The following is a 72089-nucleotide window of genomic DNA, read 5'->3' as shown; positions in this document are numbered from 1 at the left end:
AACCTCAAGGACAAGTATACACATACATAGACACATGCACACGAAGGTGTTTATACTGCCACCTATTGGTCAGGCCTTTAATGAAGCCCGTGAACAAACAGAAATACATCCATAATCAGAATAATTATGTTACTGTTCATTTGCACTCATCATGGACCACTGAACATTCTACACCTTTCTCCAAAATTGTCAATATGCTGCATTACGGTTCAGTTGCATGTTTATAGCTCTAAAAACCTGATTTGATGATTACATATATTGTATTTTCTGTTCATTCAAATGCATGACATGCAAACGAGCTTCCAATGCTCAGTAGTATACAGAACTATCAAGTGAAGAGAACCTACATTAGTTATTAAATATATGTGTATATTTTCTTTTTAAGCACCTTTGCTTTCTTTTATTTGCTTTGTAAGAAAAGTGAAAAAAACCCAAGTGATTAGTCATAGAAAATGAAGCAAATACTTAAATCTACATTAAACCCAAAGCCTCTCAGTCTAAGAAAAGCAATTCACTTCCAACCAAATTATACAATATGCACAAATAATCTCACCATCTCATAATCAGCTCACCTAAGATTAATAGATGCTTAATGAGCATCCCTTTTCACTTTTACTCCCAAATTGCTGTAAAATACCCTTTACTCTTTTAGGAAGTTATAGAGTGTGGAAGGTTGAGTTATAGCAGGCCACTCCATAGCAGGCCACTCAAGATCTCCCACTCTATCCCATGTACACAATATATATACAGAGCTTGCTTTATGCAAATGTGCATTGTCATGTTAGAACAGGATTGTGTCTCTTAGTGTAAGTGAAGGGAAACTTTAATTCTACTGCTTCAAAATTCTACACATTTGTGTGCCTTTAACTTTGTGTTAACAATCTAAAAAAGAACCACATATGGCTGGAACAGTCAGGTGTCCCAATATTGTTTCCATATCATGTAACATTCAGAATGTATATCGCAATCAAAGTAGCAGATTTAACACGTCCATAAGCAGCTACAGTATCTCATAAAGTGAGTACATCCCTCGCATTTCAGTATATCTTTAGTATATCTATATCAGCTTATTTAACAGTATAGAAAAATAACAACATACAGTCACAACAAACATTATTGGCAAAAAAGCTGGCAAAATAAGTGAGTACACCTGAAGTGAACATGTCAAAACTATGTCCAAAATATGTCCAAAGTGTCAATATTTTGTGTGTGTACCACTGTTATCTAGCTCTGCTTTTATCCTCCTGGGCATGAAATTCACCAAAGCTGCACAGGTTGTTGCTGGGATCCTCGTCCACTCTCCATAATGACATCACGGAGCTGCTGGATGTTAAACACATGGCGTTTCTCATAAATGTATGTTGAGTTATTTTCAGAGGACAGTAAATCTGTACCACTATAGAAGCTGCACATTGACTACTCTAAAATATATCCAAGTTTAATTTCTATAATATTGTCCCTTCTGAAGATATACTAAAATAGCTGCTGAAATGTGACTCACTTTTGTGAGATACTGTATATATTCATAATCCACGTAATCACACTATAAAGATTCATTAGTCCTTGTCAACACGTATACACATATGGTATCCACATACACAGCTACACCTACACATTCATCCAATCAGTTAATCATGTAGCAGCAGCACAATGCATATAATGAAGCAGATCAGGTCAAGAACTTCAGTTAATCTTCAATAATCAAACATCAGAATAAACAAGTAATCTCAGTGAACCATCACATAGTTGGGCAGGAATGAGTATTTCAGAAACTACTAATCACTTGGTTTTTTTGTTGTTTTTAAAGTCCAACAGATTCGACTAAAGATTACACGGAATGATGTGTCAAACAAAAGCATCCAGTACGTAGTAGTTCTTTGTTGGGCCGTGGTGATCACAAAAAATTCACAAAGAACGCAAAATAATTGTAAAATTTAAATCGGATGAGTTACAATAGCAGAAACCCACATCAAGTTAAACTCCTGGTAGTCAAGAACAGAAATCTAAGTCTGAAAACTAGAGACTGGAAAAAAAATTGTCTGATGCAAGTTCAAGTCAATATTTCTCAATTCAGCATCTGAAAGTGAACATGAACCTGAAATCCAACATGTAAAAACTTTTTAAAAGTGTCATGTAAATCTGAGGTCCTTAGGGTCCCTTTGGATATTATACACATTTTAGAGGAACACTTTATTCACTTTCCCAAAGACCAAAGATGTCCCCCTTGAGCTATACCACATCGCTGACAAGCAAAGGTACTTTTTAGTGACAGTGTATAAATTGTTTCAGGATCAACAGTTTGATCTTACTACAGGAGAACACACAGGCATTGTCTGTTTTTCTTTTCATAATATTTGGTAATGAATACTTTTCTACCATCACACCATTTCATTCCCAAGACACTACAAACAGTATCTCTGGAGAAAGAAGGCATTCATCTAAATTAATACTGTCAAACCCCACCACACGCCCAGGCCCGTGACATCCAATACAATTATCACAAAGTCTCTTGTGTCCCCAATTTCAGCGCCACTTAAGACCTGTCGCCTGGATTTAGCGTCGCTGTGACATTTTACAACACTTTTTGCCGCTGTCAGCGTCGGCGTCTGTTAAAGTGCTACAATTTGCTCATGAAACAACAGGGGGAAATAAACAAGACTTAGGCTTGTGTGTGGTCTCACACAACGTGTGACGGCTATTTATTTTTGCAGCCCTAATATTAAAGAACTGCCATGTAATGGCCTTTAGAACAGACCTATGGATAAATAATAGTCTGAGAGCTTAACATGTTTTAATTTTATTATTTAAAATAGACTGGTGCCACCTATGTTAAAACATCATCTTCAATAGAGATCTATGTAAAAGACATAGGATGAATGCTTACAGGCAGCCAATTACACAGTCATTCTAAACTGAAGTGTTGAAAAACAACTGTGTAAAAAAGGCCCCAAGGGACCAACTGATGGATGGTATTATTTTACCACCTCCACCCTGCCTCCCAAAACGTGTATGGTGTAAATGTAGTAGAAATTTGGAAGTCCATCTTTCATTTTTTCATTCATATGTTTTCATCATACCTAGGGGGTAGTTTAGTCTAGCTAATCCACCTATTTTATTTTAACAGTGAAAGGAAAACAGAGAACCTAAAGGAAACAGGGAGAATTGAACAGGCAGTTTCTATTCATTAGGATATGATTATCAAAAAAAAACCTAAATTGGCAGTGGGAGGAATGATTCTCGGCTCTCAGCCGGCCAATATATGTCTGAGAGCTCATGCAAATAATAATGATAAACTCATGTAAGTTTGTTTAAACAGTTTGGGGATGACTCACATATGGTTGTGAGGTTGTGATGCTGTGATATATGTCCATATACTTTTGGTATGTTATGTGTATGTTGTGGAGAGAAGACATGTGCTTACCTCTGAGTAAGTTAGTTTTCACCCTCTTCGGTTGTAGCAGTCAAATGGTACATGAAGCTGGTTAGTGGATTGGAAATGGATTGGACTAAATTGTCACTTTAACCTTGTAGTTCCAGCCCAAAACTGAAGAAGTAGATTTCCGACCCTTAACATGCCCTTGCTCATATCTTCCTTCCCTGTTATAGTTGAGTGTTTTCCTGCTCCTAACACAATGGATGCAACCAATCTGTTAATTAACTGCCCTTCCTGGTTGAATGTGGATATGGTAAAGCAAGATAAATACTGTATTCCATGGAAGAATGGTCTTCAAGACCGAGGTATGGAAAACTCTGTCCTAGGTGATCAGTGATATTCGGATAAAATAGAAAATGTAATTTTTATTTTGACAGACACTTTTTTCCTATAGATTGAAGTCTTGTTTTAGAGTCTTATTCACTGCACTGACTGCAGCAACTCTTCATTCCCTTCTCTTTAGATGCTTTAGCTGAACTCTATTCCCTGACCTCCACATCGACCGCGCTCCGCTCCATTGTAATGCAAAGAGAACATTTGTTATAATGTACATTTAGCGCCTGTGAATATCCTCGATCAATGAGACTATACGGGATAGACAGGAAGAGAGACAGTGTGAGAGAGAAACGTGCTATCTGATTCTTAAGTGCTTGATAAATGGGCAATACAAGCAACAGAGTGACTAATAGAGAGATGTGTGTGTGTGTGTGTGTGTGTGTATACATAAACTTACCTTGCACTGCCACAAGTACAAATCTTTACAGACTTGATCACGGCACAATTCCAATCAATACACCTCTACTAAAATGAAACCTATAGCTCTTATCACTACAGTGTTTGAGGTATAAAAATGCAAATAAGGAATTTTAGAGATTTGGCTGTATTGTCCTTCCATTTATTATCCCTCAAAAAGGGTTAAAATAAAATGCAGCATCCATCCAAAGCCACCACACCATAACCTATTAGAAATGCATTGAACGGGTCAGATAGAGGACCCTTTTCAATCAAAAACCTGATCTAGGATCAGCTTTTACCTTTCATATCACTAGAGATACAATCACATATAGAGCAGGGATCTGATCCTGAACCAGCGATCTCGCTTGATAAATATGATAATCTTGATAAATATGAGTCGGTGGTAATTTAATTCTCCTTGCCATGTGCACACCTCTTCTGATGGATTAATCGTGCCATTTCCACAAAGGTCCTTCAGGGGAGGATGGAATTTGTCGCGGTCACTGATGCTCAGTGCCATAACTCACCTCTGCGAAAACGTCAGCGCTGTATCATCTCGGCAGGATGGATGTGATTTTTGGCGTGGTCTGATTTAAATGTGTCCTTCGCTGGATTGAAAAGCGTGTATTTTTATTTTTACCGCAAACAATGTGGATTTGTGAAACTCTATGGGATAGATAGAGTTTAATAAATTTGTGATCAACTGGTCCTGTGTATTCGATCTCTGATCTATCTATTTAACAATATTTTTTATATTTTTATACAGTTTCATATTGTTTAATATAATATAATATAATATATATATATATATATATATATATATATATATATATATATATATATATATATATATATATATATATATATACAGTATATTTCTTTACTTAATATATTTTACTTAACAATTGAGATGGTCAATCTGAAGTTAAATGTACTGCAAGTTTTATATTTTTTACTCATTTAAGATTTTATATATACTTATTTAGTACACATCCATAAAATATAGTTAAAATCTATATCATAGCATAGATCTCACATTTTATTTACTGTATATATATAAAATCAACAATCTTTTTTTCTGATATCCCATACATGTCACTATTTGGGGTACTTTTTGTTCATATAATTATATATAAATACAAAATATTTAATATGTACTGTACATATACAAATTCTGACGGCACTATAAAAAGTGGATGTGCATTATTTTTGTGCTGATGAAGAAGCTGATAAAGAATCCTGGTTTCCCATTCGAGATCCAGGCTCTAGCCCTGGTCTGAACCATGGAAGTCAGTTCATTTGTTAGCTTTAACTCTTTTGACAACTTCAAACATTGACTTTCCACTAGCCTTAAACTCATTTATGAAATTAAATTTGAATCATGGCTGTCTAAAACACGAATTATACAGTGTATGACAAAATACAACAAGGCTAAAGCCTGCCTTAATGAAAATGTGTAACTGAGGTTATGAAAGCTAATAAAAATAGTTTATGACACAAGCCTAATACACACACCTACACTCTGGACAGCGAGCAGAGCTCTATCTGTGAAGATTTAAGGTTAGTCCAGAATATACAGAGTTAAAATATACTGTATATGGCGTCCTTTTGGTCATACTGTGAAAGAGAAGTGCTATGTATCATGCTATGTTACATACAGGAAATATAATAAAGGACAAAAAAGTAATGGAATCATCAGAGTCATCTCCCCACTCCTCTGATCTAAGTCAAGGAGAAATGATTATCTCTCCAGTGCTTTAAAGATGAGCTCAATGTAAAGGACATTCCTCTAATAGCAATATGTTAACTCCTGGTTTTCAACCTAATCGCCTGGACAATCATCTTAGTGACAGAAGGTGGCTGATTTGCATTTGATGACCGTCAACAAAGTATTTTTCCAATCAAATTTGGTTAATTACGCATGGAAAAATGGAATTCCTGAGAGAGACTGCCTAAATGATTGCTTACTCACACTCTCCCTGCTGAATGAAAGTCTCATAATACATCATAACGTCTGTTTATTTACTACTGTGCACTTATGTATTAACTTACTAATGTGTATGTGAAGAATGATTCATGATTTATTAGCAGCTCTTCACCCAGTCAGTGTGTCTTCTTCTTTCAATCCACAGCTATATCCTACTACATTCCACCCCACCCTAAAACCTGCCCCAATCTTTCTCTTGAAGGACAATGAAAAGGGAGAAAGGAGGAAAAAAAGGAGGGAGTATAAAATGACAAGAAAATTAATTTTGAAAATCGTGTTAAAAATGTGTAAAAATTGTGGCAGCAAAACAGGATCATGAAATAGAAAAGGGGGGTAATTCTCAATTAACAGCATGAGTGCAAGCTTGCTATATATAATGTGACCATAGCTGGTTGATTTTAAGTATTGGAACGAGTACAAATGTGAACAATGAAACAAACGGTTCACTTTGTGAATGTCCAAATGTTCCAGCAAAAGGAAGTCCCCCAGTTACATGGTTCGACTATTTTTTTTTTAATCTTATGATGATGGCGATACGATAAAATTGTAAACTAAAGTAGCAGTTTATATGCGGAACAATATGTTGGGATGCTGCCAGGATGTATGCATCTCCTGCCTAGTGAGATGCCCTTTGGTGTTTCAAAGCCCAACTCTTCTCTTTCTCCTTTTAATCGCTGTTGCTGAACACTAAAACAGACTGCACTGATTAGTCTCATCAGCTAGTACCCTCACCACCACTCATCAACTCACCTGCAGCCACATACATACACTGATCAGGCTTAACATTATGACTACCTGCCTAAATTTGTGTTGGTCCCCCTTTTGCTGCCAAAACAGTTCTGACCCGTCAAAAAATAAGAGCATTAACTTATTCAGCAATTTGAGCTACAGAAGCTCGCCTGTTGGATCGGACCAAAGGAGCCGGCCTTCTCTCACCATGTGCATCAATGAGCTTCGGTCCCATGAACCTGTCACTGGTTCACCACTTTTCCTTCATTGGACCAATTTTGAAAGATACTGAGCACTGCAGACCAGGGACATCCCACAAGATCTGCAGTTTTGAAGATGCTCTGACCCAGTCATCTAGCCAATACAATTTGGCCCAAGTCAAACTCACTCAAATCCTTATGCTTGAACATCTTTCCTTTGCTTTTAACACACCAACTATTAGGGCAAAACGGTTATTTGCTGCCTAAAATATCCCACCCAATAACAGGTGCCATGATGAAGATATAATCAGTGTTATTCACTTAATCGTTACTGTTATAATGTCATAATGTTAAATTAGTAACAAATTACGTATACTACCCCATACTGATCACAATTCTTTAAGATTCCTGGGCAGGCTAGTCCATGTCGTGACTTACGATATTTTCAAGTTACGATAGGGTCATCTGTACTTCTGGGACTACCTGTGTTAGCAAAGTGCTAACAAAGAAATATTACGCTGACAATGCTGGCTTTACATTTGTATACATTCGCCCATTTCTCGTGAGTGCAAAAAAGCAGTCTAATTAGTGAACTTATTACATTAGTGTATTTTAGTTAATAAAGCTGCTCAAACAAGCATTAAAACCAGTTCAGGGTTATACTGCAAGCCCTAACTTACTATTCTACCACCATTTATTAGCACTTTTTAAAGAGGAAAAAACTTACTATGGCTAACTCCTGTGACCTCAGCGGTGGTGTGTTTTTTTCTATACTTTCATTCAGGGGCGGAGAGAGGTCGGGGGCTATTTGCTAATGCTTAACAGCATGCTGATTTTGATGGATCTGCTCCATAAGTACCGGACTTGCTCTCAGGTGCTCTCTCTCTCGCACGTGGGTTCTTCACAGATCATAGAGCATCTTCCCTCTATTGCTCTTTCTCATTCCTGTGAACACACACACACACACACACACACACACACACACATGCACAACCACACACTCACACACCTGAGCCCCCTAGTGCGTTCACTCCACGGAACATCCATCACAAGCAAACTAGAAGGCTCCTTCAGCTGGCAAATAACCTTCATTCAAGGAGTGAAGTAGATGTGAATAAAGACTTCCACACACTCGCTTGGGGAGTAGATATAGCAAGACCCAGAGGAAAAGATGACACTGATCCATATTCAAATCTTAACCTTTAGATTAATACCAAATTAGCGTGAAGGAGCAGCCTGTCATCTTTACCACAATATGAAGGTGTATAAGGACTGCTCAGCTCACGACACAGTTATTTTAGTTCAGATTTTTGATTTGCTAAGAATAGAAAATTAACAAAGCCACTTTGAGCTGATCATCTTATAAGACATGACAATTAAAATAAAAATTGCAATCCCACATAACTAATAAATTTGGGATTTTCTTTTCTTTTTAATGGTTCCCTCTGTCACAGCTTTAGGCTTTCTTAACCTTACCTGAGAAAAGACATTCTTGATACCTAGCTGCAGCTATTTCATTGGTGCTGAACACACCATTACCTTTAATCACTGAATAGCATAAGTGCCTAGTAATCTATCTTGCAAGTTGGGCATGTACACTATCATTCTACTATCAGACATTACAAAAGATAAATTGTTGTAAAATGTTAGCTAGCTATCATCATAACAATTATTTGTTTCCAAAAGACTATTTAAAATAGCTGGCTAGTAACGTAACTAGCAAAAGCCATATATGCTATTTCTCTTTACTTACAGACCTTACAATTGAGACACTAATAGCAAGATAGTGTCATAAAGCCTGTTTAAAGTGGATAGGATTTTATGTTAGTGTTGCGCATTTTTCCACAGCGTTCGGGTTTCTGAATTGAACTAGCATGAACTGGAGGCAGTGTATCTATTGTCGAATATAACCATATTATTGTTCATTGAATATCATAGCTATCTAACAATCTAGCCATCATTTTCAGCACATTGACAAATATTTAGAAGCTTGCAGGAGAGCTTTATAATTCTATTTTCAAGGACTGTTACCAAATTACATGAATCACATTTACTTCCCTCCACCACCAACATAAAGGTATCTTGCTAAACCATGTAGTAGACATTTCGTCAACATGGGGTTTCATGGGTTTTTTGCTTGGGCAGTAACTTCACCTTTTGACTGCTACAATTTGACCAGCACTTAAAGCATTTTTTAAAGCAGGATGTGAAAATAAGCTTAATGGTTTAAAAAAATCATCCAGGCATGGGAATTTTGTTGCCTCTTCATTTGTCTTGCAACAAATCCAGATTATGAATGCTGTAACTCATTTGATCCAGGATGTTTGAATGCTCGAACGAGAACTACAAACCTCTTGAATTTCATCATGGCCATATGAATCAAAGCAGTATGCTTGAGGCCTGTCAACATAAACGCCCACCACTGACACACAGCCTTGGGGAGAGTCATTTTATAAGGCGGACCTGCCATCAAAGGAAATTGAGCTTTGGGAAAAGTGCCTAGTTAGGGGAAAGATATGAAGCTAGTTCTTTCTGAAAATGGAGGCCAGAGAAGTAGTATAATGTATGAGATCCTGGATTAATGTTTTGTCATGTCTAACCAAGATATTCATCTTGGATCACCGTACAAAATACGTGATCACCAAACCAAAAACATCTAATTAATGAAAAGAGTAAAGGGAAACATATGCTTGTGCTAAATAGTCAGAGGCTTGGAAAAAATTCACTGCTGCTGAGAATGACCCCACATGGAGAAAATACAGATATACACAATTACATGAACATGTCTTTGGATTGCAAGTGATATAAAGAGTTTAACTATGATGTCTTAACTTAACAACTTCCATTGTTGTAATAACTTTAGGACTATCAAACAGTTAATAACAAAATAGACTTCAATTATTATAAAACTATTATAAATCTGTTGGTTACCCAGTTAAAGCAGACAACTAATAATAATAATAATAATAATAATAATAATAATAATAATAATAATAACAATAATAATATTATAATATTACCCGTTGTTACCAGATGAGGATGGGTTTCCTTTTGAGTCTGTTTTCTCTCAAGGTTTCTTCATCATATTGTCTCAGGATGCCATGAAAAAGTGCTATAAAATGTCTCTAGCTTACGTATGTAACCCTGGTTCCCTGAGGGAATGAGACGATGCATCAACAATGATTTGGGAATGCTTCCACTTGTCTACGCTCTGAATCACATGTGTAATCTGTCCAACGGAAAGGCGCGACTTTACAACCAGGAAGCTATATAAGCACATGCATTGGAGATGATGCTAACTTTTAAAATGGAAGGAAGTGCTGCAGGGATAAAAGACGGAGGAGCCAGGAGTGGCACTAAGGTCAATGCTATAGAACCTGATGGAGGTCAGCGGGGTGGACCAACCCATAACATTGCAAATGTCTTGGAGAGATTTTTCAGAGGACTATGCCTTAAAGACCGCCACACTCCGAATGGAGTGAGCTCATCCTCTTATGAGACCAGAAACTCCAGAAACTTCAGTACTGAACCAACCAGGCATTTAACTGGGTCCAGCTGGTGGTGCTCGCACCACACAGTGAACAGGCGCCATTTTGTGGCATATGACTTCCTCGCAGAGGGAGCTCTGGATTGGAGATTGGTCTCTACTACCTCGGAAGAGAGACCAGAGGCTAAAAGCTGTGCCCCTCAGCCACAGCCTCCATAACTCTGGCCGGGAGTGAACAACCGTGCCCCCTGCCTGAGAGAAAAGATCCCTTCTGGGACCTTTCCCAAGGTGGTTGCTCAAGAAGGGCTACCAGGTCCGCAAACCATGGTCTGCTCGGCCACCGCGGGGCCACCAGGAGGAGAAAAACTCCGTCCCAGCGAACTCTCTCCAGAACTCAGCTCGACAGAGGAAAAGGCATACAGGTGCTACCTCGCCTGTACTCTGGTATCCAGCCCAAGAAAGGCTTGCTGACTGAGGGAAAACTAGAGGGGACAGTGCAATGTCTCCTGAGTTGCAAACAGGTCCACTTGTGCTCTGCAAAACTTCCTCCATATCTGCTCCACCACGTCTGGGTGGAGCCTCCATTCCCCAGGCCTTGCCCTTTGGCTTAAGAGGCAAGGCAAGGCAAGGCTGGCCAACAGCTCCAATTGAGCTAACTTCAACCAATCGTCGATGCAGTTCAGAATGCGGATGCCCCGGAGTCTCAGTGGGGCCAGAGTCGCATTTATACACTTTGTAAAGGTGCAGGGTGAGAGTGTAAGGCCGAACGGAAGAAGCCGATATTGGTAAGCTTCGGCCCTGAAAGCAAACTTTAGGAACTTACTGTGGATACGTGGAAGTAAGTGTCCCTTAGATCTATCGTGACAAACCTGTCCTTGGATCTGATTTGAGACATGACCTGCTTGAGGGTGAGAATTTTGAACCTGAGTCTCAATAGTGAGGGGTTTTGCTGACGCAGATCCAAAATGGGACGCAACCCACCATCCTTCTTGGGAACTATGAAGTACCGACTGTACAACCCAGACTCTCTGTTTAGCAGAGGTACCACCTCGATAGCCTCGTTCCTTAAGAGTGTACTTCTTGTTCCATGACCAGAGCCTGCATGGGTCTCACAAAAGTGGGACACATCCTGTTGAACCGGGGAGGGCAAAACTCAAACTGAATCAAGTAGCCCCTGTCTACAGTGCGCAGAATCCACTGAGACACGTCTGGCAGGCGTTTCCAGGCTGCAAGACGGTCTCTTAAGGGAATCAGTCTCTGGGGACTGATCTCTGGTATCCCTAGAGTGGCTAGAGTGGTGCCCTGCAGCCGTTCTAGGGACTTCCTAGGAGGGCCACCCCCATCCGTTATGGTTTCGGGTGTAGGTTGTGGGAGGCACTTGCTGGAGATCGCTGTGCCCTGAAACACCATATGTGCCAGTGGGTATGATGTGGGCATCCAGGAGGAAAGCTCTATCCCTGTCAGGAATATCTGACAGGGTGAGCCACAGATGCCTCTCTGTGGCCACAAGGGCTGACATGGACTGGCCAATGGTCCTAGCGGTGTCCATAGTGGCCCTGAGAACCAGGTCCGTTGCATGGCGTAGCTCTCGGGCCTCACCAGCCCCCGAAACAACCCCCTTGTGGGGGACGATGCAGCACCCAGGGAGAGATAGCCAGCTATCATAACCAATAACTGCACTCTTTCAGCCCTACTACATTTGTGTAAAGAGAGACATTAGAACTGAAGAAGTGGGGCGAGTATGGGCTGTTCCAGGACCTGGACACCTCTGTGTGCAGGTCCAGGAAAAAAAGGCAGACCCCGGCATGGCGGCAGTAACGTAGGTCACAGAAAGCGTTTGTCCAGCTTACTACTGCTTTTCATCGGGCCAAGTGATTTTAAGCTTGGTGACAGCACAAGTCACCACCTCCAAAAGCTCCTCAAACAGGACTGGCTGAGAGGGAGTGTCAGGGGGTTTGCTGGTATCCATACCCTCCCCCTCCTCAGAGGAAGAGGAGTGGAGCCACTTGGCCTCGAGGAAAGCGGGGCCACTTACCACTGACACAGACACACAGAGCACTTCCTGAACAAACAGAAGCTAGCGTCGTCTCCAAGCATGTGTTTTTATAGCTTCCTGGTTGTGACGTCACCCTGTCGGTGATGTCGCACCTTTCTATTGGACAAATTACACATGTGATTCAGAGCGTGAACATGCAGAAGCATTCCCAAAGCGTTGTTGACACAGTTTGAGTTCCTGAAAGGGAACTAAAACCACACCAAATTTAATTAAATTCTAGCTATGTTAAGAATGGTACTATGTAGCTAACATTAAACATTACAAGATAATACTTCTTCTCTGACTCTGAAATGCATGCATTAGCAAAAACAAAAACCAGTAGTGTGTCTAAGGATGTCCTGTAAAGCAAGTCTCTTTTTCCATAAATAATGCTTACATTTACCTTTTGGCAGATGCTTTTATACAAAATGAGCTCAACAGATGAGGCTTAAGTGCTTTTCTCAAGGGCCCAACATTTGCAGCTTGGCAGTACCAGGATTTCAACTGACAATCTTCCATTCAGTAAAAAGCTTAACAGTTTTGCTGCCTTGAAACTAGGGAAAAGCATATCAACTCCACTCTCCCTGTAGACTACATTTTTGTGCAAACATGGCCTGATTGAGAATGACAGGGTACTTCCGGGGCTGTCAACAACAATGTCTGACCAATCTAAACATGCAGTGGGAGGTGTTTGCCTGACCAGCTTGATGGAGCATAAACATTAGTCCATCCACACTCATCCACCCATAGACAAATAACAACACATTCAGCGCCAGATCTCTGCATAGTCCCCTGGGAGAAACAAGAGGTCAGTCAGTCATCGCATCTAAATGAATGCGATAGAGACCTCATCATGGCTAGCCTCCTTGAAGTTGGTAAAACCATATCTCTTCACTGTATCATCGGTAATGGGAATGGATTATGCGCGTGCGGGGGTGCGAGACGTGGTTTAGCGACCTTCAGAACGCTTAATTGAAACAAGTATTGAGGCCTGGCAGCACCATAATCAACAAAAAACATGGGCTCATTAATCATTATAAATAGTGCTGTCGTAAAAGGCGAGCACCAGCATCATCAGCTTCTTTTGTTTGTCTTCTAGTGAAGAGCGCGACTGGGCCAGGCACAGGTTAATGGGAGCCGAAGCACCATTTCAGTGGCGACACTGATGAAAATGGGTGTGCAGGTGACAGTGCTCTATAAGGCTGATCATTAGGAAGTAATGGGGATTGATGCACTACGGATTGAGTTGGAAACCAAGCTGACATAGAGAAGAGTTCAAGTTGGAGCCGGACAGCTGTGATGTAAAGCTTAATCTCAGACGCCAACGAATGAAAAACCTGTGCCTTGCTTCCGCTTGTTTTTCTGGTACTTAATCACCAGAGTGTCACGTTCAGTGTTATGGCCCATTACTGGGGATTAATTTCCAAGAACAGACTTTGTGGTAGTAGCGACAATAAAGGTTATGGGCCAAGCTGGTCCATTCCCTTCCTGTCTGTTTAGAATTAGAGACACTGTGGTTAGTTATAGTGTCAATACAACACTGTATGTGTTAAACATTGACATGCACCATGGTATAATAGTCATACTCATGCCCTTAAGAGAACAGCCGAAATCTGAAAAGAAAATTGAGGAAATCTAAAATGGAGGTATTTAGAACTGCTTATAAAGAAAGTATGCTCAGTTACAGACAGGCGCTAAATGCTGCTAGAGCTGAGCACCTGAGAAAACTCAGAGAAAACAACAAAAACAACCCCAGGTTCCTTTTCAGTACAGCAGCTAAATTAACAACAAATCAGGCATCTGAAAAATTTATTCCAACACAGTTTAGTAGTGAGGACTTTATGAATTAAATCAAAAGTATTCGAAAAACAATTGTGGAGGTCCAACCTCTGAAAGCATCTCCTAAACCAATCACACCTAAAATTCCACAACTACAATAGTTTACATGTATAGGACAGGAAGAGCTGTATGATGTTATTACAAAAGCCAAATCAACAACATGTCTGTTAAATCCCATTCCAACTATACTACTAAAAGAAGTGTTACATACAGCTGGTGAGCCTCTTTTGAATATTATTAACTCATCACTATCTTTAGGTCACGCCCCTAAAGTTAGCAGTTATTAAGCCCCTCATTAAGAAACCAAATTTGGATCCAAACACACTATCAAATTACAGACCCATTTCAAATCTCCCATTTATGTCTAAGATTTTAGAAAAGATTGTATATATATATATATATATATATATATATATATATATATATATATATATATACACCTCCAACTTATAGGTAAGCGTGGAGGGAATTATGTTGTCAAATGCTGAACTGTAGTCCACAAACAGCATTTTTACATAAATCCCCTTCCTGCAGTCCAGGTGGCACATCGTTGTGTGCAGAAGATGTGTAATGGCATCCTCAGTAGAACGGTTCTGATGGTACGCGAACTGTAGTGGATCCAATGTGTCCAGTACGTCGCAGCAATGAAGTCTCTGACTAGTTTTTCAAAGCACTTCATCACTATTGAGGTCAGGGCTACAGGGCGGTATTCGCTGAGGCAGGTGGGCTTAGGTTTCTTTGGGACAGAAACAACATTATCGCTATTTTCAGCAAAGCTTGACCTGTGTGTAGAAAATTTTCATGTTTTAATACAGTGGGGTGTAACTGAACATTTGCTAAGGGGTATGTATATATATATATATATATATATATATATATATATATATATATATATATATATATATATACATACATATTAGACTTAATAATATCCCACGGAGCAGACGTCACTGATATAGATATTTTACCTCAGAGTGATGACATCACAGACCATTACCTCATACTGTACACACTACCGGTAGAGCAGATTAGCCGTGTTTCACCACGTTATCGACTTGGTAGGACTATTGTTCCAACCACTAAGGACAGATTCATAAATAACCTGCCTGATTTATCTCAATTTCTCACTAAACCCATAACTACTAATAATCTTGATGAGATAACTAAGAACATAGACCTTATCCTCACTAGCACATTAGACACCGTTGCCCCTATCCGGTTAAAAAAGGTTAGAGAACAAGCACCTGCACCTTGGTATAATAGTCATACACATGCCCTCAAGAGAACAGCCCATAATCTGGAGAGAAAATGGAGGAAAACTAAATTGGAGGTATTTAGAATCGCGTATAAAGACAGTATGCTCAGCTACAGACGGGCGCTAAAAGCTGCTAGAGCTGAACACCTGAGCAAACTCATAGAAAACAACAAAAACAATCCCAGGTTCCTTTTCAGTACAGTAGCTAAACTAACTACAAATCAGGGCTCTGAAAATTGTGTTCCATCACAGTTTAGTAGTGAGGACTTTATGATTTTCTTCACTGAAAAATAGATAACATTAGAAAAACAATTGTGGCAGTTCAACCTCTGACAGCATCTCCTGAGACAGTGTTACCTTCAACTCCACAACTCTAAATTACTGAAGGAAGTGTTATATACAACTGGTGAACCTCTTCTGAATATTATTAACTTCTCACTATCTTTAGGTCACGTCCCTAAATCCCTCAAGTTAGCAGTTATTAAGCCCTCATTAAAAACCTAATCTGGATCCAAACACGTTATCAAATTACAGACCAATTTCAAATCTCCCATTTATGTCTAAGATTTTAGAAAAGATTGTCGCTGCACAGTTATGTTCCCACCTGCAAGAGAACAATATCTTTGAAGAATTTCAGTCAGGTTTTAGGCCCCATCATAGCACAGAAACTGCTCTAGTTAAAATAACTAATGACCTGTTTTTAGCTTCAGACCAAGGCTTCATTTCGCTGTTGGTTTTACTAGATCTTAGTGCTGCATTCGACACTATAGACCATGATCTCCTCCTAGATCGCTTACAAAATTACATCGGCATTCAGGGACAGGCATTAAGCTGGTTTAAATCCTACCTGTCCGATCGTTACCATTTCGTAGATTTAAATGGAGAGCTATCCAGGCTAATGCAAGTAAATTATGGCGTGCCGCAAGGTTCAGTTCTAGGACCCCTGCTCTTCACAATATACATGCTTCCGTTAGGAAATATTATTAGAAGGCATGGAATTAGCTTCCATTGTTATGCTGATGATACTCAGCTATATATCTCATCTAAACCAGGCGATACAGCTCAATTAACCCGGATAACTGAGTGTGTTAAGGAACTAAGAGATTGGATGACCCATAACTTTCTACTTTTAAATTCTGATAAGACTGAGATTTTGCTCATCGCCCAAAACTAGTATACAGACGCTCCAGCATCTCAACCTGCATTTAGACGGATGTTCTGTAACCACTAGTTCAACGGTAAAAGACCTGGGTGTTATTTTAGACAGCGACTTGTCTTTCAAAAATCACATCAATCAGGTTACAAAAACAGCCTTCTTTCACCTTAGAAATATTTCTAAGCTAAGAAATATGTTGTCTATATCCGATGCAGAGAAGCTCGTCCATGCGTTCATGACCTCCAGAATAGACTACTGTAATGCGTTACTAGGTGGATGTCCTGCTTCATTAATAAACAAGCTTCAGTTAGTCCAGAATGCAGCAGCCAGAGTTCTTACAAGGTCAAAAAAATATGATCACATAACCCCGATCTTATCGTCCCTACATTGGCTTCCTGTTAAGTTTCGAATAGACTACAAACTATTACTTCTCACTTATAAAGCACTAAATGGTTTGGCTCCCATATATCTATCCAGTCTTTTAACACGCTACAATCCGCCACGCCCCTGAGATCTCAAAACTCTGGGCTTCTAGTAGTTCCTAGAATAGCAAAGTCCACTAAAGGTGGTAGAGCATTTTCACATTTAGCTCCTAAACTCTGGAATAGTCTTCCTGACGGTGTTCGGGGCTCAGACACACTCTCCCAGTTTAAGTGTAGATTAAAAACATATCTTTTTAGCAAAGCCTACACATAACACACATCACATCATAACCTTGTGCTCCAGAACATCTGATCACATGCACATTATCAACTTGTGCTGTTAATATCATGAACAGCAGCTACGCTAATTCCTCTCCACTGCTTCTCTTTCTCTCCCCATCCCGAGACACCCTGAGGTTTGGCCAGCTCCAGTCACCTCCCACCTCGTGATGATTACGGACCTTTGAAGAAGTAGATGCCGAACTCACAAACATCCCGAACCATCTAGAGACGTACCAGTGCCATTTGGATCCCGCTACATGTGTGGAGTTTTGACATTGGACCTCCTGGAGTGTTTAAAGGCTCTGGCATGGAGAAGCTGATGCTGGATCTGTGGTGATCACAAATGCTGAGCTCATAAAACTCGGAGCTACTAACCATATAGACTGTATAAGACTGCAGAAAGAACATCACTTATAATCTTATACTCCAGTAGTCATGTTAGTTCTCACTGTCCAGTGTTCTTTATTGTTGAAAGATTTATGATCAAACTCTTGATGTCACCCAGATGAGGATGGGTTCCCTTTTTGAGTATGGTTCCTCTCAAGGTTTCTTCCTCATAACATCTAAGGGAGTTTTTCCTTGCCACAGTCGCCACGGCTTGCTCATCAGGGACAAATTCACACCATTCACCTTCACTGTTGATTTGTGTAAAGCTGCTTTGAGACAATGTCTGTTGTGAAAAGCGCTATACAAATAAACTTGACTTGACTTGACTTGATATATATATATATATAAAATTATTATTATAAAAATTTTTTTTGCATATATATATATATATATATATATATTTTTCAAATTATTTAATTAAAACCATGTATGTACAAAGAAAGAACAGATATTGTCTTGCAATTTTTTGGACTCAGACATTATTAGCTTCATCATCAAACATAAATAATAAATACTGTGTGAGGAAGGCTAGCAATCTTTTGAACTGTCTGTTTTCTTGAAAATGGTATCCAACCCTGTGGTCCAGGCTCAAAAGCACTGCACTGAGCTTTATGCCCCTCATTACATAAATGTATTTGAACTTCAAGTTCAAGAAACCACACTAATGGAATGACATTCATTTTATATATTTTCAATGAATTCCAGTAGTCACTTGTAGTGAATCAATACCTGTAAATTGAAAATCTGTGTTTCATCAAATTTTAATGAATTGATTTCTTTTAAGTGCGTGTGATGATTAGGTAGATGACCTTCTCACATGCTGTACACTGTCTCTTTATAAGGTTAGGAATAAAAATCGCCCCCTCCCCCTCTCCCCTCTTCTCCTCTTCCAGATCCTGAAAGGTCAATAATGCCTGTGAAATCCATGGAACAAAATGAAACCATTCAAAATGGGTCTATTCATTTGTAGCGACCTTTATTTTGCATCCACATTGTAACATCATCTTTAAATGCAGACCTTAAGGTCAAACAGATATCTAACTGGGTTTTAGGGCTGGGGAGGGAAAAAAAATCAATAGAAAACTCCAAAATTAATCTGCATTATTACAATAATGAGTATTTTACATTTTAAACATCTAATTAACCTTGTGCAAGGTTTTTTATTCAAAATCAAATTCATCAACTTTAGATTAATACCAGATGTTTTCCACCTACCTGGAAAACGAACCACCCTGTTGCTCGACTCAGAAGGGTGAAAGATGAAATTATTAACTTTTATGGAGAAACTATTAATCACTGCATAGTCTAACACTCAGCCTTGCAATTTAATTACAAACATTGTATTAAGTGAAACAGAACACAGGGGAATTTACATAAACATTTGCTAAAGGTTTATGCATTATTAAAAGGCCCTGACATTGTTTTTTCATTTAACTTGCTTCACTAATTAAAGCAATTAATACATGCATTAGCGTTTAGATATATGATAATTAGCCATTAGCATGAGTGTTTTGGCTGTGTCACAATTATACAATAGTCGGTGTATTTCTCATCCAGTTTGACCCTGATGTTCTCATTGAAACGTCTGACTTCTAAAGTTAATATTTCTGCATGATGAAAGCTTTATTTTTTATCCTCATTAATTGTAGTAATAGGGTAACACGTGAAATAACATTAGTGACAGGTCACAGAGTTCATTACTTCTAGAACTCTCCAGTAGCTGGTTGCTAAATTACCACCCACAATCTTATAAGATGAAGACATGTCCAGCATGACAATCGACACGGTAAGAGTTAATGGAACACTAGGGATTTCCCTCCATGGCGTTGTTATCTATTAGCATATTCAATAATCTCTTGGAAGAAAATTTACGAGTTTTAAAACAAGGTTAAAATAAGTCATGAATATGCCATGATACAAAAGTCTGCAAAATAAAAAATAAAAAATGTACTGCCTTTCTTCATCAGTGTGACATGTAACAATTCTATATTTAATCTCTATATAGCGTTTTTGAGAGTCACATCCATTTTGTTCATATGCAGCAAACTAGGTTTAGGTGAACATTATGAAGATTTACTTTGACCCAATCGTTATTTAAATATACAGCTGTTGGTACAAAAACATAAAACAGTTGAACTTTATTTTCATTGATAACTTTACATAAGCTTTACACACTCTTGCTGTCCTGACAGTTTGTTTCTCTAAATGTTCAGCTTAAATTCTTTGCCATTCCTCTTCTAAACTTCACCAAAGGTGTTCTTTGCTAGTTATATATCTGACCTTCATCCAGTTCATCCCAGAGCAGTTCAACAGGATTTAGGTTCTGTGACTGGGCAGGCCATTCCATGATAGATAACACTCCAGCTGAAGGTTTTCTTTTTAAATGACACAGAGCTTGAACGTATGCTTCGGCCCATTATCTTGTTGTATTGTGAAGTCCAGACAGAATTGCATGGCAAGTCAAGAGTCAAGTCAAGAAGCTTTTATTGGCATTTTAACCATATATGTGCACAGGATATCATATATATCACATGCTGTAAATATGCCACATATTTATCTGCACTATTTGCACGTTTACTACTTTTTGCACTTCTGGTAGATGCCAAACTGCATTTCGTTGCTGTGTACCTGTACAATGCAATCGCAAAAAGTTATTTCTTTCTTTCTATCTATCTATCTATCTATCTATCTATCTATCTATCTATCTATCTATCTATCTATCTATCTATCTATCTATCTATCATATTAAATGTTTTGCTATAAAATTCATTTGGACAAAATATGTAAAAAAAAAAAATTAAAAAAAGTAAAATAAAGTCCATATTTTATTTACAATATAAAAAACCCCAAACACATCAAATGCTCCATTTTAATATATGAAAGGTGTTCTTGTATTTGATTGGGGGAAAGCTGGGACAGGAGGAAATGAAAGGCTTTAAAGTAAGTGCTAATAAAAAAGAAGGAACACTGGAGGAACATTTGTGACAATTAGGTTAATTGGCAACAGGTCAGTAAAAGGAATATTTTTTCAGTATAAAAACAGGACCTTACAGAAGCAAAGTCACTTAGAAGTAAAGATGGGCAGAGGTTCACCAATCTGTGGAGAACTGTTTACAAACTGTGGCATCAGAACGCAGACCTTTGACATTGTGAACGTATCTCATCAGAGGAAAGAAGATAATGACAACAAATACCTGAGGGTTTCTCTTTCAGATAACATTCCGTTTTGTAATCCAGATTTGAAGAACCATTTAGTTGTAAATATATATACTGTACACTTTGCTTGTCTAATGTCATTCATACACTTTTCTGGCTACAAAATTCAGGAGTAATCAGGTTGCTGATTCATTCTGATTGTCTCTTTGCAGTTTTTAGTTAGAAATCACATTTTCTTATCAAAGGGTTTTGCTCAAAAGAAATGATCAGCAGTCAGTCATCTGCCATACCAGTCAAATTGGTTCTTACTTTGAAATGACGTTTATTGATGAAACATATCAGATTCTCTAGCGAATTCTACCGATCTGGCTTAAGAACCTAGTCTACTATCAAACCATTTGTGAAGGTGTGTAATGATACTTCATTAAATAAAAGCCTGGAATGAAACACTTCATTTGGCTTCGGAAACAGACTCAACTTCAATGCCTGTAAAGCACAACAAAGTGCCTCATGCCAGGAAGCTACTTCGTACTAACAAGCCAGTCATGCTGCCGGTTCATAAAGCCGTCCCATACATTAACTCCGTAAACAAAGAGCTACAGTGACGAATGCTTGGCTTTCGCTCGCCATAATTAAATCATCGCATTTAATCAGAGGACGTACTCCATGAGAGCTCTCTCTCCGAATAGAGAGGCCACGTCTCCATACGGCCAAGGCGATTAAAGACACATCAGCTAAATGAGTTCTCCATCGCCATGGGGGACCTTCTGTCTGCAGGAGTCAAGGACACAAGCACCTCTCACAACTCCAGCCCTGCTGGACACTAATGAAGCCAGCGCTGGTGAGAAGTTTTCTCTCATGCTGATCTATTAGCAGCTTCTGCTAAACCAAGCCCAGGGCCAGACTGTTTTAGCAGAAATGTATGAGCAGAGATAACACAAGTTTATAACATGGAAAATAAAATGAGCACCTGTTGCACCAGTCGTATGAAAGGAAAATTGTACAGTTCACAGTATTCGAGTTTAGTGGATCAGTGGAAGAAAAAAAACAAACAAATGACTGAATACTGCATGTTTTTTCTGGCATGGCTGAATTCATATGAATGTATGTTAGTGTTAGCACTGGAGTTAATGTTCATGTGTATGGAATAAAATTCATACAACCCTCTAGCCATTTCCTAAAACCAATTTTAGAGCATTATGATTCCATACTTCTGGTCATGTTTAATATTACTGTGTTCATTCAAATACAGCAGCTATTTTTATTATAGATCCTGAACATCTATATGTTCTATAGTAACACGGGCATTTGCACAATGGGTTGAAAAATGTGGTGGTGTTGATCCGGTAACACGTTTCATCAGGGGATGTTTATTTAGTATTTTTTGGAGGGGATTCTCCAGTGTCAAGGACTTTGTAAAGCCAGAGATTTCTCAAAATCAAAACTTAAAAATTCAAAACTTTAATTTTTTTTTAAATAAATAGCATAACCAGCTGTATAAGCTTTAAGAAATGGGGAAAAAAGTCTAGTGAGATAATGTTTTTTGATAGCTGATCAGTTATAAGTGCCAGCCTGAGATATCTGGTTTTAAAGACAATAGACAGGCAAAACTGCTATATATTTAGATTCTATTGGTTTATAGACTTTAAAACATAAAACTTGGATTTTAAGATATACTTGTATTTGTTAGGGAATGTCATTAGGGTAAAAACTTGTATTGTAGTGTTGCATGTTTTGGGGTGTATTTTGGATGCTAAATTATAAACAAACTAATGTAAAGTTGTTGTAAAAGTGTATTGGTCAGGGATTCTTTTTATTTTTTATAAATAATAAGATCTCATGGTTACTGATGGACCGGATAGTAAATCACACAGTCTAAGAAGCTACAAGCTCACCGAGTATTGCTCGTTGTCTCCATCTAGTGGACAAACACGAGAAGCAGGCCGCACAAATTCTGATATTTAGGTTTATTTTATTATCCCAGTCTCAAAAACAGTCACTGTTTAGTCACCATTACACAATCTCACACACTTATAACAATGACGGGTTAAATACATTTCAAATAACGTATATTTGAATACACGATGTTCATTGAGCACAAAAAAGGCTTTACAGAAAGTACGAAAAAAATAATTATACAAAATCCTTGTTAAATATTGCAGTCTCTTAATGGAGTAGATGAAATTTTCATTTTGAATGTTTCAATTAAAAGACCTGGTGCAGATTATCCTTGGTTTGTGCTGTTGTCTGAGGCCTGGAAGACACAAAGTTAATAAACTCAAGTTTACACGTAATGTAAAATACTAAAAACACACTTCTAACGTTTTAGAAAACTGAGCCATAGATTTAATCATCATCTAAAACTTCTTCATGGCAAGAACAAGAATTATTGTCAAACTATTACAATAAAAATTCTATTTAAAAAAGAATAAGAAACTTATTAGAAAACAGATTAGGAAATGAGAGGACCCCTAACTAAAGTTTAATCAAATAAATATTATAATAAATAAAATTAAGCAAAAGGGAAAAACTTAAAAAATAAATAAATTAAATAATTAAATAATTAAAAAAAGTCAATTTTTAAACACTCAGATGCAGGCTGGCATTCTAACAGCACACATGGGGCATTTGGTCATTCACACACAAAATAACCGTCTCCATGTTGTGTGTGTTAATGAAAATTGCAGTTTGGGAAATTTTTTGCTGTAAGGATTTAATGGTATTTTACACAAAGATTACTTTAGATTATTTTATCTTGCACGGTGCAGTTTACATCATCCGCCATCATTACTGATACTAGGCAACACCATGAGCACAGTAAACTACATTAAACCAGAATTTACACCTGTAAAGTTCCGTAAAACATTCTGTAAAGTTCACTGATGCTAAAAGTAGGTGGACACCTGAGTCACACTCGTGTGTTCTGGTTGACCATCTCGCTCTGGATTCAGAAGTTTTGATTTTTGAAGTGTGGATTTGTGCTCATTCCGCCAGAGCTTTAGTAAAATCAGGTACTAATGTAGGATGTTCCTTCAATCAGATTCAATCTTCACTGCAGTGCGTTTGGACACGGTGAAAATGTAACATATATATATTTTATATAAATAAATATAAATGTCTTCTGCGTTTACTTGTCCAGCATGCTTCAGAGTTTAGCGGGTGGTGCGTCAGAGATAATGGTCCGTGGGGAAACGCAATGCTCTGTGTGTAGTTAAATGCTAAAACGCAGCTTCGAGGCAAATCGTTTATTTATATTCAAATTACTCAAGGAACCGTTTCAGCCCATTTCTTTCAGCCCTCCTTTTTCAAGGGGGAATTGTAAATGTGCTGCGCTGAAAACTTAAAAATTGTGAATTACATGTCATAAATGTTTTATTTACTACTTTAAATGAACAATACAATAATAAAATAGTTTTTAAACATTTGTATGTCATTTATTAGTACAAACTCTGTTTTGAGTTGTTACTCAGAACGTTCAAGCCGCTTTCGAGACGGTCAGATTTTTCATGAGATACTTTCATTCCGGTTTCAAACGAAAACGTCGTGAACTATCGACTATCGAGGTCTCGAGTGTCAAGTTCACGAGTATCGAGGTTCCACTGTATATCAAAAACTTAATAACTTGGGACATCGGGACATGACATAAAATTTTCAACTTAACAAATATTTTGTTACCTTTAACGTGTCCGTGGCTCTGCGTAGCTCCTTTATAACTGACGAGAGAGCTTCGGGGTTGATGCCCTGCTCGCACAGCCGCACACAGATGGACAACGACTCCATGTCGAGCCCAGTGTTAAGAAGTCTCGAGATCTCCAGGAGAACTGAGAAACACACAAACCAGTTCAATACTGAGAGGGGAAGAATGGACAACTGACAAACATTAACATAAATCACCTGATGATGTTTCTAAAACTTGTATCTTTAATCAAGTGTTTAAATCCGCATTCCATTTATACCCATGCGTTTAGGACACAATGTTCCAACAAAGGAAGTGTATTATTATATAATTTTTTTTTTAATACTACCTGATTCACTAATACGCCAAAGTAATGACGATGTGACCTACAGTTTAAAATACAATCTTAATACACAACATTAACATTTGTTTAATTAAAAATATTGAATATAAAATAACATGCACAGGTGTGGGCTGTGAATGAGTTCATGTAAACTTTATGGAAAAATATTCGGGGACATTTGACTTTCAAAAACATGTGTAATTCTTCCCCAAACTGTTACCACAAAGTTGGAGGGACACAATTGTATAGGATGACTTTGGATGTGGTAGAATTTTCCCCTTCACTTGAACTAGGAGACCCAAACCTGTTCCAGCATGACAACACCCCTGTACACAAAGTCAGCTCCATGAAGATGCTTTACATGAGCTGGAGTGGAAGATCTTGAGTGGTCTTCTATAGAGCTCTAATCTCAATTTACTGAACACCTTTGAGATGAATGTGAACGCTGACTGAACCCCAGGGCTCTTCACCTCACCTACATCACTACCTCACTTTACCAACACCCTTGTGGCTGAATGATCACAAATCTCCACAACCACACTTCAAAATCTAGTAGAACATCTTCCCAGAAAAGTTTAATCAGGTGTACACCTAAGGATAGTTTGCTGCCTCCTGTCTCAAGCTGAATTTATGTTACTTCCTCAGAAGTGCACGTTCAGAAGTGTTTTATTCCTTTACAGCAATCAGCTAAAAACAGATGTTCCCTTAGCAACCAATCATTCAGTCCTTTCATCTGAAGTAAAAAGAATAAAAGTAAACTGTAGCTTCTGTTACCAAGAATATAACCCAAAGAAAAACTCTCCAGTGGTGCAAGACTCCTTCAATAAGTCAATAACAACAACATATAAAACTACCATAATTTCCGGACTATAAAGCGCACCCATATATATATATATATATATATATATATATATATATATATATATATATATATATATATATATATATATATATACACTGAATTTTACAAATATTTTTATTTTTAACATAAATAAGCCGCACCTGTCTATAAGACGCACTGTCTACACTGAAACTAATGAACTTTACACAGGCTTTAACGAAAGACACGTTACACACTGTGTAACGGGTGAAATATGTTGCGGCTCCTTTAAGAGCAGAGCGGTATTTTGGGAATAGCCATCGCCACATTTTCCCGGTATTACTGTGCGTGTGGAGACCGAGGAATATGTCCTTATTATTTTCTGATGCTCATTTCTAAGTTTCTTTGACTAACCCGTAACGCTGTTACCAAGAAAAATAAAAAAGCACGAGTTTTGGAAACCTGTCTGTGCTTATATGATTTCTGTTGCAACTGGAGTTAGCGAGCTCTCCCTTCACCCAGACTCAACGCGCTACAACGGCTTGTATCTAAACAGTAGCCTACCAAGAAAGTCATTGTTCACTGTCTTCCTCCTTCCTTTCACAACTATTTCTCTCGGGAGTTTATCTTTTGGCATCGTCGTGCGTTAAAAAAAAACGTTTTTTCTCCCGATGCCGTGCAGCTCAGAACACAGGTGAGGTGCGTTTTTTTCGTTTCTGTTCGGAAATTTTATTGGTCTAATGTTATGGGGTTCAGTTTTTTTGGCTTGAAGTTTGTGAAACTGGGAAAACCCAGGAAAAATTCATAAATTAGCCGCTTCGTTGTTTAAGCTGCGGGTTTCAAAACGCGGCTTATAGTCCGAAAAATATGGTAATGTTCATAGATCCTTGTATATAAAAGCATTTTGCACACTAAAGAAAAAAGTAACTTCAAGGGCCATAGAGAGACACAGAACAGTGCAGGGCAACAAAAACAATTAAAAACAACAGACACACAACTCAATAAATACACAAGTGTGTATAACTAATATGTTATAAATAGATAGAGAGATAGATAGATAGAGAAATAGAGAGACAGACAGACCATGTAGTGTAGCTTAGTGGTTAAGGCTCTGGGTTACTGATTGGGAGGTTCGGGGTTTAAGCCCCAGTATTTCTTTTTCTATGTAAACAAACCTGCTTAGAATGGGCTAATCAACACCTTCTAAACCAATCAGAATTGTGAACAAGACTGTGGTATAATCACAGAGAACATGAGTGTTAATAGACACACCAGCCCCATTCACACCTGGTATGACGTCTCTGCAGGTGTGAACAGGTGTGAGCGTCTCTCAGAGAAGCACTGGGAGCCGAACACAAATCAGTGACGAGTGACACGTGACACATCAGGGCCACATCACATGAACTTAACAGTTAACATTTCCTTTTTTCATATAGACTTATTGAAAACACTTGAAAATGCCAGGTGTAAACTACACGGGGGGGCAAGAGGGGGTGAAGTGTGTCCAATTTGCAAATAATGACTATTTATAAACCCGAACCAATTATGGTTTATTTCTACGCCATTTATTGGTAATTTAAGGCATGTCAGGGCATTAGATCATATTTTTAATGTAATGTTAGTTTAAAATTGCATTCTTTAATAAACAAGCCATTTATTAGACCACACACACACACACACACACACACATAATTCTTAGTACAGGGCTTCGGTTGCAATCCTTTTTACATGCGGAACATAGTTAAAACCAGAGTTCCCTCAGGAACATATTAAGAGGTGGACTGCAGGTTTGTTTAGTCGCCGCCTCGCACTTTAAATGCATTTCTAAACTATTTTTATTCAATTTGAACACATACACAACAGCGCCAGGGGTATAAACAAGAAACAAGAGTTAGCGCAGTGTCACTGTGGCCACTCACTCCATAGCACAGTGGTTCTTAACCTGGGTTCGATCGTACCCCAGGGGTTCGACGGAGGTCAAGACACACACCCGACTCATGATTCGTGATGACACGACCCGTTTAAGAAGGGTTCGGGGGATGCGCATATGAAACTGGTGGGGGTCAGTACCTCCAACAAGGTTGAGAACCACTGCCATAGCAGAAATAAGATTTGTTTTGAGCATGAAACGGCTAAAGCGCTAGCATTAGCCGCCAACCAGGAAGTGGATATGGATTCTTTAGCGTTTTATGTCCAGCTTATTATATACATTAAATATTTATTTCAGCGTCAAGAATTTCGCTTAAAAGGAGAAAATCCGGACAATTACAGAGAGTTAGTGAATGAATAGGATGGAAGCTATTTAATTAAAATTTTATTTATATAATTGTATTTAATAAATATAATTTGTGCCAATTTAATTGATTACTCAATTTAATCAATAAAATTAAATTATTGCATTAATTTGACATTTTTTTATTTATATATATATATATATATATATATATATATATATATATATATATATATATATATATATATATATATATAAATAACAAACAGGCATTTTATTTTCATTGTTTTTAAAAATGTAAACTGTTAATTTTGTTCACAAATAATAATAATAATAATAAACTATTTAAAAAAAAAAAAAAAAACCCAAGCCATTTTATGTTTTGCATTTCTTTCCCCTACATTAACTACAGAAATTGAAGTACGTATATAAACAAACACAGTGCAACCTTGATACTCGCAGGTATTACGTTCTATTAAGTTTTGACTGTCCTTTTGATGGATCCTTTTTCGAGGGGAATTGAACATGTACTGTAAACTAAAAAATTACAAATTACTTGTCAAATGTTTTATTTACTACTTTAAATAAATCCAATAATAGTTTTTCCCCCCCAAACATTTTTATGTAATTTATTAGTATAAATTCGGTTTTGAAATATTACTCCGAACCGTCGAGCCACTCGCAGCTTCTGGTGAACTATCAGATGTTTCGTTACTCTTTGTCCGGTTCCAAATGAAAAGTCGCGAACGATCGAGGTCACGAGTATCGAGGTTCCACTGTAAGATGAGGTAAGCTTAGTTAGTTAGATAGTTAGGTGGGAGGATAGAACTAATTGATAAAATCAATAATAATCGATAATTAAATTTGTTGTCGACGAATGCTGTTATCGATTAGTTGGGCTGCTAAAGTTAGCATGATGGCAAGTTATCACAACTGCTTGCGAAATGGTGAAGAGAACAGGGCCAACCAGCAGCAGGAGAAAATGTGTGTCCCAAAGTCATCCAAGGCATGGGAGCATTTTATATTAAACACAAGAAAGAAGACTATAACCTGCAAGTTATGCAAATCTGAGCTTGTGTGGCCTGGAAGTACCACAGTGATGCATGAGAACATGAAAAGAAAACAGATGTTGCGGATGAAGGTGAAACATCTGCACAGTAAGCAAAACTGTACAATCCTCATCATGTGAAAATGAACACTAAGTGTTATTGTGTAAACTTTTTGTTTGGACAATCGCACTATTTTCCCTAAAGATCCCTCACGACTTTGTTACCTTCTGGTTCTCCACTTCAGTTATGCTTTGCCATAGCGAGTCCTGCCAGAGTCCCTACTTACACCCTGATCACACTGTATAGTGTCTTTAACTACTGTGTAACAATACACTAAATAATCCTTATTTCCCTCTCCGTGTCAACCCTCTACTCTCATCCCTCTCTGTGTGACGAGTAAACATACACCTGAGGTACCAGTGACCACTTCCTGTCCCTTTCTTCATTTCAGATCCGCCTGATCCACCCCTACGTTCTACCTCTTGATTGGAGACACTGTGCAGCTGGGGATGGTTCCACATGAACAGCTATAGAGTTAATGAAAATCTTAATCACTTTGAGAATGGATTTGGACTGTAATTAAAACACTCGTACTAAAACAGCTTAAGACAACATGACTACAAAATGCAGAACTGTTGATGCGAATATCACGGCACAGTTCACCTCAACAATGATGGAACTGTAATGAATGGACATTTGGTGTCACTCAGAAGAGGATGGTTTCTCTAAGTTTCTTCCTCAGACCATCTCAGGGAGTTTTTACCTGCAACAGTCACTACTGACTTCATTATTAGTAATAAATGTATAGACTGCAGCATATTAACTAATATTTTATTACCCATTTATCTGTAAAGCTGCTTTAGATGTTAAAAGGATGGATAGATAGATAGATAGATAGATAGATAGATAGATAGATAGATAGATAGATAGATAGATAGAGTCTAAAGTAGAGAGAGAGAGAGACAGACAGTCTAAAGGATAGATAGATCTAAAGAGAGAGAGAGAGACAGACAGAGAGAGAGAGAGATAGACAGACAGTCTAAAGGATAGATAGATCTAAAGGAGAGAGGAGAGAGAGAGACAGACAGTCTAAAGGATAGATAGGTAGATAGATAGATAGATAGATCTGAAGTACAGAGAGAGAGAGAGAGAGAGAGAGAGAGATAGCTAAAGAGATAGACAGACAGACAGAGACAGATAGATAGACAGATAGTCTAAAGGATAGATAGATCTAAAGGAGAGAGAGAGAGAGAGAGAGAGAGAGAGAGAGAGAGAGAGAGAGAGGAAAATAATTTCTGAAATGAATTTAGGAGAAATAAGAAATCGCACACTCACCGTCCATCGTTTCACGGACCGCGTTCATGTTTGTATTGGCGGCACTGGCCATGTCCGGACCGCTAGCTTAGCAACAACACTCCTTTCTTCCTCTCAGTCCGTTTTCCACCTCTCTTTCCTCAATCCGTAATTGTTCTCAACGTTCCCAACAACAAACCTCGTTCACACCTCCATCAACTGATCTTTCAGTAGCAGATCCACAAAACGCGGTTCACACATTTGTCAAATGAACCAGACTTGTATCAATAAAGTTTCGAGGAATTTGAACGGAAGTGGGCAGCGGCGCATCTGTGTGCGTTTTTCTAATTGGTCAGCGTCTCAACCGCTCTGCTTTCTGATTGGCTGGCGAGTGTTGGGGGAAAATTAAATCAAATGTTTGAACCGCGGTAGGAAGCAGTGAGGAAACGGGTGCGTTGCTGTTTGTGTGAGTAACCATGGTGTTTCTTTTTCTACTTATTTTTCAATGATCACGTTAAAATTGATAACCCTCTCTCCGTGTGTGTGTGTGTGTGTGTGTGTGTGTGTGTGTTGAGATATGGATCAAACATAAATATATAATTCAGGATAAGTGGCTCACCAGCTCTCATTGCACTATACTCTGTACAGTTTATCTCCAGGGTTCTCTGTTATATTCTCTGATATCACCGCTGGAAGAAGGATGGGGGATGTAGCTGAGATCCAGATCACACCAGAAACCCCTGGGAGACCCGCCATCCTCAATCCGTTTGAGAGTCCCACCGACTACCACCGCCTGCACGAGTCTCTGGTGCCCAGTCCGTCTGTCTTTAAGAGCTCCAGGGTCTCCTCAGCTGTGAGTGACCTTCAAATGCAAACATCTCTCTCTCTCCATTTAACACATTCTGAAGCTACTCATCTCCAACATCTCAATAGACTTTCTTGTTAAAACAGTTACAGGGTTTCTTAAACTTGTGCAAACTTTTCTTCTTTTAATGTACAATAAATAATGGCATCCCTCTATATAGCATGTTAACCGTGGGACAAAAAATATTTGTTTTAGGCAAAAAACACATTTATATGGGGCACAGGATTCAGAGGTAATAAATACTGCTCAAGATTGCATACACAGGGTGGTTTATATTACACAAAATATAGACATGTTGATAAATGTTCAGGAGATTTGCAATAAATACACTGAAGAATATGTATATACTTAGAACAAATACACATTTACAGGGAACTACATGTGGGGGAAATTAAATATATAGGTGTATGTATTTCAGGGCAATAAATACTCAATATAATTAATGCATACACAGGACAGTTTATAAACAGAACAGCATCTTCTCAGGACAATAAATAGACACTTTGTTAAAATACAAAGGACATTGCTTATATCCTAAGGACAGGAAGTATTCAGGAATACAATAAATAAACATGATCGTATATTTAGGATGATGCATCCACAGGACAGTATACTCTGAATATTTATAGCCCTTCGTATATACTGTTCAGACACAAATACACAGGACAAGAAATACAAAGAGCAATACAATTCTTCTATACAAACCCAGGACAATATATAACAGGACAATAAATAGACCAGCCAATAAATACACAGGGCTTCATGTACAGTGAGGAAAATAAGTATTTGAACAGCCTGCTATTTTGCAAGTTCTCCCACTTAGAAATCATGGAGGGGTCTGAAATTGTCATGGTAGGTGCATGTCTACTGTGAGAGACATAATCTAAAAAATAAATCCAGAAATCACAATATATGATTTGTAAACTATTTATTTGTACGATACAGCTGCAAATAAGTATTTGAACACCTGTCTATCAGCTAGAATTCTGACCCTCAAAGACCTGTTAGTCTGCCTTTAAAATGTCCACCTCCACTACATTTATTATCCTAAATTAGATGCACCTGTTTGAGGTCGTTAGCTGCATAAAGACACCTGTCCACCCCATACAATCAGTAAGAATCCAACTACTAACATGGCCAAGACCAAAGAGCTGTCCAAAGACACTAGAGACAAAATTGTACACCTCCACAAGGCTGGAAAGGGCTACGGGGAAATTGCCAAGCAGCTTGGTGAAAAAAGATCCACTGTTGGAGCAATCATTAGAAAATGGAAGAAGCTAAACATGACTGTAAATCTCCCTCGGACTGGGGCTCCATGCAAGATCTCACCTCGTGGGGTCTCAATGATCCTAAGGAAGGTGAGAAATCAGCCCAGAACTACACGGGAGGAGCTGGTCAATGACCTGAAAAGAGCTGGGACCACCATTTCCAAGGTTACTGTTGGTAATACACTAAGACGTCATGGTTTGAAATCATGCATGGCACGGAAGGTTCCCCTGCTTAAACCAGCACATGTCCAGGCACGTCTTAAGTTTGCCAATGACCATTTGGATGATCCAGAGGAGTCATGGGAGAAAGTCATGTGGTCAGATGAGACCAAAATAGAACTTTTGGGTCATAATTCCACTAAACGTGTTTGGAGGAAGAAGATGATGAGTACCGTCCCAAGAACACCATCCCTACTGTGAAGCATGGGGGTGGTAGCATCATGCTTTGGGGGTGTTTTTCTGCACATGGCACAGGCGACTGCACTGTATTAAGGAAAGGATGACCGGGGCCATGTATTGCGAGATTTTGAGGAACAACCTCCTTCCCTCAGTCAGAGCATTGAAGATGGGTCGAGGCTGGGTCTTCCAACATGACAATGACCCGAAGCACACAGCCAGGATAACCAAGGAGTGGCTCTGTAAGAAGCATATCAAGGTTCTGGCATGGCCTAGCCAGTCTCCAGACCTAAACCTAATTGAGAATCTTTGGAGGGAGCTCAAACTCCATGTTTCTCAGCGACAGGCCAGAAACCTGACTGATCTAGAGAAGATCTGTGTGGAGAAGTGGGCCAAAATCCCTCCTGCAGTGTGTGCAAACCTGGTGAAAAACTACAGGAAACGTTTGACCTCTGTAATTGCAAACAAAGGCTACTGTACCAAATATTAACATTGACTTTCTCAGGTGTTCAAATACTTATTTGCAGCTGTATCATACAAATAAATAGTTTAAAAATCATATATTGTGATTTCTGGATTTTTTTTTTAGATCATGTCTCTCACAGTGGACATGCACCTACGATGACAATTTTAGACGCCTCCATGATTTCTAAGTGGGAGAACTTGCAAAATAGCAGTGTTCAAATACTTATTTTCCTCATTGTATATACGGAGGGGAGTAAATACTTAAAACGGTTCTCAGAACAATAAATACGTAGGAATAAATACAAAGAAAATATACTAATGACAGCAGATTGTATCTTTGGGACAATGAATATTTAATCGACAGGACAAATCAGCCTCAAGTTTAAAGCAGACCTTCATTTGGCAATGATTGTTGTTTTTGCATTCTGAGAAGTAAAGTGATCTACTGGGCATTTCCATGAAGATCTGCATTTATGGCATACTTAATTTTATTGAAATGTAGATTTTACACACTTTTTTGATTTTTATATATAATAAATTGAATTTATTCAAAAAGTGAAAAATAATGGCAGTAGTTGAACATCTTGATCCCCTAATTAGAGCTAAATTGCAACATTATTGGCCGTTTCAAAATACAGAAAAATGCTCAAATTAGACTTTTAGTATGTGTTAATGTCCAGGTGACTCAGGTGACAGTGCATGCTTGCTGTTTTTAACCAAATATAAATACAGTTTATGTATTTAAATGTAGATCAAAAACATGGTTTTATCACGTGTTCAAGTAAATTATTTGCTCTAGCTAAGAACTATTAGCATTGGGTAAATAAATTGCTATTTTTTATTAATTTCTGATGTTTTTAGCTAATTGACAGAATAGAATAGATTAGATTAGCTTGAAACTTTCCATGAAAACATACGCAAACACACGCACGCACGCACGCACACACATGTATATGTACAGCGTATACTTAGGCAGTATGCATTTTACAGTATTCAGGTATATTAATACAACCTGAAGCACTATTCCCACACTTTCATTAGAAATTGACTAAAAGTAATCATTTTTCAGACACCAGCAAAGTTCAAATGGTCCATCGATGAAATGGCAAGCCTTCTCCCAGTGCACATAGACCCTGAGGATATTCACCGCCAGGCTTTATTCATGAGTCAGACCAGGTGAGACATGCTGCATGCAGAACCCAGATCTATAACAAGTAATTGCATTAAATACAGCTACATTGTGGTGTTTCCTTTCCATTAAGGATGGACGCTGATGTTGAGCAAAAGCGTCAGAGCGCTATTGAACAAGTAAGATATTTTGTTCCACACTTTGAGTCGATTTTGATTCAGGGTGGCACAGTGTGATTACAAAATCATTCTTGAGGTGACTTGGTGATATTTCCTGTACGAACACTTGCCAAATTTAAAAATAATCTTTTCCTTTATTATTATATAAAAAATATATATATGTAATTTAAATGCTATATTGTATGTATCTCCAATTATTATTTGATTATTTATAAAAAAAAAAAAATTGGGGGGTTGTTTTTCTTCTCTTTTTTTTTTCCTAACATTTTGCACATTAAAAAAATGTATTGTTAAATAGAAATAGAACAGTGTAGTAATGTGAGTGAATCTGCTTGTTTGTCTTTTAGTTTTTTACAAAAGGTGCTATAGTTCCGTCGCCATGGGGACCACTGGCGAGTAAACAGTCAGTGCTGCTGAGCCATGAGAAAAGTAAGTCTGGTCACGTGACAAAGAATTGAATTTGTGCTTTGTGCAGAAGCGTCAAATGTTCTTACCAGAACTCAAACAGATTTCCAGAGAACCTTCCAGAAGCTGAGTGTACAAACATATTGGTACTGTTTTGTAAATAAAGTCTGGCAATACATTTTTTTTTTTGATCTGTTTAGTTGCAGGTTCGTCTTCATCGCATGTAACAGAGGAACAACCGGCGGCGAAGAAAATCCACGGTCTGTGTTTCATGTTCGTGCACCACAATGTTTTATACGTTTTGGTTAAATATATTATATGGCTTTGAATAATCTCCCTCTTTTCCTTTGTGGATTGCAGCGACCTGTCAGACAATTCTGTCTTTACCTGTGGACTTCGATATTGAAAAAGTATTAGGTAAAAAAAGTTTTACATCCTCCATGTTGGGGGGGAAAAAAGCCCTTAATTAAATAACAATTCACAGATGTTGCTCATGAACTGGTCTCTGGTTGGTGTTTGTGGGTGTGGTTTGTCCAACTGTTTTTTTTTTTTTTTATATATATATAAGAAAGTAATAACAATATGTATACTTTACTTTTTTGCACCATGTTCAACCTTCCTGGGTATGCCACATTGTTGATTTGATTAGAGGACATTTTCTAACAGCCATTAAAGTCTGGGAAATGTAAATGTTGATCTGTAGTATAGCAGGAATGAAAGCCTGTCACTTAGCCAGTAGTGTGTATGTAAGGTTGGACTAAGTGTCAGCCTTTATACCTCATGCTTAGCAGAATGGGTATATTATTTGCTAAACCATTCCAGGTGATTACTACAAGACGGATGAGGTTTCTGAGCAGGTGCAGGAGAGCCTCAGTTCCTCCTCCCTGAGACGGAAGCTCTTCCTGGATGGCCATGCCAGCGGCTCAGATTCGTCCAGCCCTCCCAGCCCGGAGAGAGAGGCCCACGGTGCTAGCAGAGAGATGATGTCATCGGTCATCGTGTCACCTGTGAATTGTGGGATCACAGCGACAACTCCTTCATCTGTGAGTGCTAGATATACATACACACAACAAATATAGAATCACAACATTTACATACTTTAGCATAATAGCCTTATATATTATATATATTCTTATATTTTATATATATAAAATAAAAAAAATTTGCACTCTTAAACACAAGCATATTAGACTACTAGTATGATTGAGCGTTTAAATACTTGCATACTTGAATGCTAGCATATTAGTACACCTGAGCTTTTGTGTACTAGAATACTTAAAATTTTGCATATTATCCCACCATAACACTTGCCTACTACCACCCGCAAACACTTAGATATTAGCATTAGAAGTCAACCGATTTACCGTTTTTGCCAATTAATCAGCACGCTATTGGCAAACATCCAATAGTTTTTCCGGGTTGCATTATATGGTATGAGAGTTGCCTCTAGAGGCAAATTACTGTACTAGCCTACTTAAACGTTTGCATACTTGCATAACAATTAGAAGAAAATAAAATCTCCTATGTTTTTTCCTGTCATCCTGACTGGAAAGTGTGCGATCTCCTTTGCTGTACCTTGTATGTTGTGTAGTGTATTGTGTTTCATTCTCACCATCTCTTTTGTAGGGTCAGTTCTCATCCAGTCCTATCCAGGAACGAGGTCGTGCTTATAGTCTGGGCAGTGTGGCCAGTCCCATGTTCGCAGAACGGTCACCTCTTATGTTTAAGTCTCCCACATTGTCCCCAATCGTCCAGCAGCACTCAGTAACACCTCAGTCAGGTACATATACACCTTCATCACATCACTCCTACAGGTTTCAACTGGAAAATTAGCTTTTTATTACTGATAAAACACAGCATTGGAGCAAGCAATGTGTTAAGAAAAAATACCTTTATCAGGTTACATTAGTGATGTGAGATTTTGGTCATATGGCTTTATGGTTTTTGTGTAGGTTTGAAAGTCATAAAACTATCTCTGAGAAACTGTTGCTAAGGATATATGGTACTGTGTATATGGGCCTTAATAAAGATTTTCTCCTACCGGTGCTAGGTGAGAGGAAGCGATTGTCCTTCCTGTCTCCTGACGGTCTTCCATCCTGTAGCCAGAACATGGCTGTCAGTGGGTGTGGCAAGAGCCCATACGTGGAAGGCTGTTCTCCCATCCGCAGCTGCTCCCCTCTCCACCCTCATCACAGCAGCATATCCTCCTTTGTCCTCCAAACGCACCTCCAGGACGAGGAGCATATGTTTCTCGGTGAGCCTTTACCCACTATGGAGCTGGACTCGTGCTCCCCCAGGGTCCGGGCTGGACATGGCGAGAGCCAGACATCCCTGCCCGAGTATGATATAATGGAGCAGAGCAAGCCAACTGAGGAAGAGCTGGGACGCCTGTCCCCTCACCCATTTTCTGAAGTGGAAGATGAGGAGGAGGAAGTGGTGGCCAACAGAGAGGAGTTCTGTCGCCTCAGCAGCTCGAGAACAGGGAGCCTTTCCAATGCAGAGAGCACCCGCATGTTCGTGTCACTGCTGGCTGAGAGGAGCATGGCACCGTATGACATTAGCATGCAGGTCTGTATGCGTGCCCTCTACTAATGAGACTCGTAGGTTTAAGTCCTATTAGGCTGAAAAATCCTTAGAGTATTCCTTCTTCATTGCCAATTGAAGTTGAGACAAAATGGTTTGCTAAACAAGCATTTTCTTGAATTTTCTTCACCGCTGCGGTTCTTTAGTAAAATTAAAATGCACTGAGCTCCAGTGGTGACCATCATCTGTTCTAGAGAATGTAGATGTCCTATAACAACGTCATGTACAAAATATGGCAATTATATAACAAACACCGAACAGTGTTATACAAATGAAACTCAAAAGCTTTTATTGTTTATTAGCTATAATGAACTATTCTTATTACAAACGCAGTGTATCAACCATGACATGCCATTCTCCAATATCTGGTTTTGTAGTTTTGCACTGGGGCCATATAATAGAACTTAATCTCAAGCAAAAGCTTTTATATTTACTTTAATTTTCTTGTGGAAAATGGACAGATATGACTATTCTTGGATCATTGTAAGACCGACAACTAAGATTCTTAGTTTTTTGATGATCCCAGATTTTCTACGCCTACATGTTTTTTGGGGGTTTTTTTTTCCCATGTTGAAACCTATTAAAGTTTCACAAATGAAAAATAAAAGGTCAAGATCTCTCCTTGATAATCAGTAAAACAAAATTTGTATTTGCACATTTAAGCAAATATTGAAGCTATATTTTTAATTCATATAATTTCCATCTTAATTGAAAACTCACTTTCTACGGTGGGTGGCATAGCCTAATGTAATGTAACACATTGAGGATGATCTATCACATATGAATAATAATAAAATAAAATTAAGTAAAAACTGAGCACATAGGCATAACTGACAATTGAAGTTGACTTCCATTATTGGAACATTAGATTCACAGCTGTACAAGTGTCAGACACCAAAACTGTCTCAGAACATTGGCGTACCTTAATTTTTTTTATCAAAATATTCCAGTAATGGCTGTCCTGCATGACACATGGTTTTGTTTACCACGGCCCTTGGGCTTGATCCGTCCCTCGTGTTGTGTGTCCAGGTGGACAGCGGTTATAACACGTACTCTACGTGCACCACCAGCCTAATGGATGGCGTCAGTGCAGATAGCCAGAGCAAGGAGGCGCAGGACACACACACTGCTGAGGAGGGACTCACTCACTCGAAACACACTAAGTCGAAGGTAACACACTCACAGAACATAGGTCAATGATTTCACTAATGCACTAAACCACACAAAAAACATATTTCAAGGCACATTCGTTCACCGTTCACTTTATTAGGAACATCTGTGCATTCATACAGATGGGCCAATCACGAAGCAGCACACAATGCATTCAAAGAGCTTCATAAAACAAAACCTATCCATCTCACGGGTTGACTTTTCTGCTCAACACGTTGTAGAGTGATTGTTTAAAGTTAAATACACTGTTAGCCATTTTCTTATCTCTCTCATAACCATTTCTGCCTAACATCAATGATGTGGACATTGATTTGAATTTGATGCACTGTGCTGCTGATTGACCAATCAGATAATTCACTAGGTTTCGTTATATTACTTACTATGTTTACTGATTTTGTTAATCATAGTTTGATGCATGTTAATCACATTATTATGGACACACTTCTAAAATCCAGCTGTGGTATTTTCCAGCTGTTATTGCCATCCCACTGAATGCAAGGGACGGATCAGGGACCTCCAAAGCCCAGAAGAACTGTTTACACAGTGCGTTTACACCCAATTCCATGCTGTCATACAGTGAATTCTTGCACAGGTGCCTTTTAGATCATCACGAAACAAAGCGATGTTATTAAACGAATCTTACCTCAGATTTCTGTCAGAAACTGAAAAGAAAAACTTGATTTAAATTGTTATAGATGAATATATGCTCTTTTATTTAAATGGATGAATTACTGAATATACATTTGTGTACTGGCATTGGTTTATTTTACCGTATGGATTTTTTCCTTTTGCAATTTTTTTAATGATTTATTTTCTTGGTTATTTATGAATTTGTAACCAAAACCACTACAGTTCAAATATGTAATAATCGGTGTATTTTTAATGTTGCTCTGTGCAGCATAAATCCTGTGTTTCTGCTAAATTGCAATAAAGGACTTTTATATCAAATTGAGATGAAAATCTGAATAAATCGTGTTATTCCATCTTAACGTCTAGGTTCCATATCTAAACTTGCACGTGACATCATAAAAATCTATGTAGGATCAGTAATCAAAATGGCAAACCAATAAAGTTGGCTTTTATGACACAGCTTTAGATTTTTCTGATTCATGTATTGCTTTTCAGTAGACATAACCACTTTATACTTTACACTTTAGGGTTTCTGTGGCTGAAGTGAACAAATTGTTTATAATGTTGGAAACAGAACCAAGTATGTCCATTAAAAAATATTTTAAGCAGCTACAAACAGAATATTTAATTATTGGAGTAGGTTGGAATGAGATTATAATTTTGTTAAAAGTATGTAAAACAATCACCGGTGAAAAATGTATCGTCGTATTTCGCTCTGCTTTTTTTTTTTTCTCGAATTTACATAATTATGTAAAAATCCCATCTGACAAATGCTTTAAAAATCTGCTGAACTGTAAATCTAATAAAATTAATCATGATTTAAAAAATGTAAACTGTAATGTGAAAAATTAATATTGTGAAAATAAAAATACTTTTAAAAATTAAATGAAATCTGTTCAAAATGATGTGGAAAATATAAATGAAAAATGAATCATGCAGAAATCACGATGTGGAAAAACTACTCCGACTACACATGAAATGGTGAAGAAACTGAATGGGATCTTTCAGCTGAAATTCATGTTCATGTAAAAGCAAGTCATCTTTACACAGATCCAAGAAGAAAAAGATGTAAATGAAATATTTGGCTATATTTCTTTTGTTAAATGTTATTCTGATTTATTTGGATTTTGGATCGACCCAACCTGTATATAAAACAAGGAGAAATCTGTTTAAAAATCATTTTAATTGGTAACAGTTGCTCTATTGTCATTGTGAATTTATACTGATTTGTATAAGTTTTCTTTAGCATTCAGTTAGAAACAGTAGCACCCAGAGATCCAGTAACACAAAATTGGTCTACAGGTCATATAGGACTCCATATTTGGGCTTGACATGTATATATGAGTATTTACAGAGGTTTTAATAAAAGCGTTAAAATAAGAAACTAGATGTTGATGCTGGAGGGCAGTCCGAGGTCTCAGCGATCCAGTTTGGGTTTCTTTGCCTCGGGTTCTAGCTCTGGTAACGGCACACTCACACCCGGGATCTGAAAAAGAAGGCGTTTCTCAATATGCGATACATAGATGTATGTACATAATAAATTTTTTTACATAAAAGTAACTGGCAAATCACTAAAACTAAGTAACAGAGCTTAGAAATGTACTGGATGACATTAATAAGCATTAATACAATGAAGCACTGCTGATTTCTTGATTCTGTTTAGTTTAAATAAATTTTCCATATGGGCACTCATGATAGTTTTGGCTGCAAAGGCAATTCACAACCTTCTCGATATCCTTATTTTCTTATGTACATTTAACAGACAAATGTTTGTAGACACCAAAATTTGAATGCTTTTTGAACATCCCCTTCCACATTTAGTTCCCATTTGCTGTTATAATAACCTTCACTCTTCTGGAAAGATGTTCCACTAAATTTCATGTGCTTGTGGAAATTTGTGCTCATTAAACTCAATCAGGTACTGATGTGAGGAGAGGAGATCTGGGGTGCAGTCAGCGTCCCATTCATCCCAAAGGTGTTCAATAGGGTGGAGGTCAGAACTCTGTTGTAGGCCACTCAAGATCTTCCATTCCAACCCATGTACATCATATTTTCATGGAGCTGGCTTTGTGCACAGGGGCATCGTCATGCTGAAACAGGTTCGGGACTCCAAAGTGAAGGGAATATTTAATGCTACTGCATTCAATGGCTTTCTTTACAATTGTATGCCTCCAACTTTGTGGTAACAGGTTGGGAAAGAACCACATATGGCTGGAAATGTCAGGTGTTTCAATACGTTTTCCATACAGTGAGCCTCACAATGAGCATTCAAGGTATAACTAATAATAAGGAATTTTTGTGCACAAGACTTCCTTGTATATTTATATAACATTTAGTTAGTCTCCAGTGTTAGTGCTGCTTCTTTACATTTTTTCTCAGTAGGAAAGATTTCCGGACGGACGGCTGGACTGAAAAATGACAAGCTAACAGCTGCCATAACCAAAATGATAAGATTAAAATAAATGTAACTATGGATGGATAAAGCACGAATTGCTCTGAAGTAAGCAAAAATTTCTGTGGTATAATAAAAAAAACTCATTATAAAAATCTTGAACTGTGGAGTGGTATGATGAGGTCCAAATGCAAAGCATTATTGTATTATTCTCATATAAACATTTAAACACTAAAGATACAACTATACAGTTTTGCAATTGTTTGTCCTAGTTTAGCTTAGTTTCTCAGCATAGCTAAATACATACATAAACCTATATGTCAAAAGGTTAATATCTTAATAATTCTAGTCTGTTCACCAAAATATCCAAGACATTTCATTGATAATCTAATTCCCCTGTTGTTTAAATGCCTGGGTTTTATGCTTCCAGGATGTGAATCACTCAGATCAGTGGTTCAAAAACCTAGTTTATAGGGCCCTGACTCAGGATGGAATGGATCGAAAAAATGAGAAGGTCTGACATACCACCGGCTCTAACAGAGCCATCCTGATCTTCTGGTGCTGGATGTTAGAAGAGTCCAGACTGATATTTACTTTGACCTTGTCGAATATGTGGAAGGTGTGCTGATCCTCTATGGTCAGGCTCGGGCCCTAGAAAAAAAAAAAAAAAAGAATATAAAAGTTATAGATGAAGCCATGGGAGTGTGGATATACAATATATTCTTAAAAACATTTCCTCACGGTTTTCAAAGTGATGATTCTCTTTAGAGAAAATCCACTGGACATTCAGAAATTAGCTTAATGACTAAAAACATATCTTGACTGAGTTTTGGAATAAAGTTAAGTCTTTAGCCAGGGACGTTCTACATTTAAGTGTGAGGAAGTGGTCATCTATGTATAATTAGTAAAACATAATATCTGCTACAGTTTGTGTGAGGAAACAAAGATCAATATGGAAATTTAGAAGCTGAAAAAAAGAATGAAACTGAATAGAATCCTTAGACTCCTCAAAAGGTGCCCTAGATTGTTATAAGCGTTGCTTCCTTATTAGCAAGACTAGCCTACAGAGTAAAACATGAATATACACCATCTTATTGGTTACCTTTTGGCTAAATTTCTACAACAAATATGTTTTCCAAGTGTGTGAATGATCATCCTCACTGAGAACTTATTCATTATTTTGTAACATTTTGCACAAAAAAAATGTAAAATGTCGTGTGTCGGCTGTGAAGTTTAGCGAGAACCTCGGAGTCAAAGGTGAGCCTTGGTCCCGGTTTGTCCTTCTTCTCGAAGAACACTGTCCCCTCCAGGCCAAACTTTGGGATGAGGATGATGATGGCATTCTTCCTCACAAACAGAATGAAGCCTTCTTCATTCAGGATGCCTTTGTTCTTGAAGAAGAGCTGTTGGGCAAAAATGGGTACAGTTTCAAAAAGTAAAAGATATATACAGTATATGATATGATTTGCTCTCATCTGTCATGTTATGTCAGTATGTTAGCAGATGTGCTTGACCTGTGTGTGGAAGGCTACTGAGGTTCTCTGGGCATACTGCGCCATCTTGTGCCGGTAGTTGAGGTTGTTGCACAGAGCTGCCTGCTTGTGTTTGTCCATGAGGTCGGGGTAGGTGCTGTCTGCATTAATGGCCACAGCTAGCAGCCGGTGAACTATGATGTCAGAGTATCTACAAAAAACAAAAATGAATTCTCAAAGATTATACTATTGGCACACTAATTGATTTAGAAAAAATATATATATAAAAATAGCATCATACTACAAACATCAGTCTCATGTTTCGCATCACATACTACTCCCAGAGTCTTTTTTTTTTTATTTCTCCCTTTTTACCCACCTTCCCTCTTTTAATTTCTATAAGTATTATCACCCTTTAAATGTGTGTTAAATCTCAAGCGCTGCTTACTGTGGCTAAATAACCGACATTTGCTAGACACCCAAATATTGCAAACATTATAAAATGCTATTATTCTCTCCAATGATTTGGCTACTATTTGTATCTTAATTCCAACACTATGCATGAAAATATGACTGCAAAAATACAGATTAGTGTCCCTGTATATTTAAAAACTATTTAATACAGATTTTGCCACTTTTTTAATAGATTTTAAATTCCTAAAGTTGCTTGGGATCTCAACATTAAAGCTGTACTCATAATGGATGTCAATCTGACTGTTAATCGCACGAAAACAACCAAAAGCCTTCCCAATGTTTAACACATGAGCTACATTTAAATATATACAAAGAGCTAATTAATTGATCATGATAGATAGATAGATAGATAGATAGATAGATAGATAGATAGATAGATAGATAGATAGATAGATAGATAGATAGATAGATAGATACATATACACACACACATCACAATATTTGAGCAGTTAATGAGTTTTGTGTAGTGTAAGTGTCAGGATCCTTTACCTCCTGATGGGAGAGGTAAAGTGTGTGTAGATGGGTGATGCCAGGCCGTAATGGTGGAAGTCACTGTCCATCCCCGAGCAGAAGTAAACGGCCTGCATCATGCAGCGTGTGGCAAGGATACGCAGCAGCGTGTTGAAGTAAGAAAAATTCTCCAGAGTGGCCTCGTTTAGCGAATCCGCCAGGGCCTTGGCCGAATCTGTCCGGATCATGAGATTCTGAAGAGGAAAAGGGTGCAGTTAAGTGTAAAAAAATGTTCCAAATGGCTAAATAATGTATGTAAAAAAAGAACATGTTGAGGCATGGCGCTATAGGGATTCACCAAGGTTATTTTTCAATAACACTAAGTCCCAAAATGTTTTGTCTCTTGCGAATTTTTTTGCATTTCAAATCTGTTTTTAGATTAGCCAAATATAGCTATGGTATTGGAGCAAAACAAGTTACTTCCTTTTAGTTATCACTTACCTTATAGCAGCTATAAACAATGCCACTTATCACATTATGGAGAAACTTTACCTCCGGGTTTTAAAAGGCTGTGACACTGGAAACTTTTTCCAGATATTTTATAAATAAATCTTAAATAACACTTCACCATATCCACAATTACCCTTTTTTTTTTTTTACAAATCTATTAATCACAAGTGAAAATTGTTAGTATGAAAGTGTGTTACAATGAGAGCATAAATATAAAGCTGTGATTACTGTCCGAGCAGAAAATTAATAAAGTCTTCACTATTTACTCAGAAAGAAACTAAATTATTGTAAAATAAAATTGTTGTATAACAAATGTAAACTTTAGTTCCACTTTTCTCCGAGAACTCTAAGGTTTCCTGCTGTACATTTGGAATTTTTGCAAATCTCAATTTTGTTGTTCTAAAATGTCTTCTTTTGTTTGTGTCTTCTACCCATTTTTGAATCATGATATTTAATGGCTGTTGATTTTGCTACATTTCCATGTTTCACTAGAATTATGATATATATTTTCATGGATGCTTTTCTAAGCAGAGTGGGAGTGAACTTTCATGCCAATTTCTTACCTTAATGAAACACTTTTGAATAAAATAACTAGAGCATGTCTTTTTACCTTGCTTATAAAGATGACTGCAACTGATCCCTTGCTTAAGTATAAACTCTGTATTAGTATAGGATTTAACACGTACCTTCGACTTGGCAGCCTTGATAAGGATGTCGTAGTTGGATGGAGGAGGCGCGGGGTGTTTTCGGAGCAGAGCGCACTCCGAGAACTCCTCATAGATCTTCTGAGCCACGGAGATGTTCGCTAATAACATGAACTCCTCCACCAAGGAGTTGGTGTCTCTGGGAGGACATTCGAAAAGTTCAACACACAGTACAGTGCATTTGTAGTGAGAATTCTTCAAATTCATTTCTGGACTCACTTTAGCTCTTTAGTCTGGAGGTCTATAGGGTCATGAGTCTCACTGTCCATGTGGAACCTCACTTCAGGAGAAGACAGTGTCAGTGCCCTGAAATATCAAATATTTTATTAAAGGTCTCGAATATTAGACTGGAGATTTGCTTAGTTTCAAATGTGTGCTAAGGGTAAAAACGTGCAGAGTAATCTGATTATTCCTCAACTCTGATAACGACTTTATTTCAGTCCAGGAAATCATAGTATGCTCTTTGCACAATCAATCAATAATACATTAACATTAATTAACCCTCAAAGCCAGTTTCCATCCACTTGTAATTAATATTTCGATCATATCGTTTCATTAAATATTGTTACCCTTTTTCAATTCGCCTGCTCTTTAACATCTTGGCCAGTGTGTTTAGACCCCGTAGGCTCTTAGTTATTTCATCGTTCATGCTGGAGTCATCGATTCTCATCTGCGCCTCAGCATATGTCAGAGATGCCTGCATGGAAACAACAACTGTGTTAATGCCCGATTACTGCAAAAATTCATGACCATAGGCTCAAACATATAATGTAAAGGAGTGATTATCTAGATGTTTTGTCTTTTTTTTTTTTTTGCAATAATTTTAGAACCTGGCTCAAATTCAGGTTCTGTGCCTACCTTGGAATTGATGACACTCTTGGTGAAGCGGGTATTTATGATCTCAGCATTGTTGTTCATTTCCCAAATACAAGAAAATGCTAATCTGCAGAGACAGAAGTGCAAAAATTAGACAGATAGAGGTAACAAGGGTGTCAATGTTTATGTTCCAGAGTAAAGGTTCGACCGATTCATCAGTTTTGCAGATTAATTAGCACCGATAGATTGATTACTATTGGCCATCACCAAAAATGGATACTGATAGTTTTTCCGGCTTCCAGTCCGCTGTCATTATGAGCGCCATCTAATAAAGTTCAGTGTTTTACATGGAGTCTGTTGATTAGTAGTAGTAGTATAGATGTGTGTCAGAGTAAAATGAAAGAGGCTTGGCATGTGTGGCCTCAATCCCAGTGATAAGTTACCTTTCCACATTGGAGCGCAGAGAGCAGAGATTAGAGCTCAAAAGCTCAGGAACCATATCAATCCTCTGTGGGGGGGAAAAAAAAATACAACACACAAAATTACACAACATTTATATCATGGGATAAAGTGCTTTTCTACATAGTAGGTTTTTACCTTTCCACACAGATAGACTGTGGTGCCTCTGTTCGCTGCCTCCTGATCTAAAGCGTTTCCTGGGCGAATAAAGTGGCTCACGTCTGCGATATGGACACCGACCTGAAGCAGTAAGCATCAATAATTAGTACATAAAAACTATTTTACCTGTAAATGCTTCACATGCATAAATATCCAAAGAGATACACTATGAACATTATACATCTTAGATAATAAATTGTGTCTTGAAATAAAGTGTATTATTTAGAAAACTGCAAACAGCCTGCATTCGTAAAATCTCTCAGAGTCCCTCACACACCTCCAGGTTTCCGTTTTCCAGTTCATAGCAGTGTAAGGCATCGTCGATGTCTGTGCAGCCAGGAGGGTCGACACTGCACACGCACAGGTGCCTCAGATCCGCTCTCACTTTCATATCCTGGGAAAAAGGTGACAAAGAGTTAACACATTGGAATTAAAGGAACAAAGAAAAAAAAAAAACGAAAAAAAAAAAAAACAGTGCACCAATTACAAAAACACTGTTATTGTTGGTGGCACAGACCCAAAACACATACCACAGCAGATATTTACCTCCTCTGTGATAGTCCAGGGCATTTTGGGTAAGAAGCTGAGCACAGTCTGAGAGAAAGGCTGATGTGGAACATCGTGCTCTAAAAGCAGGACCTCTGTCTCGGTCTCCTTGTCACCTGCCCCTCCTAGGCTCCTCACAAAGTGACCCTGTGAGAGACAAAATGCTGTCAATATATAATCAGTGCAGAAAGGCTATTTTGTACTACGTGTCCTTCAAAAATCATTGATAGAGCGCAAAAAGGCTATTTTGTCTAACACGTGTCCTTCAAAAACGCTTCTTTGGATGCAAAGATTCCCTGATGCAGTACCAAACTTGACTAAAATATCACTATGGAAGCCCATCACCATCAAACTCACATTGGGATATCTGGAAGTCCTCGGCCAACCATCAATGGCTACAATAATCCTCTGGCCCATCAGTGTGGAGGCCTGACGTGTTTCAATGCGGATCCTTGGGATTCGTCTGTCTGCCGGAGTGAACAGATGTCTGGTGGCCTGTAATTTATTGGAGAAGATCAGGTATTAAATTTTCATTACACAGTGCAAAACTATATGTAACACTATTAAATTCATCTAAAAATATTTCCAGAAACCAGATCAAAGCTTGTGTCAGTGATTAGAGGTCGACCGAAAGTGGACTTTAACGGTACCTATAACTACGTTGGATCATTCTTGACAATTACCAATTAATCAACCAATAGTTTTTAAAATAGATTCTGGATTAAAAAAAAATTTCAATAGTACTAAAATTTATTACAAAATATTACAAAAACTTGTACTGAATCATGAAAATGTGCTACATGAAATCAATGCGTACATATTAATTTTATTTATAAATATTGACATTTACATCCATATTAAAAGACAAAAAAAAAAAAAAGACACACTACAAATAAACAGCACATGGCATCAGTGATTTGCCCCTAGAGGCCGCTCTCTAACTATATAACGCAACCCGGAAAAACTATCGCCATTAATTAGATTTTTTACTATCGATTTCAACCGATTGTCAAAACCGCATGAGAATCGGTTGATGCGGTTTTGCCAATCGGTTGGATGTTCATTAAGTATACAACGTTCATTAAGTATAAACTACTAGCTAAATCTTTATTCATTATAACATGAACTTTGAACTCTGTTAAACTCTGTTCAAGCTCAACAAAGGCATCACATTCTGTTACCTCTTTGATTTGAGACTGGTTGAGCATCCCACAGAAGGGTCGCCAGTTCCTCTTGATAATCCCCACCACGCGGCCAGTGGGCTTTAGCATGGTGGTATCTGGTACAGGGTTCTCCATCTGATTCAGAAATAGTGAACAGATATTAGATTGGGCCATTAGAAAATCACAGTTGTCCAGCAACACCAATCTCACAAATGTAACCACTACAAATGAAAGTCTATCAAGTTTTAAATTTTTATTATCTATCTCTTTTGTAAATCACCTTCTTCTCTGCCTCCTCTTCCTCCGTGTCTTCGTCGTTCTGCTGATCGTCCTGCAGCACCACAGAAGAAGGAGCGACCCATTGCTCTTTAGGGAAGAGCTCCACAGCCACGACATCCTGGTGCACGGCCCGGTTCAGATTTTGCAAGCCCTGAAGGAGAACCTGACACACAGACATACACAGGCACACATTTGAGATTCTTTCTTGATATAAAACTAACAGCAGCATGCAAAATAATATATTTTATAATTAAATTAAATTCATTTTTATTTGCATAGCACTTTTAACAATGAACATTGTCTCAAGGCAGCTTTACACGGATAATGTGGTGATAAAAATAAATAGGATGTTCTGTATAAGTGTAAGTTTGTCACTGATGAGCGAGCCGGTGGCGACTGTGGAAAGGAAAAACTCCCCAAGATGGCATAATGAAGAAACCAGGAACCAGACTCAAGAGGGAACCTCATCCTCATCTGGGTTGCACCGAATGTCCATTTATTACAGATAAACAACAAGCTATAAACTATAATCCAGGCTATAAACCTGTTTATTTCTTCATCAAAGAAAAGAAAACCAATTTGCAAATTCAGATTCTAAAATTAAAATAAATTCTAAAAAGATTTTTAACATTTATTTTGCTCCAATTGTTGGATATTTCATTTATACACTTCCTGTAGCATAATAATTTATTTTAAATTTCATGATTATCAATCATTTGATTTTAATGTTTGTTTTTACATTAATACACAAAGAGATGAGATAAAAATAAATAAATCAACACATCTTTTACAGGCCCCCAAAAACACACTATAGACAGCTAGAGGAAACTTTTTTCCTAGATTTTTGTTTTTCACTCGTCACTATCCCTTTATCCGTATAACAATGGAAATATGATAAATAGCTAAACTGCCCTTAGTCAGTAGCTAGCTTAGTGTTTATATTTCTCAGCTGCTCATCAATAGAGTCACCCACTTGAACATCGGGTATATTGTATGTTTGTTTTTACACGTTTAAAGAAACCCTATACAGCTAGAGGAACCTTTATTCCTTTCTCCTACCTCTGTGGTCTTGTCTCCTTCTCCAAGGATGAAAACAGTAGCTTCCAGGTAGTTGTCTGTGTTTGCCCTAAACGACCCCTGCAGAAAGGCGCCACTCTTGATTCCCGCCTGAATCTTGGACAGAGGCAGATGCTCTGGGAAAAGCAGTTTACTGCCACTGATCTCATTCTGATTGAAATACATTTTAAAAATGAATTAAAATAGGAAACACACTTAAATCCAATATGAGAACTATATTAGCAGCTTGTCTCTATTCCTGGTCCATACTTGATCGTCAGAGGTCAGTGCCAGCCTGTCCACCAGTTCAGGGTTGCCAATCAGGCTTTTGATGTACTCCTCACCTACACAGGAAAAAAAAAAGCCACATATTAAAATATTTTCAAAACTAACACGAACATGGATAAAAACTCAGTGACTTTTAGATGAGCGTACATCTGTAGGAGATCACGCCAATCTGCTCGGCTTTCTCCTTGTTTGCGCGGTCGTTTGTGAGCAGCACCACTTTCGGCTCGCTGTCGCTCGGTGATTTGCTCAGGTGCTCCGTGTACCACTTAGCTGCCACGCGAATGGCTCGGTCATTGCGGTCGTTGGCGCTCTCACCCTGCTCCCTTTCAACAAATGTCTCTCTGGGAAATTGAACACAAACCAGATGATGTCACACTTACATATGGACAACATGGCACTTATACAGTGCAAACATGCTGGAATCACCCTATAAAAAAAGAAAACAACAACAGTAAATAGCCTTTCTGACATCTTCATTAGTGTTGTGGTTTTTATTTCTTACATTCCATTCATTATTTTTCTTCATTTTATTTATACACACTTGTATTTTTAGTGTTGTTGGTGTAACAATTGATGACCCACAAGCTTAATGCATTAATGCAGTGTGGTGAATTTACATAATTTACCATAAACTCTCCTTGTGGGTATTATATATAAATTTGCAGATTAAATAGGTATTGATTACATTTTATTATGGTTTAGGGATTAAATACCTGACGTTATACTTTGCACTACGTGTGCACAATACGATCATACAGTTTAAAAGCTCTAAAATGCTACAAAAACCACCCGCAAGTGTCTTTGTATAGATTCAACTATTGTCCGAAATGTCATTTGGACTGAACAATTTTGTGAAACGCCTTCCTGGTCATGTCCTGTGCAAAAGAAGCATTAATCATTGTTAGTATCAGCAGTTTTTTATCCATTTGCTATCGACTACCTGTGATGTTCATTAGTAAACGTATAGAAACGTTTCTCCTTATCGTGAATAGCGTCTTTAATCCGTTTGTACACCGGAGCGCTTCTGTGTCTGACCTCCTGCAAGACCGTCTGAAGGATGATCACGTTCCTGATCAGGGGGTCCTCCAGAATGTCGATCTGTTAGCAATAAACAGAGAGGAACTGCTTAGGGAAAGTGACAGTCTCTCATGATGAACATACACAACTTACCTGAAATACAATACTACATACAATAAAATGTCTTACTTCACTGAATCTTTTAGATCAACACACACTATGTTTAATATCTACGAACGCTTCACATCTCATCCTAGGGATGGTTGCTGCCTTTTTTAACAAAAAAAATATATATATAACCTCAATATTGTCATGAAGTTTATATAATTTTGGGAACAAAATGTAGAGGGATCGAGATGACCCTAGAACTCATACCTGATGTAGGACTACATTAGTGTTTATGGTGAGATAGTGAGATAGAACTCATACCTGATGTAGGACTACATTAGTGTTTATGATGAGATAGTGAGATAGAACTCATACCTGATGTAGTACATTATTGTTTATGATGAGATGGTGAGTTAGAACTCATATCTGATGCAGGACTACATTAGTTTCTAAAAAGAAATAGTGAGTAAGAACACATACCTGATGTAGCACTACATTAGTATCCGGGATGAGACAGTGAGGAAAGGGGCACAGGTTGCTCTCTATACACGCATCACGCTGCAATACTGGTGATTCGTCCTTACACTCGCTACAAACTTCAAATCCACACCAAATATCATCTCGCAGGTAGTGTTCACGCACTATTTTCAACACGCCACCTGAGCGGGTCTTTTTAACAAACGTTTTGGATTTTAACATGGCTCACGCTGCCTATCACACTCACACAAAACGTTTACATGAAAACACTCGACACAGGAAACCCACGTGTGTCTGTCTATCCGGCATCCGGGCCAACCAAAAACATTTCCGGGGTTTTTTCGTGGCAAAAATGTTTTCTCTGGCCTTCATATTAATTATATTCCTACCCAAAATACGTTCCTAATGCTAGATCAAATAATCAATTTGCTATCTATATACGCTAAAACGTTATTGTGTTAATAAACATGTATATTGAAGCTAACGAACGAAATCTGAACTCTGCACATCTTTATAGTTGGCCAATTATTTTTTTGTAGTTTGCCTTTTTTTTGGCCAGTAGAGGGAGACATTACACTGTATATTTTTTATGACGATCACGCAATGTGTTTTTATTTAGTATTATAATAAACTTTTGTTTTAGTTCTATGGTTGTATTTGGAGCTAATACTGCAATTTTCACTTCCTGCTTATTTTGGAAGGCTGATTGTGTGTGTATTTAGGCCTTCAGTATATTCTGATCCATCAAAATTATTATTAACATGTTTGTTCCCATATACCTGACCACAGCCTGTCACTAGATCACTTGCTGATTCATCATGGTATGATAAGATGCTCTCAGCAATGGTTTGATGCTCAGGTCACAACAATACCACTGTGTGTGTGTGTGTGTGTGTGTGTGTGTGTGTGTGTGTGTGTGTGTGTGTGAAAGCCCAGACAGACAAATCACTCATACATTACACCCTGGTGTCTCTCTGACCTGACCTGTTTACTCATCCAAAGGAGTTTTTCATCATCCTCACCTAACTTCACCCACACTCCAGTAAACAGGTCCACTGCCCTTATGACTCACATCGCTGTGCTATATTCAGAGTGTTTATGCTCCTCTTGCTTAGAAAGGCATAAAAGAGGCACAGATATCCCTGATGATCAGGTTGAATTCATGTGGACAGTTTTTTAGATGTTGATCTTCACTCTGGCAGCACATTGTACCAAAGTGATATCCGATTTTGTGCCGACTTTCAACTATATTTCCAAGTGTTTGTAGACACTTGACAATTACACCCATATGTACTTGTTGAAGAACCTAACATCCCATTTCAGATGAGTCCCTCAGAGGTGGTAGCTCAGTTGTTAAGGCTCAGGGCTACTGATCAGAAGGTTGGGGTTTAAGCCCCTGTAGCTGCTGCTCTTGGGCCCCTGAGCAAGGTCCTTATCACTTAGTGCTCCACTGGATGGCTGACCGTGTGCTCTGATCCCAGCTTCTCAACATCGCTTAGATATGCCAAGAAAGAATTTCACTGTGCTGTAAAGCACGTGTGACAAGTATGATTGAGTTCAAAACAGTATAAGTCACTCTGGATGAGGGCATCTGCCAAATGACATGAATGTAAGTATAAAATCACTTTTCTTTCTTGCAGTTTTTATTTTAAAATAAGCCCGTTGTTAAATTCTGGCCTGTGTACCTAATTCTGCTCCTTTTAACACAAGTCTTGTCTGACCTGCTTATTGAGACAGATGATCTCATCCCTGGTCCAGTACACTGTATGATATTATTGTAATGATTTCTTGCTAGTGAAATATTTCAGTGTACACATACAGTATATTGATACATTGTAGGTATGAATATAATGTAATGATATTTATATGGTATAATAGGCATGTAAAGGTATGTATAATGTATTATGTAATGTAATGTAATGTAATGTAATTAATGACAGTGGTGGGTCAGTGGTTGTGGTGCTGGGTTACTGATCATATGGTTAGGGGTTTAAGCCCCAGCTTCTCACCACCAAACTGCCACTTGGGCCCTTGAGCAAGGCCCTTAACCCTCTGTGCTCCAGGGGTGCTCTATCATGGCTGACCAAGAATTTCACTGTGCTGTAATGTATATGTAACAAACCAAACAAAACAAAACACCTTTATTTTTAATGTCTATAATGTATGGACCATAAGGAAAGTTATTATTATTATTATTATTATCATCATCATCATCATCATCATCATCATCATCTTTATCAACATAGTAGCAGTAGCATTATTTCTAATTCAGTGTTTGTTTTTTTATAATTTTTTTAAGTCAAACAAGATGACAGCAAAATTTCACCATATAAACAATGCATAGCCAAATTTAACACAACCATATAATATTTATATGCATAAAAGAGAAACACACACACACACACACACACACACACACACACACACACACACACACAACAGAAACAAAATAAATATATAAACACATCATTTGAAAGCATAGCGGGGACATTATTTTGCAAAGAATTTATCCTTAAAGTTGAACAGAATTTCATTCTTGTTGTTGTTAATTAACATTCATATAATTTACTTAATGACTGTTGCATCTGCATTAAAAATAATTCACATTTATGAGTACAATATGCAAATTCTTTGTTTATGGATATAATATTTCCCAAGCAAAATGTAAAATCTTATAACATATTTAAACATTTTGTGTGTGCAAGAACATATAACATCTTTTCAAGATAATTTTATAATTATAGATGTTCTCTTGGGGGCAAATAGAAAAAAAAAGAAAATAACAACAAACCAAAAAAAAAAAAAAATGAATCACAGCTGTGAAAGAAATCAAGCAAGTGTTCCTCATGTACATTACAAAAACTGTATGTATTGTCAATATTCATGAATTTTGTCCTAATTCAGTGTTAGAATAAAACGAAACCTAAATAATGACTTGAATCTCCTCTGACACTCTACAGCAGCATGCACATGGAAGGCGAGCGCGCGTCACGTGACCGGCGGTGCCCCAAAAAAAACATGGCGGCGCCCTGTGTGTCATCGCTGATACGGGCGTTATTACCATCAGGTACAGAATTGCGGCTTTATTTTTATTTAAGCACAAATGCAGACTGTGCATATGATAGATATTAACCTGAGAACGTGCTGTGCAGCCAAATGCATCGTTTATTTTATTAGTATTATTTGGTCTTGGACCTTCTCTGTGATACACTATGAATCATTGATGTTTTGGTTTGGAGTTTCTGTGCTGAGCTAAACTAACATGTCACACCCCCCCTTTTTTGCAACAATAAATAATGTGCATGTGCATTATCGATCATATAAATAAAATTGACCAGTCTATCAGCTGAACTTTATCACTTCAGCAGTGATCAGATCATTTGGATGTTGGATTCTTCTCATCACAGCAGAGGCTTTAATGGTTAGACACTGATTTGCAAAGTTAGAAAGTATTAAAACATAATGAAGCACTGTTTTAGGACAGTAATCATCATTTGGGTGGTGTGATTCCATTGCCACCCAGAAATTCAGTACTTTCCAATGGCATCAAGTCACCTCAGAGGTGTAGAGAACCTGAACATCATACTTGAGTAGAAGTATAAACACCTTACTGCAAAAAGTCTCCAATTCCAATATGACTTGAGTAAAAGTTTGAGTATCTGATTTGAACTTGTGTATTTGACTCATATTGAACGTAGGCTCAAAGATGCACTAGTCCTCAACACGCCACATGCTTGTGTTGATTTCAGTCTTCAATATACCTCAGTCTGTCTTTCTCTCTTTTTCTGTTGCTCTGCTGAACTCTCTGTTCATTCTTCTTTCTTTTTTGTTGCTTTTTTCCTTTTGTTTGTTAATTTCAGTATTCTTTCGTTCTTTCTTTCTTTCTTTGTTTCTTTCTTTATTTCTTTTTGTTGCTCTGATGAACTCTGTTCATTCTTTTTTGTTGTTGCTTTTTCCTTTTGTTTGTTAGTTTAAGTCTTCTTTCTTTCTTTCTTTCTTTCTTTCTTTCTTTCTTTCTTTCTTTCTTTCCATTGCTCTGCTAAACTCAGTTCATTCTTTTTCTTTTTGTTGCTTTTTCCTTTTGTTTGTTAGTTTTAGTCTTCTTTCTTTCTTTCTTTCTTTCTTTCTTTCTTTCTTTCTTTCTTTCTTTCTTTCTTTCTTTTTGTTGCTCTGATGAACTCAGTTCATTCTTTTTCTTTGTTGTTGCTTTTTCCTTTTGTTTGTTAGTTTTAGTCTTCTTTCTTTCTTTCTTTCTTTCTTTCTTTCTCCTTTTGTTGCTTTGCTGATCTGTCTGTTCATTCTTTTTCTTTTTCTTTTTTTTCTGTTGCTTTTTACTTTTTTTGTTGATTTCAGTTTCTTTATTTCTTTTTTCACTTTTTCTGTTGCTTTTAAATTTTTTTGTTGATTTTAGTCTTCTTTCTTTCTTTTTTCTTTTTTTCTGTTGCTCTGCTCATCTTTTGTTTATTTCAGTTTTCCAAACATATCCAAGTCTTTCTTTCTTCTAAAATTGAAATCACATTGTTTAATCAAATGCATGAAAACCTTCTTTTAAAAAGGCATCATCAAAGATCAAATTCAATTTACAATATCGTGTCACAAATTAGGAGAAACGTTCTACCGGAAAAATCGAATTAAAGTAAATCATTTTATATAAAGTAAAACCAAATATTTTCGAGCTGACTGTTATTTGATGCACCTTTTTGCCTCTCGCCTCTCTGAGTATTTTTATTCCACTCCAGCAGAAGTTGGTTCTCACAATTTTTGTAATTTATACAAGTTTTTTGGGACTGAAAATCAGGTGCTGAAAAAGTCGTTCACTGGTAGCAGATAAACCGTTAACGGTTAATTATCAGTTTAAAATATAGCGGCACAAATATATTTAATCATAAATGTAGTTGAGTAGAGAGTAAAAGTTACTTATATCTTTGATACTCAGTATAACTAGAAAGTAGCTCAAAAATGACTAACAAAGTACATTTACTGAAATACTTTACACCACTGCGCACTTTTCTAGTCGCCTCCTCCCTAAGGATAGTATATAGTGAAGGATGTAGCGTAACACACGCATCCTCAGAGACATGTAGCATCTGCTGCTTATGCTGTGTCATGGGGAGGAGTCACAAAATCATAGCCTATGGAAGGTTTGTGTCAGTGTGAATGACAGGTGAGAGATCATGCTATAAGCTTCCTTTTGACCCCCACACCACAGCCACTGTTGCTTTCCTGGACTGGTCATGACTGGTCACAGTTCTGTTGCACCGCTCTGCACTTTGATCATGAAAAGTGGCTAAACTTTTCATGAGATTAATAAGACTTATGTAATGGAAAAAAACTGCAACTGTGGAATGTCCTCCGTGTCCCTGTGTGAATTCTTAGTGTAGAAATGATAATGAAGTTATGAAAGCTGCTGTTATAGAAAATTATTTATCACATTCTGGCCAATCAGAATAGAGCACTATACAGCTGTGAGACTTTGTGTCACTTTTTTATCAATGAAAAAAGCAAAAATGATTACATCAACCAAGAGTTTTTATAAACTATGATGTCGTTTTAATAATCCACCCGACATGCTTTACCTGCAGAGTCTGCAACTATTTATTCTTTTATTAATGCAGGGAGTTCAGTCAAAATCTACAATTCTGGCAAGAATTTGGGACGGTGAGTTGTGTTTAATGTTACAGCTGTATGGAGGCTCTAGTGTGGGTTTCATCACTTATATAAGACTAATAATACTGAGTGATTTATTCAGAGTCACTGTTACAGATAAACTGCGCTTCAGTGCAGAGGTACATTTAACCACCAGATTCTGTTTATACTGTTTATAAAACACACACACACACACACACACACACACACACACACACACACACACACACACACACTTCAGAAGAAGGGTAAATTACTCCAAATCCACACTCAGCTCTATCCTCTCTCCTATTCATTACACCACCCACATTATAACACTGCTCACACGAGCTTTCTTTCTTTCTTTCTTTCTTTCTTTCTTTCTTTCTTTCTTTCTTTCTTTCTTGCTTTCTTTCTCTCTTGCTTTGTTGCACTGCTAATGTCACTGCTCATTTTCTTTGCTTTTTACTCTTTGCATGCATGTCTGCTCTTTCTTTCTTTGTTGATCTGTGGATCTCATAGTTCATTCTTTCTTTTTCTGTAATTTTTTTAAATCTTTTTATTTTTGGCTAAGTCTTATATATATATATATATATTTTTTTTCTTTCTGGTTCTGTTGCTATGATTATCTCTGTCTTTATTTTGTCGTTGTTTTTTCTTTTTAGTTGATTTCAGTCTTCTTTCTTTCTTTTTCTTTTTTCTGTTGCTCTGCTCATCTCTCTGTTCATTCTTTTCCTTTTTCTTTTTTTTGTTGATTTCAGTTTTCCAAACATATCCAAGTCTTTCTTTCTTTCTTTCTTTCTTTCTTTCTTTCTTTCTTTCTTTCTTTCTTTCTTTCTTTCTTTCTTTCTTTCTTTCTTTCACTTTGTGTCTTAATATTTTTTCATGTCTGCCAGTCATCTGCCTGCTCACTGATAAGTCCTTCTTTTGTTTGCTATCCATCCAATTATCTTGTTTCTTTTGTCTACCTTTCTGTTCTCTCTATCTGTTTATCTCTCTGTCTAATTCAAAATTCTATTTGTCTTTCTGTTGTTTTCTTTTTAATTGATCTGCTGGTTGTATTTATCAGAATGATTCTCTATATATAATGTATATCTGTCTGTCTACATCCACATCTATATCTGTTTGTTTATTCATCCACAATCTATATATTTACCTCACTACCCCCTCCCATCCTCCACACTTCCTTTTGCCACTGCTCTGTTCATCAGTCCGTGGTTTTTCCTCCACTCCTCTCTCTCTCTCTCTCTCTCTCTCTCTCTCTCTCTCTCTCTCTCTCTCTCTCCCTCTCTCCCACCCTTTCTCCCTCCCTCCTTCCCTCTCTTGCTTTCATTGCTCTATTCTGGGTCTGTGGTCACTCCGCTCTGCTCTGTTCTGACTTTGTGGTTCTCTTCCTCTGCATCACTGGGTGGTTTTACAGTAGCGTGTGCAGCGTGGCTCCGGTGTGGCGGCTCTGTATTTTGGCCGCCCTCTCGGATGAATTACGCTTGTAGTAAAGTCCGAGATTTCGGATAAAGAAAATGGCTGACGTAGCAGGAAATATTGTAAACACTGAAGAAAGGCTTGAGAGAGAGAAAGAGATGGAGCGTGAGCCTTTCAAAATAAAGAACACAGAGCACTTAAAGCCAGAACCAACATTCGGTGACTTTAACAAACAGAATAAAAAGATGTGCTCTGAAAATCTTATACTTCTCTTATTATTCCTTAATTACTTTCACCCAATTCTAAAGAAAATTAACACTTTAAGGTTTTAGCTACTCACGTATGAGCTGTGTCTTTAGTTGAATTATTAATTATATACTCTGTACAAACAAAAGTTTGTGGACAGATTCATGTGTGAATTTTTTAACATCGAATCTACATTTATTTCCAATTTGCTGTTATAATAACCTCCACTTTTTGGAAAGATATTCCACTAGATTTTGGAGTGTGTTTGTGGAGATTTGTGCAGTCAGCATTCCAATTAATCCCAAAGGTGTTTAATATGGTTGAGGTTCTAGCAGGCCACTCAAGATCTTCCACTCCACCCCATGTAACGCATATCTTTATGGTGGTCACTTGGTGTACACATGGGCATTGTCATGGAACAGGTTTGGGTTTCTTAGTTCAAGTAAAGGGAAAATTTCTTGCTTCTGCATCTAAAGATATTCTATATAATTGTGTGCCTCCAACTTGGTAACAGTTTGGGGAAGAATCACATATGGCTGGAAAAAAAAAAGTCAGGTGTCCCAATACTTTTGCTTTTATACTGTGTATATTGTATACTGTATCGAAAAGGGAAAAAAAGAGAGAAAATAAATACAAAAATATATGAATTTAAATCAAAATATAAAGTATCAAAGTAAAATAAACAGTGGTGTATCTTTTAAAAAATGCTAAAACATGCTTTATTAAGAATAAACACCTTCCCCAATAGAAAATCTATTAACGAAAATACACTGTTTCTTAACTGTTTATTCATAGCTGAATACTAAATAAAGTCATGGTTGAAATTCATGTAAAACATTAAAAAAAGAACCTTTTTTCATTACACATATTTGTATATGAGCTCAGCCTTTTTTTCATAAATTATCATTTGTAATGTTGTTAGAAAATCTTTTTTTTTAATTAATTTTTTTTAATAATCCATCTTTACTGTAGGTGCCAATAATTCTGCAGCTAATTATCCTATGATCTCAAATGGATACTTAAAACATAGATGATAAACATAATAATGAAGATATTGTAGCACATGTCCTTGTGCACTTATATAGTGTTAGATGGAGTGCGATATTGAGCTACATGGTGTTGCATGGTGTAGAGTGTTTTATCTGTAGTCATGCTTGTTGTTTGTTTGGTTGTGTTGGGGTTATTGGGTTTCTGGTTTGTATAATAGTTGAATTATGGTTGTTCTCTGGTCGTGTTGGCGTTTGTGGTCAGCCTCCTCAGGCCTGTTCCAGAGGGCAGTGCGCTTGCCAGGATGCCAGCGATGCCTGTGCAGTGCCCCGTGTCAACAACGTCGGCACTTTTTCTGGAAAAAACGGACGTGTTCTCACAGCGTGGTTCGACCCGCCGTGGTCCGGCCACCTTACCCAGTTCCCAAGGTATAACTATATAATACAAAGTATTTAATGGTTTAATTTTTGCAACATGGAAAATCAAAATGATGGTTTGTATTATATAAGCTGCACATTTCCTTTCTCGACTTTTTTCCAGGACTGTATATTTGGAAAATTAATGAGCTTTGATGAAAACTAAATGCAGCCCTTGGCAGTATCCGGACTCGGTACCATCTTCCCCTTATAATCATCTGATAGCAGTGTAATACGGCTGTGAAACAAGTTTTGATTCCTGATGTGTCTGTTTATGGAGTGTGCTACATGTCCACTTATTAATATTTCCACACTGTAAATCAGCTGAAAGATACAGGAGTTCAGATTTTCGTACGCACATCCTGAGAGAACCCTCATAAGAAAAGATGAATGGTATTTTGTACAGAGAATCCCCATGTGCGCTGTTCCTGTGCGTTTCAAAAGCTGACGGGAAATAAATTCTTGTCTACATCACAGACTTGAACAAAGTCAGTCAGTAATGGTGCAATTAAACAAGCAGAATACCTTTACGTTTTTATTCACTTAGTTAGTTTATTTCTTTCTTCTGTCTATCTGTCGCTCATTGTCTCTTTTTCCATCTCTCATTGTCCCCCCCTCTACACGTCCCTCTCTGTTTGTTTTTCAGCACATCCAAAAACCAGGCTACGTCTCCTCCAGCTCTGTGCCTGAGTGGCCTGACTATATTGAGATCAAGGATGAAGAGCAGATTGAGGGTTTGAGGAAAGCGTGTCAGCTCGCTAGGCACATCCTCCTCCTTGCTGGAAGCAGCCTTAAGGTTTTTCCTTTCTAGAACATTCTATAGCATTTAGTTTATCTGCATGAGGGATGTACCTCAGCTCAATACGATTCCAGATAAAATAGGCTGAATAATACAGATGTTGGCCTTATATTTATTGTTTATTAGATGTATTGCTCAATAGAAGACACTATCTGCCAAAATCAGATCATGATCAGATAAGTAATGTGTGTCAAAAGGAACCTTTAGGGATGGAAACATACCTGAGCTCATCCTTTACTTCTTTACGTTTTTATCGCAGGTTGGTATGACAACAGACGAAATTGACTACATCGTGCATCAGGAGACGATCAAACACAACGCGTATCCCTCTCCGCTACACTACGGTGGATTTCCCAAGTCGGTGTGTACATCTGTAAACAACGTGGTGTGTCATGGCATTCCAGACAGGTAACGTTACCACAGCGGTGCCATTTTAATAGTCTGTTAGTGCATAATGTTTAAATGGACGTCCGGCTGAGTGACGAATGTTCCTGGGAAGAACAACGTCGCAGAGCAACACTATAAAAATGAACTCGGAAAGACATTATAATAAAGAATACTCCTGTAGGAGCTCGATTTCTTTTAGCTTTTTTGGCAAAAACAATGTCCACGTGATTGGAAGTTACCTCAGATATTTATGGGAAAAACTGGAGCAACGGTGTTTGAGTTACTACAGTAACTGTCTCAAACTTATATTCACTGTTGTAGGTACTGTCGCTAGCTAAACTGACCAGAGTGTTATTTAACCATTAACTGGAGGAAAAATATATGTTGGTTTGTTTTCTGCCTTTTTTATATATATTTTTTAGATCATTTGGTTAAAACAAATATTCTAAAAACCATTATGAGTCACCTAATCCAGCAATTTAGGTTTAGCTAATTATTCTCCAGCAGCAGATTTACAGGCTCGAGGGTAGAAGGAACAAGTGCTTGTCCTGAAGAAACTCTTTGCTTGAGTGCAAATAAATTACACTATTAAAGTAATGTTGTTAGCTAACACAGACTGATTATTCAATTCTGTCCCAACAGTAAACCTTCTATAAAAGTGTCATTTGTTTTTCAATTAATGATTTGCACAAAAACATTAACGTTATCCACCCTACCTACAGTACCACATGTTTGCTAGCTTGGCTAGTACATGCTTGTGTTGTAGTTAATGTTGTTTATCATTAGCTGGTTTTAAATAAACTTTTCAAAAGCTGGGAAACCAACAGCAGGAAATAATTTGTGTTAAAGCGCCTTTATTTAGCAATTCCCTTGACTATTGTTTCCTTAAGCAGTGAGCTACCTAAATTTACCACAAAATGTTTCCATAAACTAGCTAAATTAGCTAACCATAGTGTCCTTCTGACAACAGTTTAACCGACTGTCCAGATTATATCTAATTAATAAGCAAGCATTAAACTATCCAGTTTGTTCAAGTTCAATTTAATTCAGTGCAATTTTGTTTGTATAGTGCTTTTGACAATGGACATAATAAGTTTGTTTCTTATAACTTTATCCAACATTGTTACCATGTTATCCAGTTGTTTCCTATGTGTGTGAAGTGTAAAGTTGCTTTTTAAAGACCTATAAACGACTAGGTATAGATATATATATATATATATATATATATATATATATATATATATATATATATATATATATATGCATATATATGCATATTCATATTAGTACTGTTTTTTGTCTGCACTGTTTGCACCAGGTTGCACTCGATGCACTTTATGTTGCTTGTATTGTGTTGTAGCTCTATGTTGATGTTTGGTGTGGAGGAACGTTGTCTCGTTTTTACTGTGTACTGTGTACCACTGTCTATAGTAGAAATGACAATAAAAGCCTCTTGACTTGACAAATGTGTATATTTCTATTTCAGTCGACCACTTCAAGATGGAGATATCATTAACATAGACGTTACTGTGAGTACACAAACACACATCCCAAAACATGCAATGTAACGATTATTACTGAGAGTTGTTTTATGAGTTTCTGTTGTTGGTGTACATGTAGGTTTACCTGGACGGTTATCATGGTGACACCTCAGAGACATTTCTGATTGGTTCGGTGGATGAATGTGGTGGGAAGTTAGTAAATGTGGCACGACAGTGTAGAGACGAGGCCATCAGTGCATGCGGCCCGGGACGCCCGCTGTGTGTTATCGGCAACATCATCAGGTACATGAAGTGGATGCATGTTTGAGTGGGTGTTTGTGGGTGTGTGTGTGTGTGAGTGAGGGGTGGGGAAGAATATGAGAAGGTATGCATGTTGGTGTGAGTCAGAGAAAAGTGCAAGAAAGAGAAAAGTGTTAAAAGAGGATATAAAGGATTTATACACACAAGCGCACACACACTGCTCTGTGTTTTTATCTTTTCTTTATTTATCCGTTTCATGGGGCAATTGACAGATTTATGCTCAATCTATTTTTCAGTATCCCTATGTTAGTGATGTTGAAGCTCACAAAAGAAAAAAAAGAGAGAGAGGATAAAAAAAACACAGAGAAGGAATAAAATAAAGAGAGGAACTAGAAGGAAAAAGATAGAAATGGGAAAGGCAAAAGTGAGAAAGAAAGAAGTAAGAAAGAGGGACAAAAGGATGTGAGTGAAAGATAGGGAGGAAGAAAGGAGTGAGGGAGAGAGACTCAGCATAGAATGGATCGTCAAAAGAGAAGAATTGGTGAGAGATACGGAATAGGAAGAGGATGAGAATAAACAATGTAGAGTTGAAGAGAAAAGAAGAGATTGGACAAAGTGAGGAAGGAAGGTACAATCCTATAAGAAAAGAAGAAAGGAGAGAGTCAAAGAAGAAGGGTAACAGAAAGAGGAGAGAGAGGGTAAAAGGAAAAAGAGAGGAGGAAAGATGAGATAATATAGTCGCAAAAACACGAGAAAGGAGAAAGTGAATAGAAGAAGCATGAGAAAAGAAAGATTGAGAGGAAAAGGGTTAGAAAAGAAGTAAGAGACAAAAGAGAATGGACAGAGAAGAGAGGAAAAGCAACAGGAAGGAGGAGGACAGAAACCCTGTGAAGGGAGGGAAAGGGAAAACGAGTAAAGGATGAGAAAACAACAAGGAGAGAAAAAGAGAGGACAAAATAGAAAAGAAAAAAGAAAAAGAATGAAAGTGGAAAAAAGAGAGAAAGATGATGACAAAATACATTATTAACAGATTCACCCTCATCTTATATTAACACAGCACACTGTATATCTCTCTCTTCCACTCTCTCTCTCTCTCTCACTAACATCAGCTATAATTAACTCAAGGACTCTCCACTAGCCTTTGTGTGAGTATAAGGATTCGGCCTACACACACACACACACACACACACACACACACACACACACACACACACACACACACAAATGATGAACGTCACCTCCAGAACCTGGCTATAAGAACATCATCTCAACATAAAAGTGAAGAACAGAGAGACAGAGGGAAAAGGGGAGGATACGATGAGTCGCTGCTCTGATCCCTCCATTTCCCTTCGCAGTGTTCCGAACAGCACTACATAGAGTTAATGTATTTCTAGGCTTGCACGAAACGAACAATTACCCAGAGTGCACTAGGGTTCTCTCCCTGCAATGGGGTGTAAATTACAGGTTAGGTGGTCTCGCTGTGCGTACATGTGCGCGCGTGTGTTTGCGTGCGTGTGTGTGTGTCTGCGTGTGTGCGCGAGTGTGTGTATGAGATGTAAATTACAGGCTAGCTTGTGCTGTCTTGAAGAAATGCAGTGTCTGCCAGGCCGAGTCCAGCTCCCTGCCGAGACCCACTCACAGCCACAGAGAGAAGGAGGACACACAGAAAGGGACGACACACAAAAACCTCTTTCTGTAGCGTTGCACAAAAGACATGACTATAATAGCGTCAGTCCGGTCACACAGATTACGGCAGGGGTTCTCACAAACCCTTTTCAATGTACAGAATACAGCCCTCTTATGAGCTCCACTAAATAAATATTTCAAGAAAAAAAATGGTGTGTGTATGTAAGTATGTGTGTGTGTATGTATATATGTATATATATGTGTGTGTGTGTGTGTGTGTGTGTGTGTGTGTGTGTGTGTGTGTGTGTGTGTGTGTGTGTGTGTGTGTGTGTGTGCCCACAAGACCACCACAACATGTTATTCTGCTACTATTAGAAGTTTTTATCCTTTTAGTATTTTGTCACTACTATTTTGTAGGTTCTTTTCAAAGATTTGTATGTATAATGTTTTTATATTTGTGTATGTATGTATGTATGTATTTATGTATGTATGTATGTATACAAATTGGGTGCCTTACATAGATGTTTATCACATCTGCTTTATGTCATGTCTAAGAACACATCTACCTCCATTTAATGGTATTCTCTGGGGTGTGTTTTATTGTTAAAATATGCAAGGAATTTGCTCTAATGACTATGACTACACTGTTGACCCTCCATGATAATGATTTTGACATGTCTATCAATGCAATACAAGACATTAACCTATTAATGCATGCAATACTTATTTAGATCCACACATTGTGCATGTCTTAGTTTATATCTATCTATCTGGAGATGGCCTTATAACCCTTTCCAGCTTGATGAACAGCAGCAGTTGTTTCTCTGATGTCAGGATGGATATGTTTTCTTTTAGGCATGGTGTATTCACCCTACACACCTAGTGCTTCAGAACACCATACTTCCAAAAGTTCTGCTTTTATAGAGGTTGTCAAACTTCTTGATGATGAAGTAATCGTGTGCATTTTTAAGTGAGGCCTTGCTGCTATTTACTTTTCATTGTTTGTGGAGGAAGAAAGGTTTATTTGTCGCCCCCCATCTTGATGGTTTACTTTTGGGGGAAAAAACAAAAGTTCACATAATGAAATCTAAAATCGTAGGTGTTCTTTTGTTGGTGTAACTAACACACACACACACACACACACACACACACACACACACACACACACACACACACACACACACACACACACACACACACACATATATATATATATATATATATATATATATATATATATATATATATATATATATATATATATATATTATTTTTTTTTTATTATTATTATTTACAAGGGCTTTTTATTAGACTTTTAATGTGTGTTTTAATTAACATGTGGCCAGTTTTTTTTTTTTTTGTTTTTTCTTCGTTCGTGTGAGTGTGTTTTCCGTAAATTTCTGTGCAGGTATAGACGTGCCTCTCTGAGTAAGCTGAGCTTTTGTCTTCTCTCTTCTCTCTGTCTCTGTTGCTGTCTGTGTCTCTCTCCCTTTTTTCCTCTAACCCTGACTTCTTCCTTTCTCTTGTTCTATGTTCAGTGTGTGTGCAAGGACTAACACTATCATTACATGCACACAGGAGCCCATTACATCTCTTCAGGAAAGAGCACTTAAACCTCTGTCTGTTTTTTTTCCTTCTGCTTCTGTCTAAAATCTATTTTGTCTAAAAGCTTTAGTTTTTCTTATGGTTTGTCTAAATTCCTGTTTTTGAGTTTTACTTGTTATTGCCTGCTTCTATTTTCTCTTACCTTTTTCCCTCATGTGCAAATTGTCACCTATAAAGTAATTTTCGCCAAAAGAGGCCTGACCTGTATGACCATAGAACCCACGTCATCCCCTTGACTCTGATAGATCAATAAACTAGCATCCATACGCTCAGCATGAGCTCCTGTTGCTGCGTTATTGCTCGATTGCCGGTTGTCACATTGTTGGTTTCTTGCTCTAAACTACATTGCCATAATCTGTGTGTGTGAATTACAGTGAAATTGCCCGTTCGAATGATTTCTCTGTGTGTCCATACTTCATCGGCCATGGCATTGGCTCTTACTTCCATGGTCACCCCGAGATCTGGCATCATGGTAAGAGCTTAGGTTTTACTCCTTGGTATCTCCTGTTGTAGTATTATTCACTCAAACCTTGTATCACCCAAAATCTACCAGTTGAATGTGTGGAAAAAAGTTTTCCTCAGAGATTTGAGTTCACTGATGTGCTGATGGATTTGTCAGACCACCTTGCATACTAAAACAATCTGAAAGTACTATTTCCAAGTCTTTTTTTCTTTTTATTTCTTTATACAACCGTTGGTGATTTGAGTCCCCTCGAGGTTTTTCGTCCTTCAGAAAATGACTCAAGTTCTTCTAAATATTCTCAGAAACTAAAATTATGCCCTGAATCTTCTCATTTAAGACCTCAGTTGCACCACAATGTCCAGATTCCTAGATCACAAAAAAAAGGATTAGCATGTGACTAATAAAATCTTTGAGTGACTTGAGTAGTGATTTACAATGGAATTTATCCAAAGAAGCTTACAAATGAGAGAGAATCCTGTCCGAGATGTGCACTCAAGTCTCACCAGTGACTATTTAGCAAGTTGGAATCTTCAGGTCACATTATTAACAGATGCCATGATTGATATTTGGTGTCATGCCAATATCACTTCTTTTTGTTTTGTTTGTTTATACAGCCAACGAGAATGACATGCTGATGGAAGAGGGCATGGCCTTCACAATAGGTCAGTGGGGATTTCTGTTTGTCCTGTTCTCTATTTATTTTTCTTTTTAGGAGTGTCTGAGATTTCTCTTCCAGTAGTCTCTTTCCTATGGTTATACTTTTTTCTTCTTCTTTTCTAGAGCCCATTCTGATGGAAGGATCCTTTGATTTCAGGATCCTGAAAGACAAGTGGACAGCCATCTCAGTGGATGACAAAAGGTTCTCTTCTGCTCTTCACACCTTCAAGTGCAAAATAAAATACCATAGCAGGGTTCTAGTGACAGCCCGTATTTTATCGGCTGTTATTGACAGTTTTGTTAGTTTGTTAGTGTTAGATCGATTATTTTGTTAGTTAGCTAAAAGTTTAGCAAAGTCCCAATACAGTGGTGAATATCTGAAGTGCAGTTGGGTTAATGGTTGCTGCTTTCATGTGGGAGAAATCCAATACATGTAGATTAAACATTTACACCATTTGCCAGACAGCATTATCCAAAGCAACCTACAAAGAAAATCTCTATCAATAAATGTATTCTTGTACGATTAAGAAAACTAAAAATTACCAGGTAAAAACTTGTTTGTGAGTAACATAACAGCTTAATGTAGAATTTAGTTTGATGTATTTCTAGTTAAATACTTCGACTAGCAACCTGTTCTTTTCTCCAGAAACCTATAGTGCAGCAGCTGATGAGCTGCTACAGTGCAGCCAATCATGAGCACATTATTATGATGATTATTAGTATGTGGAAAAGGGCAGATAGCATGAACAGCAGTTTTTTTTTTTTTTATTATTATGATTATTTTTCCCAAAGGGAAATTTTCGCATATTTTTCAGCTTGAGCTTCAGAGCCTTAACCGCTGAGCTATCACTTTCCCTGATAAGTTAAAGATGCATTTGGTTGCCTTTACATGCCTCGGAGGAAGCACAGGTTAGCCTTTACCCATCATGTATTTGGTCGTTGTTGTGTAATAGAGAACAAATGGGTGATGGGCTGCAATTGATGGGTGACCAAATTTGGGAAAAGAATGATAGTCTTCAAAGAAAATCAATAAAATGTGCTTTTGTTCTTTTTTTTCTGGTTTTCAGATTAAAAAACTAATATCCTACACACACAATCTGCTTCATACAGATGTTTGGAATTCTAAACTTGGTCAAAGAAATGATAAGATCTGTGCATCTCACAGTGACTAAACAACCCTACACTGGGAAATCCATCAATGCTAACAGTGGAACTTCTTAGCTTTTTACCATCTCAAATACAGTCATGGTCTTCTACGTGTCTTCCACTGTTTAATGACAGATACTGGGCTTTTGCCCGAGCAACCTGTCCTGCGCACCCTCAGGCTTATTGCTAATGGCTCTGTCAGCAGGTGTGGACAATCTGCACCACTGCTTGGTCAGCACTTCTGTTGAACTCCCCTGTTTAAGGTGGATTGTAGGGCATGATATCGTGCAGAGAGAGGGCCTAATCTCGAGCTTTTCCTTAAATGTGAATCACTTCATCTGTTTAAATATGAGTCACTCAAAACACTTTGTGTGTGTGTGTGTGTGTGTGTGTTTGTCATTTCCAGATCAGCCCAGTTTGAGCACACGGTTGTCATCACCTCTGACGGCGTGGAGATTTTGACCAAATTGCCAGATGAGAATTGAATGTGGTCAAAAGAGCTTGTGCAGTTGTTTGAGTGAAGATTTTGTGTGAGGTGTGTGTGTGTGTGTGTGTGTGTGTGTGTGTGTGTGTGTGTGTGTGTGTGTGTGTGGTGAAATAAAAACATTTTATTGTGTTTAGGGTTTTCATGACTCCAGTTTGTTTACAGACTATTCCTGATTAAGAAAGAACAAAGTTTTTGTGGTGTAATATTTGGACACGTTCGCTACAAGTCTGCCTTCTATAGGTTTTGTAACATTTCTGATGGATTTGATATATTTTTTACAAATGTATTGGGTATAAAGAATGAAATTCTTTTCATTTGGTTTATTTGCCTTTCAGCTCAGCTAAATGTTTCATTATTTCATCACTCTATTAGGAGAGCATGTCCTACGTCACTCCTAAAACGTCTGTCTGTCTCGAGTTCAGCGCCGGAATGACCAAGAAAACCTCGTTATGTCTCATTAACATGGCTCATGCTCACTATCTGCTCGCGTCATGAGATTACAGCGGGGTAACGTCGTTATGTGAGCGCACATCCACCGAGAGGTGATTTTATTTATGGCATATGAGGGCTCCCTGGCATTGGGGGCTTCATTTATAATCCGGTTTAGTAAATGATAAGATTTAGGGCTTATCATGAGATTGGACAGGTGGAGCTAACAAGCTAACAAAACTATAATCGATGTGATGTTGATGGATGATGGGTGACAGAAGATTGTATACACAAATACATGCTTCATGCCAAGTAACAAATTTGCATGAAAGAATTTTTGGCAACACACAAATAGTCTTGCTACAGAGGGCTCAGTCTCAAATCATGAGCAATGCACTATATTCTCATGCTCTATTTTATATTAGTGCACCTAGAGTTACAAGATGGTGGTCGATGTTGAAGACAAGGGTTGGTCAAGATTTTTTTTCAAGGAGATGGAATTACTTTGTGTTTGCAAAAATGGAAATTATTATTATTATTATTTTTTTTTTTTACAAAATTAATAAATTAAAAAGTTATACTATATTTAATTAGTCTAAGTGCAAAGTCTAGAAAAATCCAAATCATACTGAAAACATCTCAAGCCTGAACATGATTCCTAGTAGTTTCAGTGAATATCCATAATTTATATGTTACTTTGAAAAAAATGCCTCTCAAACCTGCAGTGTCTCAATTCCATCTCGATGTTTCTCATGGCCAGAGGGAAGGTTTTGGCATTTCACTATCTAAATCTTGATTTATATTGTCACGCTTTTAATGCATAATTTAAGTCATTCTCAGGTTCCAGATCATTTTTTAATCACAATCATGATTGCATTCACTTAATTAGTGACATCACAACTTTATTTTAAACAGAAAAGGAAAAAAGTAATTTCTTATAGATGTGATGTTAAAATGTAAACAATGAGTTACAATTTTAATTATACATTTTTTTTTAAATATCCTTAATGACGTGGTGCTTTTTATCTGCTCATAGTTACATATAGTGCTGTGGAATATCTAAAACAAGACAGTTCCTGTTACCAATTGTTGTAAATAAATATATAAATATAAAAAATTGCGGAATTCTTACTAAATGACGTTTAGATAAATAAGAAAATTGGACACTTTAGACTTTAACGATTACTGTTGTTTAAAAGTTGTATTCATTTTATTAGATTAGACGGAATTTCAGGCAGCACCATTCAATCACTGATGTAGAAAAACACCTTCTGACCAATCAGAATAGAGAATTCATCATCGATGCGAGATTAATGTGTGCTATAGGAACCTGGTTCAGAAGATTTTACATTTAAAAATGCTTGCATTTACATGATGTAATCTGCATATAATCCGAATTTAATTCTCAATGAATGACGTAACAACCAGGTGGAAACGGGTCAGTGTCCCATTTAAACCAGTTCTAGAATCGGCTGGTTTATTAGAAAAACGAATGTGGAATGGAAATAAGAACATGTATATTTGAAGTAAGCAAAGCTTCCAGACGATTATAACAGTAGCACAACTCTAAATAAATAAATCTGATATAAATACTTTTTGGAGCTGCAGATGTTTTAATCTTCTTCTACTGCTACATCATTTTTCATATTGTTTTAATAGATAGATAGATAGATAGATAGATAGATAGATAGATAGATAGATAGATAGATAGATAGATAGATAGATAGATGTAACATGATGATTGTCCTTTTTATTACTAATCACTAATAACTATTAAGATTATTATTATTGTTGATCAAAATATAGCAATTTCTTATTTACCCTCTACTTTCTACTTTTTCTTATTATTTGTAAAACACGTCATTTTATTATTCATATTATTATTGTTGCTGCTGATATAATAATAATAATAATAATAGTAATAATAATAATAATAATAATAATAATAATAATAATGATGATGATGATGATGATGATGGGTTTAGCTTCTAAACGTTTTTTTTCTTTATTTAAAGGAAGACTTACTGTAGTCCGTGCATTTATTTTTTTAATCATTCTGTTAGAGTGTGTGTGTG

The 72089-nt window shown here is 37.5% G+C and overlaps 4 protein-coding genes across 6 annotated transcripts; 2 read left to right on the top strand and 2 right to left on the bottom strand.

The window, feature by feature from the left end:
* Positions 1-23055: 23055 nt before the first annotated feature.
* On the bottom strand, positions 23056-30796 carry mzt1 (mitotic spindle organizing protein 1). Its single transcript, XM_046838217.1, has 3 exons — positions 30560-30796; positions 24779-24924; positions 23056-23357 (listed from the first exon to the last, which is right to left on the bottom strand). The coding sequence occupies exons 1-3, from the start codon at positions 30609-30611 to the stop codon at positions 23328-23330; spliced, it is 228 nt and encodes a 75-aa protein (XP_046694173.1). The 5' UTR covers positions 30612-30796; the 3' UTR covers positions 23056-23327.
* Positions 30797-30869: 73 nt separating this feature from the next.
* Positions 30870-39960, top strand: bora (bora aurora kinase A activator). Of its 2 annotated transcripts, none has more exons than XM_046838215.1 (12): positions 30870-30983; positions 31166-31370; positions 34581-34687; positions 34774-34819; positions 35167-35248; positions 35425-35484; positions 35585-35641; positions 36047-36267; positions 36851-37004; positions 37275-37792; positions 38837-38977; positions 39449-39960. In XM_046838215.1, the coding sequence occupies exons 2-12, from the start codon at positions 31218-31220 to the stop codon at positions 39467-39469; spliced, it is 1560 nt and encodes a 519-aa protein (XP_046694171.1). In that variant the 5' UTR covers positions 30870-30983; positions 31166-31217; the 3' UTR covers positions 39470-39960. The 2 variants fall into 2 exon arrangements, with proteins under 2 accessions (XP_046694171.1, XP_046694172.1); XM_046838216.1 differs by having other exon boundaries at positions 30924-30967.
* An 811-nt stretch (positions 39961-40771) lies between these two features.
* Positions 40772-52314, bottom strand: dis3 (DIS3 exosome endoribonuclease and 3'-5' exoribonuclease). The gene is made up of 21 exons (XM_046838238.1): positions 51981-52314; positions 51316-51473; positions 50523-50716; positions 50358-50431; positions 50091-50258; positions 49033-49194; positions 48771-48887; positions 47947-48084; positions 47590-47736; positions 47321-47437; positions 47023-47124; positions 46869-46933; positions 46468-46552; positions 46179-46306; positions 45829-45915; positions 45592-45748; positions 44435-44649; positions 43514-43682; positions 43244-43402; positions 42525-42650; positions 40772-41093 (listed from the first exon to the last, which is right to left on the bottom strand). Exons 1-21 carry the CDS (start codon positions 52197-52199, stop codon positions 41025-41027), a joined length of 2856 nt encoding a protein of 951 aa, XP_046694194.1. The 5' UTR covers positions 52200-52314; the 3' UTR covers positions 40772-41024.
* Positions 52315-54948: 2634 nt separating this feature from the next.
* Positions 54949-69908, top strand: metap1d (methionyl aminopeptidase type 1D (mitochondrial)). Of its 2 annotated transcripts, XM_046837904.1 has the most exons (10): positions 54949-55044; positions 60522-60685; positions 61320-61469; positions 61732-61880; positions 63346-63388; positions 63480-63643; positions 67207-67304; positions 67910-67957; positions 68076-68154; positions 69505-69908. In XM_046837904.1, the coding sequence occupies exons 1-10, from the start codon at positions 54996-54998 to the stop codon at positions 69581-69583; spliced, it is 1023 nt and encodes a 340-aa protein (XP_046693860.1). In that variant the 5' UTR covers positions 54949-54995; the 3' UTR covers positions 69584-69908. The 2 variants fall into 2 exon arrangements, with proteins under 2 accessions (XP_046693860.1, XP_046693861.1); XM_046837905.1 differs by lacking the exons at positions 67207-67304; positions 67910-67957; positions 68076-68154; positions 69505-69908 and adding an exon at positions 65190-66383.
* The last annotated feature ends 2181 nt before the right edge of the window (positions 69909-72089 follow it).

Source organism: Silurus meridionalis, chromosome 24, assembly GCF_014805685.1.
Source record: "Silurus meridionalis isolate SWU-2019-XX chromosome 24, ASM1480568v1, whole genome shotgun sequence".
NCBI classification, from domain to species: domain Eukaryota; kingdom Metazoa; phylum Chordata; class Actinopteri; order Siluriformes; family Siluridae; genus Silurus; species Silurus meridionalis.
Note: the sequence above shows the minus strand (reverse complement) of the source record. Positions and strands in the feature narration are given on the sequence as shown.

Bases quoted from the DNA above. Each gene is read 5' to 3' on its own strand.
- mzt1 (XM_046838217.1), bottom strand. From the start codon at position 30,611: ATGGCCAGTGCCGCCAATACAAACATGAACGCGGTCCGTGAAACGATG. The intron at 24,925-30,559 runs GTGAGTGTGCGA...TGTGTTTCTCAG, and splicing joins GGTCCGTGAAACGATGGACG to TTCTCCTGGAGATCTCGAGA. The intron at 23,358-24,778 runs GTAACAAAATAT...TGTGTCTTCCAG, and splicing joins GAGCCACGGACACGTTAAAG to GCCTCAGACAACAGCACAAA.
- bora (XM_046838215.1), top strand. From the start codon at position 31,218: ATGGGGGATGTAGCTGAGATCCAGATCACACCAGAAACCCCTGGGAGA. The intron at 34,820-35,166 runs GTAAGATATTTT...TTTGTCTTTTAG, and splicing joins GTCAGAGCGCTATTGAACAA to TTTTTTACAAAAGGTGCTAT. The intron at 37,793-38,836 runs GTCTGTATGCGT...TTGTGTGTCCAG, and splicing joins CGTATGACATTAGCATGCAG to GTGGACAGCGGTTATAACAC.
- dis3 (XM_046838238.1), bottom strand. From the start codon at position 52,199: ATGTTAAAATCCAAAACGTTTGTTAAAAAGACCCGCTCAGGTGGCGTG. The intron at 51,474-51,980 runs GTATGTGTTCTT...TATTGCTAACAG, and splicing joins CTAATGTAGTGCTACATCAG to ATCGACATTCTGGAGGACCC. The intron at 48,888-49,032 runs GTGATTTACAAA...TTTCTGAATCAG, and splicing joins AAGAGGAGGCAGAGAAGAAG to ATGGAGAACCCTGTACCAGA.
- metap1d (XM_046837904.1), top strand. From the start codon at position 54,996: ATGGCGGCGCCCTGTGTGTCATCGCTGATACGGGCGTTATTACCATCA. The intron at 63,389-63,479 runs GTGAGTACACAA...GTGTACATGTAG, and splicing joins TCATTAACATAGACGTTACT to GTTTACCTGGACGGTTATCA. The intron at 68,155-69,504 runs GTTCTCTTCTGC...TGTCATTTCCAG, and splicing joins ATCTCAGTGGATGACAAAAG to ATCAGCCCAGTTTGAGCACA.